This window comes from Lissotriton helveticus, chromosome 4_1, assembly GCF_964261635.1.
Source record: "Lissotriton helveticus chromosome 4_1, aLisHel1.1, whole genome shotgun sequence".
Classification (NCBI taxonomy): domain Eukaryota; kingdom Metazoa; phylum Chordata; class Amphibia; order Caudata; family Salamandridae; genus Lissotriton; species Lissotriton helveticus.
In genome coordinates, this window is record NC_136063.1 from 86078182 (window position 1) to 86150270 (window position 72089).

At 49.6% G+C, this 72089-nt stretch overlaps 1 protein-coding gene across 1 annotated transcript; it reads right to left on the reverse strand.

The window, feature by feature from the left end:
- Positions 1-38604: 38604 nt before the first annotated feature.
- On the reverse strand, positions 38605-39188 carry LOC144827939 (protein EOLA1-like). The gene has a single exon (XM_078686103.1). It carries the CDS (start codon positions 39073-39075, stop codon positions 38605-38607), a length of 471 nt encoding a protein of 156 aa, XP_078542229.1. The 5' UTR covers positions 39076-39188.
- Between the last annotated feature and the right edge of the window lie 32901 nt (positions 39189-72089).

Genomic DNA, 72089 nt, shown 5'->3' on the forward strand with positions numbered 1-72089 from the left:
TAGCCTGAAGACTGCTCGTTACTGCTACCCCTAGGATAGCATTCTATAAGATTGACTTTACAACCACCATCACTAAGGGTTGAGTAGACTGGTGCAAGGTGCCCATTAGAACTAATGGACATCATATGCCGGGCTAACTTCTCACATTGGTGTGCAGCGGATGGAATAAGAGCTTGCATTGTTTTACCAAACAATCTTGAGAATATCATTTGAAAAATCACATCAAGTTACCTGTAGGTACATATGAATGATAATGCATACGTTCTACTGAACTTAGCAGTTGTAGATGGTAAGGGCTTAGCACACCCTGACTACAACTTCTAGAGAGGTTCTAGTAGGAAAACAAGTAGTGTAGGTAGGTGCACACACCACACCTCACTAGTCATGTCGTTAAGAGCAGGAGCTAGTGGCTCTCTGCCAGATGTCAGCCAAGTGAAGACATCTAAGTATGACACCTTCTCATTCCTAGATTTGAGAGGATTATGTGTCACAAGAAAATTAAGGCAAGGACCGAGTCCAACCACCCAGCACCTCATAGATATACTGGCGGCAGATGACTTAGCAAAACCATCATCAGAGGAGGATACTGGTGGGGCTCCCCACCAGGACTCTGAAGAGGATGAGGATGAAGACAGGCACTGGGTGATGACCCAGACCCGGGAGAAACAGAACTAACTGGAGATGGAGATGGCCATGAGGGTCACTCGTTCATTCCCCCAGGTAGGCCTACTGGTGGACCCAGAAGACAGAGATCTAACGCAGGTGAATCTCACCATCCTGGTTCATCAGTAGCATCAACTGCCTCATCTCATAGGAGGAGAGTGACAACATCCCCTCAGAGAAGAGAGCATGAAGCAAGAATGACAGAAGTCAATCTTAGGATCAGGAGGCAAGAAGTTTCCCTGGCCAAAGAGACCCTAGCTCTTGAAAGAGAGAAGAAATTGTGTGGGCTGGAGCCCACTGGTGGCAACAATATACCCAGTACTAGGAAAAGGTCTCATGACCATAGAAACCTGAACAAGATTGTCCCTCCCTATCAGATTGGGGATGACATCCACAAGTGAATAACTGCTTTGGAGAGGGCCTGCAAAGTACAGCAGGTAGCCAAAATTCAGTGGACCGCAATCTTGTGGCTCTCCGTTGCAGACAAAGGAAGAGACACGCTCCTCACTGTTAAAGAAGAGGATGCTGACAACTACACTGTCCTGAAGAGTGCTCTGATACATGGGTTTGGCCTAACCACTGAACAGTACAGATGGATGTTCAGAGACACCCAGAAGACACAGACTCAGGACTGGACATATTTTGTAGATTGTGCTGCTAAGTCTCTGGAAGGTTGGTGTTAGACGGGACCTGGAGGGTCGGCCGAGGACAAGGGGAGAGGTCTCCGGGGAGAGCCGTCTCCAGCGATCGTACAGACCAGTAACTTCCCCCCCACAGATTGACACCACACAAAGATATAGTTTAACGTTCTTTATAAGCAATCTTGAGGTACGGTAGAATGGTACAAGGAGGTCAGGACTCAGGGGTCCCCTCGATTCTAGTCTCTTGGTTGGGGAAGGAGGGTAGCGGGACAGTCTTGTTACCAATCTGGTAGTTACGCTGAGATGATGGGTAGCTCACAATCCTCGAGCTCGGTGTTCTAGGAGGACGGGCCGCGGCAGCGCCAGCAGGTCCCGAGAAGGTCGTAGGTGGCAACGGTCCACGGCAGCGCCAGCAGGTCCCGACGAAGATGGTAGTTACAACGGGCCGCGGCAGCGCCAGCAGGTCCCGACGAGGATGAAGGTTGCAGAGGGCCGCAGCAGCACCAGCGGCAGGACGACATCTCACAAGGCAGGGCTGCGGCAGCGCCAGCAGTCCGTCAAGGATGAGTTCTTCTCGGTGTCTCTCGACTCCAGGATACAACTGCCTTCCTGCTCTGGAGCTGCCCCAGTTATAGGTCTGGCGCCCTTTGATGTCCGGACCCTCGCACTTGGAGGTCGGGAGGTCCGGGATGAGGGAGTCCAGACACCCAGCAGAGGGGTGGATCCAGCGCCCGGGGAGGCTGGGGGCGATCGGCACCTGGCGGGGGAGAGCCATCGACACTTCTTTCTCCCATTGACCTGCCAAGTGGTCCGTTCACCTCCTGGGTGGATGGTGGTGCCGGGATGTCGGGGCCTGGCTAGGCCCAGGGTTAGGGTCGAGCTGAGGCTATGCGGCCTCGTGGTGCGGTGTCCAAGATGGCGGCCGGGCCGGGCAAGGGAGCTGACAGGGGCCCGGGCCAATGGCACAGAGATGTCCGGGAGCAGGAGTCCCGTAGGGGACGGTGTGCGGGTTGCTTCTGGGGGTAGCACCTGGAGGGCCGGCGTCCGGGCCCTGTCATGCGGGGAGGGAGCGAGCCCTTCAGGTGGCCTGTCCAACATGTGTCCCCCCCAGCTGAAGGCGGGGAGGGTCACCCATCCTCTTGGGGACTCTCCTCGACGAGGCGGAAAAAGCGTGACAGGCCATCCGCTTTGGCGTGATCCTGGCCAGGTCGGTGCTCCACAGTGAAGTCCATCCCCTGCAGGGAGATGGACCAGCGCAATAGTTTGGGATTTTCCCCCCGCATTTGCATTAGCCATTGCAGGGGGCGATGATCTGTTTGTACCCGAAAGTGGGTGCCGAAGAGGTAGGGCCGGAGCTTCTTGAGGGCCCACACTACTGCGAAGCCCTCCCTCTCGATGGTGCTCCAGCGCTGTTCTCGGGCCAGTAGGCGTCTGCTGATGAAGGCCACTGGTTGGTCCACTCCATCGGGGTTCAGCTGGGAGAGGACGGCCCCGATGCCATGGTCGGAGGCATCAGTCTGGACGATGAATTCCCGGCTGTAGTCGGGAGCCTGGAGCACAGGGGCGGTGCACATGGCGGCCTTCAGTTTCTCGAAGGCCGCTTGACAGTCTGGAGTCCAGTTGACCATGTTTGGGTGTTTCTTGGATGTGAGCTCTGTGAGGGGTCCCACAATACTGCCATAGTCCTTCACAAACCGCCGGTAGTATCCGGTGAGCCCCAAGAAGGCTCGGACCTCAGTTTGCGTTACGTGAGGCTGCCAGGACTGGATGGCAGCGATCTTGAGCTGAAGGGGGGCCACCAGACCGCTTCCCACTTGGTGTCCGAGGTAGGTCACGGACCCTTGGCCAATTTGGCATTTGCTGGCCTTGATTGTGAGGCCGGCCTGTTGGAGGGCCTGCAGGACCTCTCGGAGGTGGTGGAGGTGGTCTGACCAGTGGCGGCTGTACACAGCAATATCGTCCAGGTAGGCGGCGCTGAACTCTTCGAGGCCCGCCAATACCTGGTTCACAAGTCGTTGAAAAGTGGCTGGAGCGTTTTTCATGCCGAATGGCATCACTTTGAAATGGTAGTAGCCATCCGGGGTGGAGAAAGCGGATCGTTCTTGGGCCCTGGGGGTGAGGCCGATCTGCCAGTAGCCCGCTGTCAGGTCGAAGATGCTGAGGTAGCGGGCAGCCCCCATGCGGTCGATCAGTTCATCTGCTCGGGGAATGGGATGAGCGTCGGTTCGGGTGACAGCGTTCAGACCCCGATAGTCGACGCAGAATCGGAGCTCAGGGGTGGTGCCTGGGGCAGCAGCTTTGGGGACCAGTACGACTGGGCTGGCCCAGGGGCTGTCCGAGGGCTCGATGACTCCGAGGGTGAGCATTTTCGACACTTCTTCCTGGATGCAGGCCCGTACCCGATCTGGTACGCGGTACGCCCGGTGTCTGATAGGGGGACTGTCCCCAGTGTCCACGTCGTGCAAGCACCAGGGGGTGACTCCTGGGGTGAGGGAAAATAGGGTCGCAAATTGCAGCAGGAGGCCCCAACAGTCTTGGCGCTGCTCCGGGGTTAGGGCCTCTGAGAGTCGGACCCCGTCTACTGAACCATCTTTGTCCCGGGTCCTCAGTAGGTCAGGGAGGGGCTCGGAGTCTTCTTCCGCTCCACTGTCTGTAGCCATCAGTAGGCTGAGCTCCGAGCGCACAAAGTGGGGTTTAAGTCTGTTGGCGTGGAGGACCCGGAGGGGGTTCCGGGGAGATTCCATGTCGATGAGATAGGTGACGGGGCTCTTGCGCTCGACTACCTTGAAGGGCCCTGTCCACTTGTCCTGCAAGGCACAAGGTTCGGTTGGGGACATCACCCATACTTGCTGGCCAGGTTCGAACTCTATGGAGGAGGCATTTTGATCGTACCATTTCTTCATGTCCTCCTGACTGGCCTCAAGATTAGCTTTGGCTATCTCTCTGAATCGTCTTGTCTGGTTGCGTAGGGTCAGGAGGTACTTGTAGACGTCTGGAGGGGTTTTCAGGGGGGTCATCTCCCAACCTTCTTTGACTAGGCTGAGGGGCCCTCGAACAGGGTGTCCGTACAAGAGTTCGAAGGGGCTGAAGCCGAGGGACTTCTGGGGGACTTCTCGGTAGGCGAAGAGGATGCACGGAAGTAGCACATCCCACTGGCGGCGTAGGGGTTCTTCCAACCCCATAATCATTCCCTTGAGGGTGCGGTTGAACCGCTCAACTAGTCCGTTTCCTTGAGGGTGATAGGGGGTTGTGAATCGGTAGGTGACCCCGCACTGCTGCCAGAGGGATTTCATATATTTTGAAATAAAGTTCGTGCCCCTGTCGCTGACGACTTCCCGGGGGAAGCCCAGGCGGGAGAAGATCCCCATTAAGGCTCGGCCGACCACCGGGGCTCTTACAGTTCGAAGGGGAACAGCCTCGGGATAGCGGGTGACGTGGTCCACCAGTACCAGGATGAATCGATGCCCTTGTGCTGTTCGGGGGTCCAGGGGCCCCACAATGTCTATTCCCACCTTTTGGAACGGGGTGGTAACAACCGGGAATGGTTGCAGGGGTGCCTTGAGTTTGCGGCCGCTCTTCCCGCTGGCCTGGCAAGTGGGGCAGGACCGGCAGTGGTTGGGGACGTCATTTCTCATTTTTGGCCAGTAAAAGTGGGTCACCAGGCGGTGGTAGGTTTTGTCCTGTTTTTTTTTATTAATTAACAAAAGAGAGAGTTAGGGAATTAGCACTAATCAATGTGAGTTGGGAACTCCTGGTCCCCGGGATAAATTACAAAAACAAAGAAGGAGTTACCCCTCAAAAATTAGAGAAAAGAGAATCTCTCACAGTGGGTTAAAGTGCTCAATTCAGCACAGTCAATCCCAACCTGTCAGTGGATAATGCATATCCTTGTAGAAGACCCCTCACTCACCAACCTGGTTGGTGACATGCTTCATCATCGGGGTCCCACCCCATAGGCCGAGTGCCTATAGGGTGTGCTGCGACACCTGATTACAGTGGAGCGGGTTGTTTTCTTTTATGTGTTCAAGGCGATCAAATAAATGAATTTAAAAAGGGCCAACACTACTCACTGCAAGTTTTATTCTTGAGTGCTTGAACCCTAATAAAAAAGTGTAACACCTATGCCTAATTAGGTAGACTTCGGTGTAAAATAAGAAGTGTCTTTAAAAATAGCTAAGTGTGCTATGTGAAGTGTGATTGATGTTATTGGTTAAAAAGGTCTACATGTTTCAACCATTGTATTTAGTCATTGGTTTTCGTCAGGACCGTGATAAATGAACTGGGTGGTCCGCACACGCTAAGGTGCGTCCTGCCCTAGTCCATGATAGAGTACACAAATTGTGAACTCATGTAAAAAGGGTGCAATTTCTTTTATTCAAAGAAAAAACCTGTAAGGAAACAGGGAAAACAAAAAGACAGGTAGGGATCACATACAGGGGTTGACTACACACATGTAATACATTTAACATATATAGCCAATATTTTCCATGAGTCAATACATGGGATAATGCCCATGGTTCAGTCAGACAGTAGGATCCATCTGTTATGCGACAGTACTACAGTGCTTTTACCGGACTGTGACTAATGAGCCATGAATCAGTGCCAAAGGAGTGGTGTCGATCTGGATTTGGCATCTGCAAATGACTAGTGACAAAAAGGGGAGCAACGTACTCTGGGCCAGTGATCATACTGGTGCTACCCCGTAGCACCAGCATGTGTGTAGTCAACCCCTGTATGTGATCCCTACCTGTCTTTTTGTTTTCCCTGTTTCCTTACAGGTTTTTTCTTTGAATAAAAGAAATTGCACCCCTTTTTACATGAGTTCACAATTTGTGTACTCTATCATGGACTAGGGCAGGACGCACCTTGGCGTGTGCGGACCACCCAGTTCATTTATCACGGTCCTGACGAAAACCAATGACTAAATACAATGGTTGAAACATGTAGACCTTTTTAACCAATAACATCAATCACACTTCACATAGCACACTTAGCTATTTTTAAAGACACTTCTTATTTTACACCGAAGTCTACCTAATTAGGCATAGGTGTTACACTTTTTTATTAGGGTTCAAGCACTCAAGAATAAAACTTGCAGTGAGTAGTGTTGGCCCTTTTTAAATTCATTTATTTGATCGCCTTGAACACATAAAAGAAAACAACCCGCTCCACTGTAATCAGGTGTCGCAGCACACCCTATAGGCACTCGGCCTATGGGGTGGGACCCCGATGATGAAGCATGTCACCAACCAGGTTGGTGAGTGAGGGGTCTTCTACAAGGATATGCATTATCCACTGACAGGTTGGGATTGACTGTGCTGAATTGAGCACTTTAACCCACTGTGAGAGATTCTCTTTTCTCTAATTTTTGAGGGGTAACTCCTTCTTTGTTTTTGTAGGTTTTGTCCTGTCCCAAGTGTCCAGCCAGGGGGACATCGTGGGCCAAATTCAACAGGAAGTCTCTAAAGCGGAGGGGCACCACCAACACTCGACTGGCCCCCAACTCCGCGATTCTTTGTTCGCTATACAATAGGTCATTGTACCAATAGATCCAGTGGGCCCCGGCGGTACTTCCCGCGCTCTGGGCGAGGGCTTGCTGTCGTAGTCCCTCGAGGGAGGGACAGGCTTTTTGCTCTTGACGGAATTGTTCCTGGGTGGGTCCCCCCTCTTGACGCCACTGAGCCAGGTCTGAAAGGTCCTGGGGCGGAGCGAGCCTTTCTTGGGTTAGTTCCGGGGGGTCGGTATGGTCGGCGTCCCCCACTGGAGCGATCAGGGGAGGAGGTGCTGGCCATTCGGGTTCTTCAGGTCGGGGGATGGCGCGGGCGGCCATGGACCGGGTGGTTACGCACACCCAGTCCGGGAGGCCCAACATCCCCAGGTGCTCTCTTCTTTCCACGGCGGCCCACGGGGAACTCTCGAGATCGTTCCCCAGGAGACAGTCCACGGGGGCATCATCACGGACCGTCACCTTCAACATGCCGGATACTCCTCCCCATTCGAATGGGACGCAGGCCATCCGACACAGGCTCTCAGAATTGTCGGCTGAACAGACGGGGCAGAGAACGTTCGGCAGGATTTGTTCCGGGGTCACCAGGTGACTGCGGACGGCCGTCACACTGGCCCCCGTGTCACGTAGGGCTTCAGCCTTGCGCCCATTTATGTTCACCCACTGACTGTATTTTCTGGTGTTGGCGGGTAGGGAAGCCCGCGGGATCATGTCTCTTCCCCCTAGGCACGCCAGGACCATGGCGGCCGGTTCCCACTCTGGTTGTTCCTGTTTGTATTCTTCAGATTCTTCGGAGACTTGCTCTTCTCCTAGGGCGGCGGCAGCTATCTGGCGGGCCCTGGAGTCTGGTTCTTTGGGCAGTTCGGATCATTGGCGTAGTGGCCGACTCGCTGGCATCGGTGACAAGTGACACTGGCTCGGAACCCCGGGCGCATCGGGGGGTTGCCCCGGCCGGCCGGGGGTGGGGTGCTGGTAGCGGGAGCGGCCGGGACGGCGTCTTTCCCCCGGCCCTGGCCTCCTCCTCCTCCTCGGGGACGGTGATGGCCTTGGCTGTTCCTGTTCTGTTCGTTCGGCCCACCCCGGCCCACTCGGGTGCTCTCCCAACGGTCAGCCTCGGCGGCGGGCTGCCGTGGGTCAGTCAATTTACTGTCGAGGAGGTGCTGCCTGAGCTCGACGAAGCAGTAGTTGGAGAGGTGTTCCCACACGATGAGGTTAAAAAGTTGCTCGTAAGTTGTTACGCGGCTCCCCTTGATCCATCCCTCGAAGGCGCGGCTGAAATAGTTCACATATTCCACCCAAGTTGTACCCGGGATTCGGGTGCAGTCGCGGAACCTCTGGCGGTACATTTCGGGTGTAAGCCCATATCGAGTGAGGAGGGCGGCCTTCATGTGGTCATAGGACGTCATTTGATGGTCCGGGAGCTGTAGCAGGGCATCGCGGCCTTCATTGACGAACCTCCCCCATAGCCCGGCTCCCCAGTCACTTCGATCAATCCGGTGGGAGGTCATGGCGATCTCGTAGGCCTTGAACCACTGTTGTATGTCGTCGTTTCGGAAATACTCTCGGACGACATCTTTGGGGATGTGGACCTTTGGTTCTGTAGCTCCTGGGGTGCGCGGCTGCTCGGGCACCCCCAGGTCTTTGTTTTGCTTCCGTAGTTCTATCCCTGCCAGTTTGCGCTCGTGTTCGTATGCCAGTCTCTTTTCTTCGAGTTCTCTTTGTCTTTGCTTTTCTTCCCGCTCTTCTCGGAGCCGTAGGTTTTCTAAGTTCAGTTTTTGTTCCGCTAGTTTTAGCTCACCGTCCATCTTGAGCCGTACCATCTCTAATTCGTGTAGTCTGTTCCTTTCTCTTTCTTGGATCTCTTCCTGTGAGAGACCCGTTCTCCGTTCTTCGGGAGAAGAGGTGTTGATCTCTGAAGCTGCAATGTTTTGGTCCGGGGGTCTGACGGCCCCGGTTTCCGCCCAAGACTCGATGGCGTGCTTGAAATCGTCTTTCGTGCTCAGACCGGTGGTAGCAATGCCTAGTTCGATGCAAAATTGTTTTAACTCACGATGGTTGTACTCTTCCAATTTCTCCATCTGGAATTTTTGTGTGCTCTCTTTGGTTGTCATTGTGGTTTAGTCATGGGGTGAGTTACTCTCTGTACGTACTCGTTGATTCGGATTGCGCCGCTGGCCACCAATGTTAGACGGGACCTGGAGGGTCGGCCGAGGACAAGGGGAGAGGTCTCCGGGGAGAGCCGTCTCCAGCGATCGTACAGACCAGTAACTTCCCCCCCACAGATGGACACCACACAAAGATATAGTTTAACGTTCTTTATAAGCAATCTTGAGGTACGGTAGAATGGTACAAGGTCAGGACTCAGGGGTCCCCTCGATTCTAGTCTCTTGGTTGGGGAAGGAGGGTAGCGGGACAGTCTTGTTACCAATCTGGTAGTTACGCTGAGATGATGGGTAGCTCACAATCCTCGAGCTCGGTGTTCTAGGAGGACGGGCCGCGGCAGCGCCAGCAGGTCCCGAGAAGGTCGTAGGTGGCAACGGTCCGCGGCAGCGCCAGCAGGTCCCGACGAAGATGGTAGTTACAACGGGCCGCGGCAGCGCCAGCAGGTCCCGACGAGGATGAAGGTTGCAGAGGGCCGCGGCAGCGCCAGCGGCAGGACGACAGCTCACAAGGCAGGGCTGCGGCAGTGCCAGCAGTCCGTCAAGGATGAGTTCTTCTCGGTGTCTCTCGACTCCAGGATACAACTGCCTTCCTGCTCTGGAGTTGCCCCAGTTATGGGTCTGGCGCCCTTTGATGTCCGGACCCTCGCACTTGGAGGTCGGGAGGTCCGGGATGAGGGAGTCCAGACACCCAGCAGGGGGGTGGAGCCAGCGCCCGGGGAGGCTGGGGGCGATCGGCACCTGGCGGGGGAGAGCCATCAACACTTCTTTCTCCCATTGACCTGCCAAGTGGTCCGTTCACCTCCTGGGTGGATGGTGGTGCCGGGATGTCGGGGCCTGGCTAGGCCCAGGGTTAGGGTCGAGCTGAGGCCACGCGGCCTCGTGGTGCAGTGTCCAAGATGGCGGACGGGCCGGGCAAGGGAGCTGACAGGGGCCCGGGCCAATGGCACAGAGATGTCCGGGAGCAGGAGTCCCGTAGGGGACGGTGTGCGGGTTGCTTCTGGGGGTAGCACCTAGAGGGCCGGCGTCCGGGCCCTGTCATGCGGGGAGGGAGCGAGCCCTTCAGGTGGCCTGTCCAACAGTTGGTTACTGGGCAGTAAAGTAAGTGACTATACAGGATTGTATAACCTTATAATGAGAGAACACCTGGTTGACTCTGATTTAACCTCTTCACAAGAATTGGGTAAGAGGGCAGACAAATGGATCAGAACCAGGGTGAGGCAAAACGTACAGAACAAAGGTGGTGAACAGAAGAAGCCAGACCAAAAGGGTGGGGAGAAAGCAAAAGACCAGAAGTCTTCTCAAGGTCCCCTAAACACTTATAGTGGGTGGGGACAGGGGGGGGGTGGTCACAACAATCTAAAAAGAAAGAAGACCAAAAAAAACCATGGTGCAAAGTTTGTAAAAGTAATACTCACTGGACAAGTGATTGCACCATAAAGGAGACAGCTCCAGCCACCCTTGCCCCTAAGGCAACTGTTCACCCTAGTTCAGCTCCAAGTGGTGGTTCTCAACAGAAGGATGTAGTAGGGTTAACCCTGGGAACTGAGATGGACTCTGGCCTAGTCAGAGTACCAACTCAAGCTGTTTTGATCTGTGATGGGGACATAGCCATGTCCTCTACTGTGAGTCCCAATAACTTGGGCAAGTACAGACAAACTCCTTTGAAAATGATAAAGTGGCTCAAGCCTAAAGGGACACATGTGCTAGTGTCACAATGGTGACACCCAGCTTTGTGGACCCTGAACAGATCATACTAGGTGAAAATTAACTAGTGACCAATGCTAGCAATGTCACTACCACACATGAGATGGCAGTTGTTAATTTCTCCTGGGGAGGGGTAACTGGCCTTAAGAAGGTTATTGTTAGCTCAGAGCTCCCTGTAGAATGTTTGCTTGGCAATGACCTAGAGACTTCAGCCTGGTGTGAATTGGAGTATAGGACACATGAAGAAATGCTAGGTATCTCAGCACATGTGGTTGCAGTGACTAGGTCACATGTCAAAAATTGCAACACTAAACAGGCACTGGATTCTGGATTAATGGACCAGTTGCCTACCAGGAAAAGGAGCAGTAGGCTTAAGGCTGCGCCTTCCCCCCTGCTTTCTTTCGTCTTCAACTCGCTCATGCTAAAAACAGACCCAGAGAACTGTTCAACATTATTAGAAATCAAACCTCCCCTGCTCCCCTTAACCCTGTGGCCTCCACTAATAAATGTGAAGAAATTGCCAACTTTTTCAGTGAAAAAATTGCAAAAATTGGCCGTGCTTTCCTCGACACTCAACCCTCTCTCACTCCCCAACTTCCCCTGAATACTATACCTCACCCACCACTCCCCTAAAAAACACCCATGACTCCCTCACTCCTCCTCCCTTCGCATACCCCTGCTGAAACCGTCCCCGCTATCCTACCGCTTAAAAATAACGCCTCATGGCATAACTTCCACTCCGTCTCTGAACAGGAAGTCTTCAACATCCTAGCCAAACTCAAACCTTCTTCCCACTCTAAAGACCCTCTCCTTTCTGCACTTGTCCAAGATCTCAAACATGTCATTGTCCCCCACTGGACCAACATCATTAACGCCTCCCTTTCAACAGGGAATGTCCCCATCTCCCTTCAACTCGATCAAATCACTCCCATCCCCAAAAATCCCAATGCGGACCCCAATGACCCTAACAATCTCCGCCCAATCTCCAACCACCCCTCTTCTCCAAAGCACCGGAAAAGTGCGCCCTACTCCAACTGGACAAACACATTGACACATTCAACCTACTAGACTCCCTTCAATCTGGCTTCCGCAAAGGTTGCAGCACTGAAACTGCACTGCTCAACATAGTCGATGATATTCACTTAGCCCTGGATAAGGGCAAAACTTGCCTATTCATCCTTCTTGACCTCACCGCTGCCTTTGACACAGTTTACCACCAAAACTTACTCAATACACTCAAAAATCGCTTCGGCCTCAATGGCACTGTCCTGAACTGGTTCACCTCCTACTTCCAACATAGAACCCAACAAATTAAAATTCAAAACTGCCTCTCTAGCCCAACCTCTGTCTCCCTAGGTGTCCTTCAAGGATCCATCCTCTCTCCTGCCCTTTTCAACCTTTTTATGGAACCCCTTACCCTTATACTTAAACAGGAAAAAAATCAACTGTCACCTGTATGCTGACGACACCCAACTGTACTATAAAATAAAATCCCATGCCGATATCTTGCACCTTAACACTGCATTAACCAAGATCCAAACCTGGTTCCACAACAACCATCTAAACTCAACCCTAACAAAACTGAGATCATCCTATTCTCTCCCAAAAACAACCCTCTCCCCATTCCAACATGGATCGCTGACCTTAATGCCCTTAAATGCTCTCTCTCCCTCGCCGAATCTGTCAAATCACTTGGCATCACAATCAACAATAAACTCACACTTAACTACCATGTAAAGAACTCAGCAATAAGCGCACTCTTCACACTCCGGCATCTCAAAAAAATCAAAACCTTTTATTCCAGCGGAAGATTTCAAATTAATTATCCAATCTCTTGTCGTATCCAAAATCGACTACAGAAATGACCTTCTCTCTAGTACTCCCAAAATCCACCTTGCCCCCATCAAATCTATCCTCAACCTCGCTGCCAGACTAACAACAAACAGTAAACTCTTTGACCACATCTCCCCTGCTCTCAAGATCCTCAAATGGCTTCCCATCGAAGGCAGATCCTCTTATAAAATTGCCTGTATTACACACAAAGCCCTCTACCAGAAGACTCCAACCTACCTCTCGATTTGATTCAATAAACTTTATTTCGATTCATAAAAAAGAATCATAAAAGTATACACGAACTTCAGAAGGACATTACACAATACACAAATAATTTAAAAAGACCGTACAATTATTTTAGCATCCGTAAACATGTTCTCTATCCAGATTAAAATTTCAGTATATTCAGGGTATATTAAAAATAAAAACACATAGTAAAACCAATCTATACACTGTTCTGCTAAATGTAAGTCAAAGAATAATCCATAAATGTACATAATGCTGATCAATTTCGATTTCTAATTTTGAGCGCCAGTCTGATAAAACGGAGCACAGCACTACATATAGCTGGAGTTGATAAGGACACTAAATATTCAAATCCATCCTTGTAACAGTGAGATCCAATAGTTAACAAAACAGGATTAATGAATCGGTTTCTTGGATCTTTGTACAAATTACAAAAAAGAATAAGATGCAAAGTATTTTGTAACACTTTGTTATTACAGGGGCACGGAGGTAGTCTCTCACACCACCCCGCCTGCTTAGGAAAAGCAAAAAGAAAATGCAGAGTCTCAAGGGGAAACTTATTCAAATAAAAACGCCATTGGGTATGCATAATATATGATAGGTAAGGTTGTTGCTGCAGTCTACCCCCTTCATATATCGCACTCTCACTATTTCGCAACATATCCAATCTAGTACGATAGGCCTCTTTTATTATTAATTTGGTCTCTTTGCCAACTGTTTCCGGATTTAAGTAGATGTCTCCCAGACCTATCTTGCAAAAAGTATCCCTGACATATGATAACCATGGGATCTTCGCAGGATAATCAAGCCTAATACAGTCCTGCAAAATTTCCTTTTGTAAGATTCAGATCTTCGGAGCTCCATACCTTGCTCCAAAGCAACAGAGGGGAGACACGAATAATGTCGCTCACAAATTCAAGGCCCACCTCAGCATGACAAAAAATATTAGAAGTGCCCGGTGGGACAGATAGGAGGCGCTTTATAAATTTATTTTCCATGATCTGGATTTTATTGGGGTTTTGTGTCCCCCAAACGCCCGCACCATATATTGCAACAGGGAGGCATTTAGCTTTATATAAAGTTTTTAATTCTGTAATCGGCTTCTGACCCAACTTGCTTGAGAAACGGAAAAGGGCCTCTATAGATTGCATGGTCTTTTGAACACAAGCTGAGATTAGATGGTCCCAACTCAGGGTTTTATTAAATAGGTTCCCCAGATAATTTAAACTATCAACTTTCACAATGGTTGAGTCCTTCACAATAAGCCTTCGAGTTTCAGCACTTTTCGGTCCACACACCATTGCAAAGGACTTTGTGAAATTGACCCTTAGATCTAATCCTTGCATAAAAGCTTCAAAAGCATTCAGCTTTGTCTTCTCCCCACCTGGGCCGAATCGGATCCTCACTGATGTGGCTGCATGCCGTCTACGGAGATGAGTAGCCAACGGTTCTTCGAACCCCATAGACTCCATCATCGACCACAATTTATCTTTACATACCATTTCAAAGGCACTGGACAAGTCCATGAAAGCCAAGTGGATATAACCACGCAGTCTATTAATTTCAATTAGGAGCTGTCAGGGAGCCGGTTTAATGGAATGCAGATGCTGTGGGCGCGTTCACCATTCTACAGTGCTTGGTGGGCGTGCGTTCGTCTGCATCGCAGTTCAAAGTCAAAAAGAAAGGGGGAGGCAGGGCCCCTCTCCGTGACAGTCAGCTTCTATTGCTCCCGTTACCCAACCCGGCCGAAACTTTAAATGTTTGGTAACGTGAGAGTTATTGTGCGTTAATAGTGCCCGGGAAAATGCCCACACCTTAGGCGTTAAATTTTTGTCCAGTACGATAATGGCCTCTAAATTCAGAATTCGCAGCTGGAAATGGGAGATAACTTGGTAACACTACATGTTTTTCGGTAACACTGCATGTTTTTCCTGTTCAGACTCTTGGAGAACTGAAGTTTTATTTCCCTACAAACATTTCGTCAGACTTTACTATGCGAACTACGTGTGTGGAATAACTGCTGGGTCTGCGCGGATTAGTACTCCAGTCCCAAATCAATTCGTTGCATCCTAATATATATTACAGACCCATCTGCATGTAATCAGAGCCTCTGTACCCACACGAGGAGACCCCCTTACCCGCCCCCACTCCCCCCCTCCACCCCCCGGCTAGCACAAGTATGTAAAAAACAGACACAGAAACCAGTCAGAATTGACTGTAAAAGGCAAAACAGCGCCTCAGATTCATCAACAAATGAAGGGTTCTGTGAGGTCCCGCACCCCTGCTGACCCCGCCAGGCACCCTCTTCCTGCCCCCAGGCTTATTAGGCACGGCTAAGCGCTTAATGAGTTGTATGTTGACATCTCCGAGAAGAAGGATGACTGCAGAGTGACAGTGAGTGCAGAGTGACAGTGAGTGCAGAGTGACAGTGACTGCAGACTGAGTACAGAGTGACAGTGAGTGCAGAGTGACAGTGAGTGCAGAGTGACAGCAAGTGACAGTGAGTGCAGAGTGAGTGCAGAGTGACAGTGAGTGCAGAGTGACAGTGATTGCAGAGTGACAGTGAGTGCAGACTGAGTGCAGAGTGACAGTGAGTGCAGAGTGACAGTGAGCGCAGAGTGACAGTGAGTGCAGACTGAGTGCAGAGTGACAGTGAGTGCAGAGTGACAGTGAGTGCAGAGTGACAGTGAGTGCAGACTGAGTGCAGAGTGACAGTGAGTGCAGAGTGAGTGCAGAGTGAGAGTGAGTGCAAACTGAGTGCAGAGTGACAGTGAGTGCAGACTGAGTGCAGAGTGACAGTGAGTGCAGAGTGACAGTGAGTGTAGAGTGACAGTGAGTGCAGAGTGACAGTGAGTGCAGAGTGACAGTGAGTGCAGAGTGACAGTGAGTGCAGAATGAGTGCAGAGTGACAGTGAGTGCAGACTGAGTGCAGAGTGCAGAGTGACCGTGAGTGCAGAGTGACAGCGAGTGCAGACTGAGTGCAGAGTGACAGTGAGTGCAGAGTGACAGTGAGTGCAGAGATAGTGAGTGCAGAGTGAAAGTGAGTGCAGTGTGACAGTGAGTGCAGAGTGACAGTGAGAGCAGAGTGACAGTGAGTGCAGAGTGATAGGGAGTGCTGAGTGACAGCGAGTGACAGTGAGTGTAGAGTGACAGTGAGTGTAGAGTGACAGTGAGCGTAGAGTGACAGTGATTGCAGAGTGACAGTGAGTGCAGAGTGACAGCGAGTGACAGTGAGTGTAGAGTGACAGTGAGTGCAGAGTGACAGTGAGTGCAGAGTGGCAGTGAGTGCAGAGTGACAGTGAGTGCAGAGTGGCAGTGAGTGCAGAGTGACAGTGAGTGCAGAGTGACAGTGAGTGCAGAGTGACAGCGAGTGACAGTGAGTGTAGAGTGACAGTGAGTGTAGAGTGACAGTGAGTGCAGAGTGACAGTGATTGCTGAGTGACAGTGAGTGCAGTGTAGAGTGACAGTGAGTGGAGAGTGACAGGGAGTGCAGAGTGACAGTGAGTGCAGAGTGACAGTGAGAGCAGAGTGACAGCAAGTGCAGAGTGACAGTGAGTGCAGAATGACAGTGAGTGCAGAGTGACAATGAGTGCAGAGTGAGTGCAGAGTGACAATGAGTGCAGAGTGAGTGCAGAGTGACAGCGAGTGCAGACTGAGTGCAGAGTGACAGTGAGTGCAGAGTGACAGTGAGCGCAGAGTGACAGTGAGTGCAGAGTGACAGTGAGTGCTGAGTGACAGTGAGTGTAGAGTGACAGTGAGTGTAGAGTGACAGTGAGTGTAGAGTGACAGTGATTGCAGAGTGACAGTGAGTGCAGAGTGACAGCGAGTGACAGTGAGTGCAGAGTGACAGTGAGTGCAGAGTGACAGTGAGTGCAGAGTGGCAGTGAGTACAGAGTGACAGTGAGTGCAGAGTGACAGTGAGTGCAGAGTGACAGCGAGTGACAGTGAGTGTAGAGTGACAGTGAGTGCAGAGTGACAGTGATTGCAGAGTGACAGTGAGTGCAGTGTAGAGTGACAGTGAGTGTAGAGTGATAGTGAGTGCTGAGTGACAGCGAGTGACAGTGAGTGTAGAGTGACAGTGAGTGTAGAGTGACAGTGAGTGTAGAGTGACAGTGAGTGCAGAGTGACAGTGAGTGCAGAGTAACAGTGAGTGCAGTGTAGAGTGACAGTGCGTGCAGAGTGACAGTGAGTGCAGAGTGACAGTGAGAGCAGAGTGACAGCAAGTGCAGAGTGACAGTGAGTGCAGAATGACAGTGAGTGCAGAGTGACAATGAGTGCAGAGTGAGTGCAGAGTGACAATGAGTGCAGAGTGAGTGCAGAGTGACAGCGAGTGCAGACTGAGTGCAGAGTGACAGTGAGTGCAGAGATAGTGAGTGCAGAGTGACAGTGAGTGCAGAGTGACAGTGAGTGCAGAGTGACAGTGAGTGCAGAGTGACAGTGAGCGCAGAGTGACAGTGAGTGCAGAGTGACAGTGAGTGCTGAGTGACAGTGAGTGTAGAGTGACAGTGAGTGTAGAGTGACAGTGAGTGTAGAGTGACAGTGATTGCAGAGTGACAGTGAGTGCAGAGTGACAGCGAGTGACAGTGAGTGCAGAGTGACAGTGAGTGCAGAGTGACAGTGAGTGCAGAGTGGCAGTGAGTACAGAGTGACAGTGAGTGCATAGTGACAGTGAGTGCAGAGTGACAGCGAGTGACAGTGAGTGTAGAGTGACAGTGAGTGCAGAGTGACAGTGATTGCAGAGTGACAGTGAGTGCAGTGTAGAGTGACAGTGAGTGTAGAGTGACAGTGAGTGCAGAGTGACAGTGAGTGCAGAGTGACAGTGAGAGCAGAGTGACAGCAAGTGCAGAGTGACAGTGAGTGCAGAATGACAGTGAGTGCAGAGTGACAATGAGTGCAGAGTGAGTGCAGAGTGACAATGTGTGCAGAGTGAGTGCAGAGTGACAGTGAGTGCAGAGTGACAGTGAGTGCAGTGACAGTGAGTGCAGAGTGACAGTGAGTGCAGAGTGACAGTGAGTGCAGAGATAGTGAGTGCAGAGTGACAGTGAGTGCAGAGTGACAGTGAGTGCAGAGTGACAGTGAGCGCAGAGTGATAGTGAGTGCAGAGTGACAGTGAGTGCAGAGTGACAGCGAGTGACAGTGAGTGTAGAGTGACAGTGAGTGTAGAGTGACAGTGAGTCTAGAGTGACAGTGATTGCAGAGTGACAGTGATTGCAGAGTGACAGTGAGTGCAGAGTGACAGCGAGTGACAGTGAGTGTAGAGTGACAGTGAGTGCAGAGTGACAGTGAGTGCAGAGTGACAGCGAGTGCAGAGTGACAGCGAGTGCAGAGTGACAGTGAGTGCAGACTGACAGCAAGTGACAGTGAGTGCAGAGTGACAGCAAGTGACAGTGAGTGCACAGTGACAGCAAGTGACAGTGAGTGCAGAGTGAGTGCGAGAGTGACATTGAGTGCAGAGTGAGTGCGAGAGTGACAGTCAGTGCAGAGTGACAGTCAGTGCAGAGTGAGTGCGAGAGTGACAGTGAGTACAGAGTGAGTGCGAGAGTGACAGTGAGTGCAGAGTGAGTGTAGAGTGACAGTGAGTGCAGAGTGAGTGTAGAGTGACAGTGATTGCAGAGTGACTGCAGACACAGTCTGTAAGGGTGCAGGGTACACATTGTGTGAGTGTGCAGGATAAACAGTGTGTGGCTATGTAGGGTGACATTGGGAGTGTGCGGGTGAGCAGTGTTTGAATGTGTAGGAGCAGTGTGTGAGTGTGCAGAAAACATCACACACACACACACCACACACACATACCACACACACAAACCACACCTCTCTCTCTCAACACCACACACTCTTCACCAATCACCACAACACAGTCAGCACCACACTCACTCCCCAGGCTCACCCCCACAGACTCACCACAACACACTCACTACTACACAGAAAACAACACACACAACAACACACCCCCAGCCGTCAATGAATGCTTTCACCATGCACAAACACCAACAACCATCAATGTACGCTTTCACCAAAAACAAACACGACCATGCATCAGTGCCGCTAAACACCCACGCACACAACAAACAATGTCAGTGCAACTTTCACTAAAGACACACACACACCAACAGCTGACAGTACACCAGCCACTCTTTCAATTGGCACAATCATCAACAGCTGTCAGTGCACATTACCATTTACAATGCCATTATCTCAAACTCAAACAAACCCGAACCCTAATGCATTCCAAATGCTTGTTAAATATTGGTACTACTACCACCTCTTGCCAGGAAAGTGGAATACGCCCTACTACCACTGCTCTGAATAATTGTAATAGAAGTGGTGCCCAGACCTCAGTGTTATACTTAAAAAGATCCAAAGGGACTAAATCCGGCCCTGGGGCCTTTAGTGGAGTACCTTTTCTCAGGGCTGTTGGACAGGCCCCAGGAAGGGCTCGCTCCCTCCCCCGCATGACGGAGCCCGGACACCGGCTCTCCAGGCGCTACCCACAGAAGCAACCCGCAACTCGTCCCCTACGGGACGCCTACCCCCGAACATCTCTGTATCACTGGCCCGGGCCACCGTCAGCACCATTGCCCGGGCCCAGCCGCCATCTTGGACACTGCACCACGAGGCCGCGTGGCCTCAGCTCGACCCCAACCCTGGGCCTGGCCAGGCCCGACATCCCGGCACCACCATCCACCCAGGAGGTGAACGGACCACTTGGCAGGTCAATGGGAGAGAGGAGTGTCGATGGCTCTCCCCCGCCAGGTGCCGATCGCCCCCAGCCTCCTGGGGGCGATCGGCACCTGGCTCCACCCCCCTGCTGGGTGTCTGGACTCCCTCATCCCGGACCTCCCGACCTCCAAGTGCGAGGGTCCGGACATCAAAGGGAGCCAGACCTATAACTGAGGCAGCTCCAGAGCAGGAAGACAGTTGTATCCTGGAGTCTAGAGACACCGTGAAGAACTCATCCTTGACGGACTGCTGGCGCTGCCGCAGCCCTGCCTTGTGAACTGTCGTCCTGCCTGCTGGCGCTGCCGCGGCCTTCTGCAACCTTCATCCTCGTAGGGACCTGCTGGCGCTGCCGCGGCCCTTTGCAACCTACTTCCTCGTCGGGACCTGCTGGCGCTGCCGCGGCCCGTTGCTATCTACGACCTCTTCGGGACCTGCTGGCGCTGCCGCGGCCCGACCCTCCAGAACGCCGAGCTCGAGGATTGTGAGCTATCATCATTCCACCTCCATACCAGATTGGTAACCAGACTGTCCCGCTACCCCCTTTCCCTGCCAGAGACTAGAATTGAGAGGATCCTCGTATCCTGATCTCACTGTACCGTATTACCGTACTTCAAGAACTGCATATAAAAAGCGTTAACCTTATCTTTGTGTGGTGTCCATCTGTGGGGGGGAAGTTACTTGTCTGTACGATCGCTAGGAGGCGGCTCTCCCCGGAGGCCTCTCCCCTTGTCCTCGGCCGACCCTCCAGGTCCCGTCTAACATTGGTGGCCAGCGGCGCGATCCGAACCAACGCGTAATCGTACAGAGAGTAACTCACCCCACGACTAAACCACAATGTCAACCAAAGAGTGCGGATCCACAGAGAAATTCCAGATGGAAAAACTAGAAGAGTACAGCCATCGAGAGCTAAAACAATTTTGCATAGAACTAGGCATTGCTACCACCGGTCTGAGCACGAAAGACGACTTCAAACATGCCCTAGAATCTTGGGCAGAAACAGGTACCGCCAGACCCCGGGACCAAAACATCGAAGCACCAGAGACAAACACTACCCCGACCGAAGAAAGAAGAGCGGGTCTCTCCCGGGAAGAGATCCAAGAACGAGAAAAAAGCAGACTCCACGAATTAGAGTTGGCACGGCTCAAGTTGGACGGAGAGCTGAAACTGGCAGAACAAAAGATGAACTTAGAACACTTACGGCTCCGAGAAGACCGAGAAGAAAAGCAAAGACAAAGAGAACTCGAAGAGAAAAGACTGGCATACGAACACGAGCGCAAGCTCGCAGAGATAGAACTGCGGAAACAGAACAAAGAACTAGGTGTGCCCGAGCAAACGTGCACCCCAGGCGCTACAGAACCAAAGGTCCACATCCCTAAAGATGTCATCCGAGAATATTATCGGAACGACGACATACAACAGTGGTTCAAGGCCTACGAGATCGCCATGACCTCCCACCGGATCGATCGAAGTGACTGGGGAGCCGGTCTATGGGGGAGGTTCGTCAATGAAGGCCGCGATGCCCTGCTACAGCTCCCGGACCATCAGATGACGTCCTATGACCACATGAAGGCCGCCCTCCTCACTCGATATGGGCTCACGCCCGAGATTTACCGCCAGAGGTTCCGCGACTGCACACGGATCTCGGGTACGACCTGGGTAGAATATTTGAACTATTTCAGCCGAGCCTTCGAGGGATGGATAAAGGGGAGCCACGTAACTACTTACGAGCAACTCTTCAACCTCATTGTGTGGGAGCACCTCTCCAACAACTGCTTTGTCGAGCTCAGGCAGCACCTCCTCGACAGTAAATTGACTGAACCACAGCAGCTCGCCGCCGAGGCTGACCGATGGGAGAGCACCCGAGTGGCCCGGAGTGGGCCAACCAAGCAGAACAGAACCAGTCACGGTCACCATCGTCCCCGAGGAGGAGGAGGAGGCCAGGGCGGGGCAGAGATGCCGTCCCGGCAGCTCCCGCCAACACCACCCCGCCCCCGGCCGGTCGGGGAAACCCCCCCCGATGCGCCCAGGGTTCCGAGCCAACGTTACTTGCCACCGGTGCCAGCGAATCGGCCACTATGCCAGCGACCCGAACTGCCCAAAGAACCAGACTCCTGGGCCCCGCCAGGTCGCTGCCGCCGCCCTAGGAGAAGAGCAAATCTCCGAAGAGCATGAAGAGTACGAGCAGGAGCAGCCCGAATGGGAACCTGCCGCCATGGTCCTAGCTTGCCTAGGGGGAAGAGACATGATCCCGCGGGTCCCCCTACCCGCCAACACCAGAAAATACAGCCAGTGGGTGAACATAAATGGGCGCAAGGCCGAAGCCCTGCGTGACACGGGGGCCAGTGTGACGGCCGTCCGCTGTCACCTGGTGACCCCAGAACAAATCCTGCCAAACGTTCTGTGCCCCGTCCGATCGGCCGACAATTCTGAGAGCCTGTGTCGGATGGCCTGCGTCCCCTTCGAATGGGGAGGAGTGTCCGGCATGCTAAAAGTGACTGTCCGCGATGATGCCCCGTGGACTGCCTCCTGGGGAATGATCTCAAGAGTTCCCCGTGGGCGGCCGTTGAAAGAAGAGAGCACCTGGGGATGTTGGGCCTCCCAGACTGGGCGTGCGTAACAACCCGGTCCATGGCCGCCCGCGCCATCCCCAGACCCGAAGAACCCGAATAGCCAGCACCTCCTCCCCCGATCACTCCAGAGGAAGACACCATCCAGGCTGACCCCCCAGAACAAACCCAAGAAGGGCCCGCTCAGCCCCAAGACCTTCCAGACCTGGCTCAGTGGCGTCAAGAGGGGGGGCCCACCCAGGAACAATTCCGGCAGGAGCAAAAGACCTGTCCCTCCCTCGAGGGACTCCGACAGCAAGCACTCGCCCAGAGCGCGGGAGACACCAAAGGGGCCCACTGGATCTATTGGGACAATGACCGACTGTACAGCAAGCAAAGAATAGCGGAATTGGGGGCCAGTAGGGTGCTGGTGGTGCCCTTCTGTTTCGGAGACTTCCTTTTAAACTTGGCACATGATGTCCCCCTGGCTGGGCACCTGGGGCAAGACAAAACCTACAACCGCCTGGTAACCCACTTTTACTGGCCAAAGATGCGAAATGACGTCTCCAACCACTGCCGGGCCTGCCCCACCTGCCAGGCCAGCGGAAAGAGCGGCCGAAAACTCAAGGCACCCCTGCAACCATTCCCCGTCGTCACCACCCCGTTCGAAAGGGTGGGAATAGACATTGTGGGGCCCCTGGACCCCCGAACAGCACAAGGGCACCGATTTATCCTCGTCCTGGTGGACCACGCCACCCGCTATCCCGAGGCCATTCCCCTTCGAACTGTGACAGCACCAGTGGTAGGCCGAGCCTTGATGGGGATCTTCTCCCGAGTGGGCTTCCCCCGGGAGGTCGTCAGCGACAGAGGCACAAACTTTATTTCCAAATATATGAAATCCCTCTGGCAGCAGTGCGGAGTCACCTACCGATTCACAACCCCCTATCACCCGCAAGGAAACGGACTGGTCGAGCGGTTCAACCGCACTCTCAAGGGGATGATCATGGGGCTAGAGGAACCCCTACGCCGCCAGTGGGACGTGCTACTCCCGTGCCTCCTCTTCGCCTACCGAGAAGTCCCCCAGAAGTCCCTCGGCTTCAGCCCCTTCGAGCTCCTGTACGGACACCCTGTCCGAGGGCCCCTCAGCCTAGTTAAAGAGGAATGGGAAATGGCCCCCCTGAAAACCCCTCCAGACGTCTACAAGTACCTCCTGACCCTCCGCAATCAGACCAGGCGATTCAGGGAGATCGCTAAAGCCAACCTTGAGGCCAGTCAGGAGGACATGAAGAAATGGTACGACCAACATGCCTCCTCCATCGAGTTTGAGTCTGGTCAGCAGGTGTGGGTGATGTCCCCCACCGAGCCTTGTGCCTTGCAAGACAAATGGACAGGACCCTTCAAGGTGATCGAACGCAAGGGCCCTGTCACCTATCTCATCAACATGGAATCCCCCGGAACCCCCTCCGGGTCCTCCACGCCAACAGACTCAAACCGCACTTCGTGCGCTCGGAGCTCAGCCTACTGATGGCTACAGACAGTGGGGCGGAAGAAGACTCCGAGCCCCTCCCTGACCTACTGAGGACCCGTGAAAAAGATGGTTCGGTGGACGGGGTCCGACTCTCTGATGCCCTGACCCCGGAGCAGCGCCAAGACTGTCGGGCCCTTCTGCTGCAATTTGCACACCTGTTTTCCCTCACCCCCGGGGTCACCCCCTGGTGCCTTCACGACGTGGACACTGGGGACAGTCCCCCTATCCGACACTGGGCGTACCGAGTACCAGATCGGGTGCGCGCCTGCATCCAAGAAGAAGTCTCCAAAATGCTCACACTCGGAGTCATCGAGCCCTCAGACAGCCCCTGGGCCAGCCCAGTCATACTGGTCCCCAAAGCGGCTGCCCCGGGCACCACCCCCGAGCTCCGATTCTGTGTCGACTATCGGGGTCTGAACGCTGTCACCCGAACCGACGCTCATCCCATCCCCCGAGCAGATGAACTGGTGGACCGCATGGGGGCTGCCCGCTACCTGAGCATCTTCGACCTGACAGCGGGCTACTGGCAGATCGGCCTCACCCCTAGGGCCCAAGAACGATCCGCTTTCTCCACCCCGGATGGGCACTACCAGTTGACAGTGATGCCATTCGGCATGAAAAACGCTCTAGCCACGTTTCAACGACTTGTGAACCAGGTATTGGCGGGCCTTGAAGAATTCAGCGCCGCCTACCTGGACGATATCGCGGTATATAGCCGCCACTGGGCAGACCACCTCCGCCACCTCCGAGAGGTCCTGCAGGCCCTTCAACGAGCCGGCCTCACAATCAAGGCCAGCAAGTGCCAAATTGGCCAGGGGTCCGTGACCTACCTCGGGCACCAAGTGGGGAGCGGTCTAGTGGCCCCTCTCCAGCTCAAGATCGCTGCCATCCAGTCCTGGCAGCCCCCCCGTCACCCAAACCGAGGTACGAGCCTTCTTGGGGCTCACCGGATACTACCGGCGGTTTGTGAAGGACTATGGCAGCATTGTGGGGCCCCTCGCGGAACTCACATCCAAGAAACACCCAAAAGCAGTCAACTGGACCCCAGACTGTCAAGCGGCCTTCAAAAAGCTGAAGGCCGCCATGTGCACCGCCCCTGTGCTCCAGGCCCCCGACTACAGCCGTGAGTTCATCGTCCAGACTGATGCCTCAGACCATGGCATTGGGGCCGTCCTCTCCCAACTGAACCCCGAGGGAGTCGACCAGCCAGTGGCCTTCATCAGCCGACGCCTGCTGGCCCGAGAACAGCGCTGGAGTACCATCGAGCGGGAGGCCTTTGCAGTAGTGTGGGCCCTCAAGAAGCTCCGTCCCTACCTCTTCGGTACCCACTTTCGGGTACAAACAGATCATCGCCCCCATGCAATGGTTAATGCAGATGCGGGGGGAGAATCCCAAACTGTTGCGATGGTCCATCTCCCTGCAAGGGATGGACTTCACTGTGGAGCATCGCCCGGGCCAAGACCACGCCAACGCGGATGGCCTGTCACGCTTTTTCCGCCTCGACGAAGAGAGTCCCCAAGAGGATGGGTGACTCTCCCCGCCTTCAGCTGGGGGGGACGCCTGTTGGACAGGCCCCAGGAAGGGCTCGCTCCCTCCCCCACATGACGGAGCCCGGACACCGACTCTCCAGGCGCTACCCACAGAAGCAACCCGCAACCCGTCCTCTATGGGACGCCTACCCCCGAACATCTCTGTATCACTGGCCCGGGCCACCGTCAGCACCATTGCCCGGGCCCAGCCGCCATCTTGGACACTGCACCACGAGGCCGCGTGGCCTCAGCTCGACCCCAACCCTGGGCCTGGCCAGGCCCCGACATCCTGGCACCACCATCCACCCAGGAGGTGAACGGACCACTTGGCAGGTCAATGGGAGAGAGGAGTGTCGATGGCTCTCCCCCGCCAGGTGCCGATCGCCCCCAGCCTCCCCGGGCGCTGGCTCCACCCCCCTGCTGGGTGTCTGGACTCCCTCATCCCGGACCTCCCGACCTCCAAGTGCGAGGGTCCGGACATCAAAGGGCGCCAGACCTATAACTGAGGCAGCTCCAGAGCAGGAAGACAGTTGTATCCTGGAGTCGAGAGACACCGTGAAGAACTCATCCTTGACGGACTGCTGGCGCTGCCGCAGCCCTGCCTTGTGAACTGTCGTCCTGCCTGCTGGTGCTGCCGCGGCCTTCTGCAACCTTCATCCTCGTAGGGACCTGCTGGCGCTGCCGCGGCCCTTTGCAACCTACGTCCTCGTCGGGACCTGCTGGCGCTGCCGCGGCCCGTTGCTATCTACGACCTCTTCGGGACCTGCTGGCGCTGCCGCGGCCCGGCCCTCCAGAACGCCGAGCTCGAGGATTGTGAGCTATCATCATTCCACCTCCATACCAGATTGGTAACCAGACTGTCCCGCTACCCCCTTTCCCTGCCAGAGACTATAATTGAGAGGATCCTCGTATCCTGATCTCACTGTACCGTATTACCGTGCTTCAAGAACTGCATATAAAAAGCGTTAACCTTATCTTTGTGTGGTGTCCATCTGTGGGGGGGAAGTTACTTGTCTGTACGATCGCTAGGAGACGGCTCTCCCCGGAGGCCTCTCCCCTTGTCCTCGGCCGACCCTCCAGGTCCCGTCTAACAAGGGCAGCCTCTACCTCTGAGAGAGCCAGTGAAAGACTAAGCATATGAGCTGATTCCAAGTTAATATCAGCGTTCCCCTCGTAGACTGTTTGTAGGATCGTCCCTTTTGGATTAAACATTTTCCCATAGTGTACTTCCCAGGTATCCCCTGGTATCTGCACCAACATATTCTCCTTTTCATCGCAACTTAGGAATGGGCGGTTTATTACCTCCCAAAAGAGCCGACTATCCTTAAGTTCTGAGCTCTCCCTAAATCGTCCCAGGCCTTTTTCTTTAAAACTTTTTTCCTTTTAGTAAATAGTGTCTCTGTACATTTTTCTTGCTTTTCTGACCAGCTCACTATCCCTTGGTAATTGGTGTAGAAACTTTTTTAATTTGGTTTGGGCTCTAGAACATTCTGCATCAAACCATTTGCAACCATTTCCTTTCTTTTTGCCCATAGTTTTTGAAAGGTGCCACATTACCTCGAAGTTCTTAATTATTACTTCCGGCTCATTAGTGGGAGTTAAGCAAGCATCTATACTTGCTTTATTTCATTTAAAAATCTCCACCTCTAGTTGGCTTGCATCTATCTTGTCCCACTTAAGAGTTACCCCCTGATTCCTGCTAAATTTAATTGGCTGAAAAGGGGGCTGTACTCTCTTAACAGCAGGGCTCAAATTTAAAATTAAAGGAGTGTGATCACTTATGGGGTTTGCTTCAATCTTGAAGTCATTGACAAAATGGATATACCTTCTGAAGACCATGACACTCATCTGGACCCCTGTGCCCTGGAAAGTGGGTATGGCCGGGATTCCGGATACTTAAGACATATCCAGGACGCAAAGTTCATTGGTCATGATAATATTATTTAAGGCATCCCCTTGTTTTGAATGCTTAAAATGCGCCAATGGATTATCACTTAAATCAACCACACCACAGACTCTGGTGCCACTAAATTTACACAAAGTATAGTTAAAATCACCGACCCACATAATAAAAAGAGGGAATATGGTGTTTGTTACCTTTGCAATCTCATCATTTAATTTTTCAATAACCAGAGTAACATGGGTATCAAATATGTTATAATACCAGTTAATCAAGAGGAGAGGTACTGAAAATAAATTCTTAATCAGGACCATTTGGTACCACAGGGATTCCACCAGTATGACAGTTTTGATCAAATTATATTTCACAGAAGTGGCAGTGATAAGACCACCCTTAGCTCTTCCAGCTTGTGACGGTTCAGCATGAACATTAAAGGTTTGATATCCGTCCAAGCCATAGTCCCCTCTACTCCAGGTCTCCTGGAGACAGATTATCTCAAAGGATTCCACAAATTTTAACCATATCGAGTCCTCTAACCTCCGGGAGAGACCAGCTATATTTCATGAAATCAAACGGAAAGGTGGCCCCTCGGCCAGACTATCAGCTCCCCCCAAGATTGATGGTACATTCGACTGGATCATGTCACTTTCACTCAGGGGGGCAGCTGGTAGCCTAGTATCTGCAGCCCAGGGGACAATCTCAACATGTCTCGTGGCGGTTTTCCCACCCTGAGTTTCTATAATATTAGTATTCTCTATGGCCGGGGATGCCTTTCCTATTTTTTCAGCAGAATCTCTCCCTCCCCTGGCCATTTCTAAGGGGGTAATCAACAGATCTAAATATGGGTGTATGCTACTACCCGACTCTGCCCCATTTCCAGCTACTTTGTCTCGGTTGGTCATCATTGGGCTAGCAACCTTTTCCCTATCCCTATCTTCAGTCCCACTACCAAAGGAGCAAATATTCCGATGTCAGTCCACCCCCTTCAGACCCATAAGAGGGTCGAATCTATTACTTAACGGTAACCAATCCAAGCCATTAATGTCGATGTGTCTACCCCTTTCAAAAATCTGTGGTAGTTGTGGCATGCGAAAGGTCGCGTGGGGGTAGAAATAATCTAAACCCAAGGATTGAATATCTCCTATTCTGGCAAATCTTCCCTACGTATGTGATCAACAACCCAGGGGTCTCTCAAGTTGACAATTATGCAATCTCCTTCGAGATCCTTTGTGTTATGGCCCAGCCATGCCACTCTCCTAACACCAAGAATATCTGAGTTCACACCCGGCGGTAATCTCCTATTCTTACTAAGCCAAAAAATAACTTTATTTTTTAGCTCTCTATCTGATTCCTGATTATCGGGATTAATTTCCGGTACTCCTGTTAGAATAATGGTCAGGGGCATAGACTCCGGGGGAAGATTTACACGAGGAAGCCTCTTTCTTGGGATATCTTTGCCCTGGGATACAATGGTCCCATGTATTAATTTTCATCCCTGTTTAACAGCATCCACCCTATCTACCTCACTAGCTTGGGTCTTTTTACTTACAATGCCTTTTTCTCCGGCGGCTGGTTGAATATTTTGAACCACCGGGGTTACATTTATTACCGGATGAACAACTTTTGGAGGATTTACTATTTCTGAGGATATGGTCGGAACAGGTCTGACATCTTTTCTATTTAAGCTCTTAGTTAGGACATCAAGTTTTAAAGAATTCCCTTTCGTTGATAGCTCTATTTGTTCTAGTTTTTCCTTGATTAATTTTATTTGAGTAATCAGGGGTAATATTAGAGATCTTGCTAAAACTTCCATTTTACCAAGAAGATCCTTGTTAGGAGACTGTGATAAAACAGTGTTAGTTACAGTGTCAATTTGGATGGGAGACTGAGCTACTACCTGTCGGAGCTCCCTCGAGGTTTGCTTTTTCGTAGATCTTTTGCCACCACCTAGCCTCTTACCACCCCCTTTCTTATTTTTTCTTCCCTGCTTAGGGGTCACAATCATATTTAACCCCCACGGTAACTGATGATATTCTATCAGAGGAGTAGGGAGTGGGGACGTTGGTGTAGATGTTCTATGACTCAGATCACTAGAAGGTTGAGTAAGCAAAGTGGAACCCAACATAGAGCCAGTACTGGGGCCCTCCAACCCCTCCTCCCGTGGACAGCTAATTGGGCTAGAATCCACCAGAACAGGCGAATCATTTCACTAAGCTGGTGTTACAGCGGATTCAATCGTACCCAAAGAAGAATGCTTGCCAGTTAAGATGTCTATTGACAAGAGTTTTTCGGCAAAGGCTATTTCTTTCTCTAAAATACCAGTGGCCCTTTTAAAGAACTGGTCCAAAGTCCCTGTGACCATACCAGCATTAGTATTCAGGGTAACAATTCTATTTTTCCCTGATCATAAAGCCATGGTCACAAAACAATAGTTACCAATTAACACTAGAAATATATTCTCACAAGATATGAACTTCACTGACACAATAGATGACAGAACTTTTAAGGTACAAAGGTCGAAGAGTCAAAAGGTCTGGCCCAGCCCGGCCTCGACCGCCCTCGGACGGCCTCAGACGGCCCGCCCTTTGCCCGGGCTTCGTCCCGCAGTAGCGTAAAGGGCTTTCCTTAAGTAGGAGGAGGATGGGGCGGGAAGAGGTGCCAGGTGCGTGAGGTTAACTAAGCGCTATGACCTCTGTGCCTCGCAGTCCCGCAAAACCAGCAGCAGCTCCAAAGTTCCAAGTGAGGTCTGGCTATCGAGTCAGCAGCAGTCCCGGTCAGTGCAGAAGCAAGGGATATTAAGAGAACACCAGCTAAAAACAAAGTTCCACGACTACGAGCGGCCCCCGCGGAGCGGGGGCCGCGAGCTGTTTTTAAAGTCGGCAAGGGAGGAGAGGCGGGAAGAGGCGTCAGGTGCGCGAGGTTAACTAAGCGCTATGATCTCTGGGCCTCGCAGTCCCGCAAAACCAGCAGCAGCTCCAAAGTTCCAAGAGAGGTCTGGCTATCGAGTCAGCAGCAGTCCCGGTCAGTGCAGAAGCAAGGGATATTAAGAGAACACCAGCTAGAAACAAAGTTCCACAACTACGAGCGGCCCCCACGGAGCGGGGGCCGCGAGCTGTTTTTATAGTCGGCAAGGGAGGAGAGGCGGGAAGAGGCGCCAGGTGCGCGAGGTTAACTAAGCGCTATGACCTCTGTGCCTCGCAGTCCCGCAAAACCAGCAGCAGCTCCAAAGTTCTAAGTGAGGTCTGGCTATCGAGTCAGCAGCAGTCCCGGTCAGTGCAGAAGCAAGGGATATTAAGAGAACACCAGCTAAAAACAAAGTTCCATGACTACGAGCGGCAACCTACCTCTCAACTAAACTCAAAAAAGCTGGCTGTGCCCAAATGCTGAGAAGCACCAATACTCTTCTTCATATACCCCCCTACTAAAAAAAAAAAACACTTAAAAATCTCGCTCCTCCTCTGGCAAGGCCCCAACCATAAGGAACGCCCTCCCCAAAGACCTTCGATGCAACCCCTCCTATGCCAGCTTCAAAAGAAACCTTAAAATTCACTTTCTCTCTAAATTCTGGGAAACATGTAATCCCTGATCCCCTTTCTGACTACTTTCCCTCCTCCCTCCTTAAGCAACTCCGCCAACCCCCCACACTCACTTAACCCCCTCTTGACACCCACTCACCCTCTACCCCGCATTATACCGCCCGCACACCCTTCTATGCCCACTGAATCCCCTTGGCATACTATTACATTTCTATTTATAACAGCACTTTGGTTCTTTTAATGGGTTTCCTGCTTATCCTATATGCATGCTACTCAGCATGTACCCTAAGCTGTTTCCTTTTATTTTGTCTGATCTCCTGTATACTCTGTTTTGTTCAGTTCTATGATTGTCTTTTTTTTTCTTTATTTCCATTGCTGATGTAAAGCGCTCTGATACCCTCGGGTGGAGCTAGCGCTATAGAAAACCTTCAAATATAATAATATAATATAATATAATAATATAAATATAAAGGCCCCCTTATACCACTACCTGTGGTGAAGTTTCCCTTTGAAAGAGTAGGGATTGACATTGTTGGACCAATGGATCCCCAAACAGCCTCTGGGCACAGGTTTATTCTGGTGGTAGTGGATCATGCCACCAGATGCCCAGAAGCTATTCCCCTTAGGACCACTACAGCACCTGTTGTGGCAAGAGCCCTCCTGGGAGTTTTCTAAAGAGTGGGTTTCCCTAAGGAGGTTGTATCAGATAGAGGTGCAAACTTCATGTCTAGTTACTTGACTGCAATGTGGAAGGAGTGTGGAGTGAACCACAAGTTTACCACACCCTATCACCCACAATGCAATGGTCTAGTTGAAAGGTTCAACACGACCTTAAAGGTCATGATTAAGGGTCTCCCTGAAAAGCTCGGATGCTTGATTCCGGTCTGGGAAAGATATGGCTGTGTAGTTCGGACTGGACTGTTCCCATGGGGCACAGGGTCAGAGCTGATTTGCATAAAGCCATTATCTAACCCAGGGTGGTGTGGAGTGCAAAAAACGATGGATTTAGGCCCAGATCCTTGTACTGGGGTGAATGTAAGACATTGATCTACATTCTGTCTATCAAATTGTTTTTTGTAATTTTCTCCCTGAGTGTACTGGGGTAGCTCAGACGTGGGTCCCAGAGCCTACACACCACTGGAGTCAAGCTAGCCGGGCTGATGAGAGGTGTTACCTCGAAACCGGTCCGGTCCTCGGATGCTTGATTCCGGTCTGGGAAAGATATGGCTGTGTAGTTCGGACTGGACTGCTCCCATGGGGCACAGGGTCAGAGCTGATTTGCATAAAGCCATTATCTAACCCAGGGTGGTGTGGAGTGCAAAAAACGATGGATTTAGGCCCAGATCCTTGTACTGGGGTGAATGTAAGACATTGATCTACATTCTGTCCATCAAATTGTTTTTTGTAATTTTCTCCCTGAGTGTACTGGGGTAGCTCAGACGTGGGTCCCAGAGCCTCCACACCACTGGAGTCAAGCTAGCCGGGCTGATGAGAGGTGTTACCTCGAAACCGGTCCGGTCCTCGGATGCTTGATTCCGGTCTGGGAAAGATATGGCTGTGTAGTTTGGACTGGACTGTTCCCATGGGGCACAGGGTCAGAGCTGATTTGCATAAAGCCATTATCTAACCCAGGGTGGTGTGGAGTGCAAAAAACTATGGATTTAGGCCCAGATCCTTGTACTGGGGTGAATGTAAGACATTGATCTACATTCTGTCCATCAAATTGTTTTTTGTAATTTTCTCCCTGAGTGTACTGGGGTAGCTCAGACGTGGGTCCCAGAGCCTCCACATCACTGGAGTCAAGCTAGCCGGGCTGATGAGAGGTGTTACCTCGAAACCAGTCCGGTCCTCGGATGCTTGATTCCGGTCTGGGAAAGATATGGCTGTGTAGTTCGGACTGGACTGTTCCCATGGGGCACAGGGTCAGAGCTGATTTGCATAAAGCCATTATCTAACCCAGGGTGGTGTGGAGTGCAAAAAACAATGGATTTAGGCCCAGATCCTTGTATTGGGGTGAATGTAAGACATTGATCTACATTCTGTCCATCAAATTGTTTTTTGTAATTTTCTCCCTGAGTGTACTGGGGTAGCTCAGACGTGGGTCCCAGAGCCTCCACACCACTGGAGTCAAGCTAGCCGGGCTGATGAGAGGTGTTACCTCGAAACCGGTCCGGTCCTCGGATGCTTGATTCCGGTCTGGGAAAGATATGGCTGTGTAGTTCGGACTGGACTGTTCCCATGGGGCACAGGGTCAGAGCTGATTTGCATAAAGCCATTATCTAACCCAGGGTGGTGTGGAGTGCAAAAAACGATGGATTTAGGCCCAGATCCTTGTACTGGGGTGAATGTAAGACATTGATCTACATTCTGTCCATCAAATAGTTTTTTGTAATTTTCTCCCTGAGTGTACTCGGGTAGCTCAGACGTGGGTCCCAGAGCCTCCACACCACTGGAGTCAAGCTAGCCGGGCTGATGAGAGGTGTTACCTCGAAACCGGTCCGGTCCTCGGATGCTTGATTCCGGTCTGGGAAAGATATGGCTGTGTAGTTCGGACTGGACTGTTCCCATGGGGCACAGGGTCAGAGCTGATTTGCATAAAGCCATTATCTAACCCAGGGTGGTGTGGAGTGCAAAAAACAATGGATTTAGGCCCAGATCCTTGTACTGGGGTGAATGTAAGACATTGATCTACATTCTGTCCATCAAATTGTTTTTTGTAATTTTCTCCCTGAGTGTACTGGGGTAGCTCAGACGTGGGTCCCAGAGCCTCCACACCACTGGAGTCAAGCTAGCCAGGCTGATGAGAGGTGTTACCTCGAAACCGGCCCGGTCCTCGGATGCTTGATTCCGGTCTGGGAAAGATATGGCTGTGTAGTTCGGACTGGACTGTTCCCATGGGGCACAGGGTCAGAGCTGATTTGCATAAAGCCATTATCTAACCCAGGGTGGTGTGGAGTGCAAAAAACGATGGATTTAGGCCCAGATCCTTGTACTGGGGTGAATGTAAGACATTGATCTACATTCTGTCCATCAAATTGTTTTTTGTAATTTTCTCCCTGAGTGTACTGGGGTAGCTCAGACGTGGGTCCCAGAGCCTCCACACCACTGGAGTCAAGCTAGCCGGGCTGATGAGAGGTGTTACCTCGAAACTGGTCCGGTCCTCGGATGCTTGATTCCGGTCTGGGAAAGATATGGCTGTGTAGTTTGGACTGGACTGTTCCCATGGGGCACAGGGTCAGAGCTGATTTGCAAAAAGCCATTATCTAACCCAGGGTGGTGTGGAGTGCAAAAAACGATGGATTTAGGCCCAGATCCTTGTACTGGGGTGAATGTAAGACATTGATCTACATTCTGTCCATCCAATTGTTTTTTGTAATTTTCTCCCTGAAAAGCTCAGGCGGAGACTGGACATCCAACTGCCCTGCCATTTTTTGCCTACAGAGAGGACCCACAGAAGGGGGTTGGCTACAGCCATTTTGAACTTCTGTTTGGGAAGTCTGTAAGAGGACCCCTTTGTCTGGTGAATGAAGAATGGGAGTTACCTCTCAAACTTCCCAAACAAGACATTGTGGACTATGTACTTGGTCTCCGCTCCCGGATGGCAGAGTACATGAAAAAGGCATCCAAAAACCTTGAGGAAAGTCAGGAATTACAAAAGGCCTGGCATGACCAAAAGGGTGTACTGACTGTTTACCAGCCAGGACAGAAAGTGTGGGTGTTGGATCCTGTGGCCCCAGCAGCTCTTCGGGACAAGTGGAGTGGACCCCACACTATTGTTGAACAGAAGGGAGAGGTAACCTATTTGGTTGATCTTGGAACTCCCAGGGGACCCCACTAGGTGCTTCAACATACTGAAATACTGAAACCATATGTTGACAGGGCAGACATGGGCTTGCTCATGGCTACTGATGAAGGACAGGAGGAAGAGAGTGACCCTCTACCAGACCTGCCCTCTCAGAACCCTGATGATGGTTCAGTTGATGGTGTAGCCTTGGCAGGCAGCCTCACTGACCAACAGCAGCATGACTGCAGTCAAGTTCTGCAGGCCTACAGACATATGTTTTCACTGACTCCAAGTCAGACTACCTGGTGCACTTATGAAGTGGACACTGTGGACAGTCTGCCTGTTAAAAGTAAGATTTACAGGCAACCTGGTCATGTCAGGGACTGTATCAGGACAGAAGTCCAGAGGATGTTGCAATTGGGAGTCATTGAACCCTCAGAGAGCCCTTGGGCCAGTCCAGTAGTCCTTGTGCTTAAACCTCACACCCAGAATGGTAAGAGAGAGATGAGGTTTTGTGTGGACTACAGAGGTCTCAATGGTGTCACTAGGACAGATGCCCATCCAATACCCAGGACAGATGAGCTAATAGACAGATTGGCATCTGCCAAGTTTCTGAGCACATTTGACCTGACAGCTGGCTACTGGCAGATTAGATTAGCTAGCTGACGATGCAAAGCCGAAGACAGCATTTTCAACCCCTGGTGAACATTATCAATTTGTGGTAATGCCTTTGGTCTGAAAAATGCACCTGCCACATTTCAAAGGTTGGTGAACCAAGTCCTCTCAGGCCTGGATGACTACTGTGCAGCTTATCTAGATGATATTGCTGTCTTTAGCTCCACCTGGGAAGATCAGCTGATCCACCTGAAAAATGTTTTGGAGGCCCTGCAAAAGGCAGGCATAACTATCAAGGCTACCAAGTGCCAGACAGGGCAGAGTCAGGTTGTATACCGGGGCCACCTTGTAGGTGGAGGCCAGGTTCAACCATTGCAGAGAAAAATCCAGACCATAATGGACTGGACTGCTCCAACCACCCAGACTCAGGTCAGAGCTTCCTTGGACCTGCCTTGGTATTACAGGAAATTTGTCAAGAGGTATGGTTCCATTGTGACACCCCTTAATGACTTAACTTCCAAGAAAATGCCTAAGAAAATTCAGTGGACAGTCAGCTGTCAAAAGGCATTTGATGACCTGAAGCAGACCATGTGCACTGCACCAATTCTGCAAAGTCCAGACTACTCCAAAGAATGCATTGTTCAAACCGATGCTTCTGAGTTGGGGGTAGGGGCTGTGCTATCACAATTGAATAAAGATGGTCAAGACCAGCCAGTAGTTTTTATAATGATGTCACTGACCATGTCATGAATGATGTAATATGTGACATCATCAGCATTGGATTGCGGATGCGTGAAATATATAGTTAGTGCAACTAACTATATGTGGAATTTCATTGGTTTTATATCAATAAAATGTCCAGCTAACTATATAGGAGGAATTTCAATGGTTTTTTATATGTTAATTCCTAACTATATAAGGCCTAAAACCTATGGTTTTTTAGTGAATTTCCAAGGTTTTTTAAAGGCTAATTCCTAACTATATATAGTCTATAACCTATGGTTTTTTCAGTGAATTTCATTGGTTTTTTAAAAGCTGATATATAGATATATATATATATATATATATATCTGCAAATACCTCGCAGCAGCGCTCCTTCAAAGAAACACGAGGCAAGGACCAGCTTTTCTCAGCATCTTTTTTATTCAGCCATTAACCAGAAAGTCATGACGCGTTTCGGCCGTCCCAGCGGCCTTGGTCACATGGCGATACAAATCGCTGTTGCCCTTTTTAAAGTGATATAGTGCAGTCACATGTCAAAGTGATGGACATAGATAAAATACTATATGTATGAATACATTTGCCTGTACTTTCTCATAGTGCCAATACAGAGGTGAATTAATAACTGTATAAATACATAAATTAATCACGTTTTCACAGTGTATCAAAAGTTTATAAATATACATATATATTGCAGCTTCAATTTTCATGCGAAGAGTATTTTCAGTTTAACAATTTTAGATATATAACTGCATAAATGCCTATAACTCTTCAAGATGGTAATGAGAAACAATATAACTATTCAGTCCATCAAATCTATTAGCAAATGTTGTGCATAATTGGTGCTCACCCGTGTGTATTAAGTTATAATACAAAATTATAATAATGATCACTACTATTACATGATAGTAGTGAAAGAAAGATCCAAAAAAAGAAAATTAACTTGATCTATAAGGACCTTTTAAAAGAATGGAGAAGAAATGAATTCATGACGAACATTGTACCAGCCAATTAGAGCTTGGAAGAAGGGAATAAAATGCCTATAGCTATTTTATAGTACTGTTATTACATTCTTGCCTTCTACCATATTATTGCACCTGTATTTAAAGTGACTTCGTGTCAAATGGAAAAAATAAGTATAATTTTTTCCTCTAAAGTGACATCGTGCAATCAAAGTGCAAGTACAGATAAAGTGGCTGGTGCTGGAGGTTATACTGTAATGAGGTAGTAGAGGGAGGGGAAGTCTAAACTCTATTGAAACAGAGTTTTACTACTATGTTCAAGACAAGATATTATCATACATTATCAACGTTGCACATATAGAAAAAATCACACCATAAGAAAAATCTAAAAGAGAGGGAATCAGTGACATGACTAAAATCAGCTATCACATCAAAAATCAGGATAAAACAAGCTACCCTAATATTTAAAACGACGGCTAAAATCAATCAATTCATATATTTACACACACCCAAACTGTACACTCAATATATAAATTATACATAGTATATTACAATATAAATACAAATATATAAATAAAGTGCCCGGTGCAGACCAACTCCTCTTATGTTTCAGTATATGGTTGTGTCATGGTGTTAACTATATGGCTAAGAAGTAACATTATCATGAAGTGGTCATAGGTATGTGTGGAGGTCCTCTGTGGTGTTAAGACCTCCCGGCCACTTTGAGTTAAACTCCAAAATATATTTGGTTTCAAGCCTGCGCATACACGCCTCCCTATCGCCTCCTCTTCTGGTGAGCGGGACGGACTCTATGGCGAAATATTTAAGACACTGAGGCTTACTGTTGTGACACGCCTCAAAGTGTCTGGCCACTGGATAACTCTGGTCCTTATTTACAATGGCGCGCAGATGTTGTAGAATACGCTTATGGATTTGCAATTTGCTGCTACCAATATATTTGAGTTTGCAGTCGCACTCCAGTATATACACGCAGTATTCCGTTCTACAGGTTAAATGTTGTTTTATTTCCCTTGTAGTTCTTGGGATTACTGTTGTGTATTTTTTGGTGTTGACACCATGTTGGCAAGCCTTACATGCCAGGCATTTATAGAAGCCCCTGCTGATGGGTCGCCATGGCTCCTTGCCTATATATATATATTATGCCAGGGCCCTTCTCTTCTCTCTAAAGCCCTGGCCCATCCCCCCCAATCAAGCCTAGTGTATCTGCTCCCATACATCGACATACACTGAACACCCCTATAGGGAAATGTTTCTGCAAGGAGAAATATATGTGTTGCGTGGGTTTGATGGCTGCTTTAAAAAGGGAGAAAGGAAAACAAATTATGTTAATATCTTTGGCAAAAGAAGAGTTGCCATTTATTTCCGGGGACTTCCAGGTTCGATAGGCAACCCCTTTCTTCCCCGTGATGTTTGAGCACCCCTCGAGTCCCCTTGCCCCTGTACCCCACCCTGCTCTCTCCCTTCCTCCCCCACTCCCAGCCCCCTGCTCTCCCCTTCCTGTCATGGCGGCGTTCGCTGACAATAGCCCAGCACCCGCCTCCCGCAGCCTGATGCGCATGCTCCGGTTCTAGGGAGAGGAGGCCTCGCGGCGTCGGCCGTGGGCAAACAAATATTATTATTAATTCAGAAAAGGTTCATTTATTCACATACAACTAATTAATAGTTATCAAATGCGCAAAAAGGCAATCCTAATAGAAGCTGCCACTACATATTACCAATTAAAACACTGAGAGAATAAGTGATGATAACAATTATAAATGAGCCTATTAAATTCCTATTCTTCCTGCAGCTAATATAATATATTTGACAATGTACACTTTTCTAACTTAAATGTAAACCTATTTGATTGCAAAACTGTAAGCCCATTTAAAGAAACATGACACTTGAATTTAAAAGCATTAGGCTGCCAATTGATGTTGATTAAATTACAAACACATGTACGTGTTTAAAAAGGTTACATTAGTCTGAAATCAACAGCATGAACAATTCTAGCGAGACGATGGGATGAATTCATCTGGAATGTTCACCTGCCATACATCTTTTGACCCCTTGGCAGGAATTGGTTCCAGCAGCCATCTTGGATTAAATACTTCAGTCAAATACTTTTGCTGTAGGCCGGTCAGAAGGGCTTTGCATCCAAGTTCAAAAGACTCTTCTGGGCTTAAAATCTCAGGACACTGCCATGTGTCTCCCACGTCAATCAGCCCAGCGATAACTCCTCTGCCAAATCTCTCCCCCGAGTATAACAAATTGTCAATTTCAGCCAGTGACATGCCAAGGTTAGTTAGAAGAATATCTTTCCAAGCACAATCCTCCCAGTCTTTGTAGGCGATGTGAATAGCAATAGTGCAGGTCGAGTACTCGGCCAGGACAGGTCGCCAGCGAGTCTCCAATGTTTTGATACCATTCAAAACCAATCCAGCATACGGTTGCCGGAAGGAGAGGCAGCCACATTTCATGCCTCTGATGTCACTCAGTTCTCTCCGTCTCCTGTTGTGTCTGTCCTCCGCTCTGCCTTAAATCTTCGTTCTTTTCAGTGGAAGGAAAGTCAGAAAAGATGAAGACCGCTGGCAGAAAGTTTAAACGGAACACCAACTTGTACCAGCATTTCACCTTCTCTTGTACGGATATTCAACAGGAATCTGTTCTACACAGTAACGTGTTTGGGGAAATGCACGTAGCGCTGGAAAGTAAATACATGAATCTTTTTACAGCAACCACGCGATGGCTGTCAGTCTGAACGACATTCGGGAAGATCGTATTCGGGGAATGGACTATGAAAGAGAAGAAGATCGTTAGGCGTCACAGAGTAAGGTAAATCTGAGGGTCCAAAACAATTGCATCTGAAACGTGCAGCAGTGAAAACAGCAATTATTATTAATAAACAGGGGCCACACGGGTGGTTGTAGCGCGGGGGTAGCCAGGGACTGAGCCCGCCAACGGCCCGTCCTCTCTCGGTGCGCAGGCAGCTGAGGAAAAGGACAGAAAGCCCGCCGGCAGGCTCTCGCCTCCCACGCGGTCTCTGCCGGTCTCCTCCCTCAGTCACGCCTGGAGTGTGCGAGGGGAAGTGCTCTGACCGCGCTCCACTGACAGCACCAGAGGGAGGCGGCCAGCGCTCCCTCCGCGGCAGGCACCGGACCTCCCTGGGCTGACATGACGGGCTGACCTGCTCCCGAAGCGGACCGAGCCGAGCCATGATGAAGGGCGGGGGCGGGCATTGCCGGCAGGCCGCGCTGGGATTGGCCGGCCGGCCCAAGCACTTCCGAGTCACCGCGGGCAGCGCGGCGGCCCGATTTCAGGCAGGCAGGCGGGGTCAAAAACGAGCTGGGCAGTCAGCTGGGCAGTCAGCCGCAGATGACGCTTCTCTTACAGGTGGCAGGGCTCCCTCCCATCACGGGAGCCCTGCAAAGTCAGCCGCCATCTTCCTTCTTCCCCCTCGCGGCGGGGGCGGGCATTTCCAGGCAGCCGCGCTAGGATTGGCCGGCCGGCCCCAGCACTTTCGGGTCACCGCGGGCAGCGCGGCGGCCCCATTTCAGGCAGGCAGGCGGGGACAGTGCGCGCACGCGTGCGCGCTTATAGATATATAATTGATTTTAAATGCAATTTTCTCAGCAAATACTAGACGGATTTACACCATTTAAAAAAAAGGGTAATCTGCGAACCAGTCTCTTCCATTTTACCAAATTTCAAATAATTCAGTTCAGCCGTTCGGGCTGTAGCCAAGTCTAAAGGTCCTATGGAAATTAACATGCGGAAAACACGTTTTGGGACCCCCCTTTTTTCTCAGCCCCAACTTGACGAATCCCCCCCAAACTTTCAGGGAAGGAGCGGAGCGGAGCGAGCCATCTTCTTTGAGAAATTTGCAAAGATTCATCAACCAGCGCCAAAGTTATTCCCAATAGAATGTTGGGGATTTCCTATGGAAACTAGGTCCTAACTATATATACCTACTGGCTACTGCCAGTAGGTAATATACATATAAACACATATACACCTATAAGTCACTCCTATGGCAGGCCTTAACAATCCCTAGCATGAGCTGAGCCCCTCTGCAGCTTTTGGAACCATCTCCTTATAGCTGTTCTATGATATGGCCATACCATATACTCTTAAGTGCATTTTAATCCTCGCGGTTAATGATAACTTTGGTTTGGCTTTATCAAAACATGTTATGTAAGGTGTAAAACACTTTGAAATACTACCCCCTTCCCCGTCAGTTCTGGCAGCGGTGGTAGCATTCCACCCTTCTAGAGGGAGAAGACAGGTAGTTACAGGTTTACCCAGTTAAAGTTAAACAGAGCCTCAGCCTCACAAAATGGATGCTGCTGCAACAGACACGAGTCTGCCCTCCTGCTGCTGGATGAAACTCCGGCAGGGGAGGCCTGGACAGTAGGTTTCCTGTCCAAGGAGGTGCTGGCACCTCCCCAGACAGGCTTTTGTGTAATGGGGCAGGGAGGGCTGCATTCAGTGAATGCTTTCCAGACACTGCCTGGGGCACACAAGGTGCTCCATGCATTTCCCAGTTCAAACCGGTTGCTGGGGCACTCTGCCCCAGCTCTGGTGTGAAACTGGACAAAGGGAAAGGGGGGTAACCACCCCCTTCCCTGGCCCACCCACAGGAGGGACCTTAAAGGTAGTCCAGCCCCTAAACTTAGTATAAGTATAGGAACCCAGTCACTAGGACTTTAGATTACCCTGGAGGAAACTCTGAAACATATCTCCTGGACCTTTGACATTCCATTTTGACTGGAAGACGGAAGGCATCTTGTGGTCAAGGAGTGACCACTCTGTTCAAACAGGCACCAACAGCAACTTTGCCGGTCTGTATTTTTGAGGCTCCAGCCAGATCCCGAAGAATCTGCGACACAGGACATGGACATCCAAACATCACTGACCCCGACCTTCGATCACAGGAAAGCTGAGATCTGTGGCGGACACGAGAGACGTGGGACTGGAACTCCTGGACATCCTGCATTTTGCAAGCTGCACCCACTTCACAAGGTATCTTGAAGTTGTGCATTGGGGTGCTTGAAGCCCCAGACCTGAGCATTATTTGCACCTAAGCTCAGAAGCCCCTACTGCACAAGTGTCCCGTTGCCCCCGATTTTGCATTTAAGCTTCACGCATCTTTGCAGTTCATTGCCTGTTGGCTAGTGAGCCCCCCGAAGACTTTTCTTTGAATCTAACTTGCTTTCCTGGGTGCACTAGGATTACTCCAACTTCCATGCAAAGGAGAAGTTCCTCAGATTTTGCTGGTCTGCACTGAAGCCCATCTTGACTTCCTGCATGGGTTGCATTTGCCAAGGCTTGTTGGGTCCAGTCTGGATACTGACACCTCACTCAACTAGATCCTTCATGGGACAGCTCAAATCCAGCTCCTGGTTGTCGGCGACGCCTCCTGGTCCTCGTGGCTGAAGAGACAAGCTTCTCCTTCTCACCTGAAATCACCCGACATCTGGTGGCATCTTCCTATCGCCGCCCTGGTCACTGGCAAGTGACCCAGACTCTGTCCCTTCTGCTTTCATGCTCTACAGATCTTCAATCCTCCTTTGGATTCACCCGGACACTTTTCCTCTGGTCGCCTGAAGCACTTCTTTGCAGATCTCCAATGAAATCGACGACAAAACCCGACACCAAATGAGACATAAGCACCCGGTTTCCGTGGGTGAGGTAACTCAAGTACTCTGGTATTCTCAAGGGTATTGGCCGTCCTAGTGTCTAAGTCCAAAAGGGTTACATCGTAGTTTATTTAGAAGTGTCCTTAAATTGTAAATTTGCAACTTTTTTGTTTCCCATAGAAAGTCAATGGTAACCCACAGCTGTCTTTAGACACTGCACGCGGCTCCTGTGGGCCTCCTACTTCCTAACCTTTGGTTGTTTAGTGTAGCCCCAGCGTTTCCATAGGCCCCAGGCCTGCTTTCTAATTCTCAGGTGGTTCTTACATCACTATATTAGTATATGGTTTTTGAGGCCATTAGGGCAAAACATATACTGTGCAACTTATCGTATGCTAATTAAGTAACTTGTATTGTACTTTTACCTCTGACCTCATAAAGAGTGCAGAGGGGTTGTGTTTAGAATAAATATATATATTTGATATATACCTTGTGTAGTGTCCTTTCATTTGATACTCAAGGGATTATAATTGGTAAAACATCTCGCTTAATTCGCTCTCTGAAGTCTTAGCCTTAAGACTGCTCGTCACTGCTACCCCTAGGATAGCTTTCTATGAGGTTGACTTTACAACCACCATCAATAAGGGTCGTTTAGACTGGTGCAAGGTGCCCACTAGAACTAGTGGACATCATGTGCCAGGCTAACATCTCACATTGTGCATCTCTGGCATTTCCCTAAACGAAGATCACCATAGACGTTTTTAGGATCTCTACTTGGCAGCTCTGCCTGCTATAGGCATTATCCTCTGGGCTCAATTTAGGCAGGAAGTTCACAGTTATTTTTTTAACGGAAGCCTGCCACCTGATGCCAGGCCATCATAAGGGGGAAGGAACCATCTGTACTGTTTGCCTTAGGCCCCACTCTATTCAGGACCCCGCGCTGATAGAAACATCCAGATATTTCACAATTCCATCTACGGGTTAGTACTTAGTTTCTTAAAGTGTCTCAGATACATGGAATGTACAATCCTGGTTTGCAGGGCACTTTTGTGTTGGAAACAGCTGCTCCCAAAGGCCCTACAGCGTGAACACAGATGCTATATAAGACAAATGTATTTTATAATCACAGTTTGACCAGGACCTGCTAAATGAGTATGCTGTTCTTTCGCATGGGAAAAATGCATTTTCTAAAGGCGTTGACATTCTATGTGTGCACGTGTGTATCAAAATAGCTACTCACTATGCTGAACAAGCTGCGTTGTCTGACAGGCTGCAAAATAGACCTTTGTTTGCCAAATCATTTAGTCTAATTTGGTACACAATGTGGTCTTCCATTGGAGCACAATTCCAGTGGGCATGCCTATCAGGGGCGGCTGGTGTTCATGGACGAAATGGGCGCTGCCCTGCCAACCTTGGGGGATTAAATAAATGTCAGCTGGAACACCCAGCATCTTGCAATAAATTGTGCTAGCTGCTCGCTGAACAAACATGGGCAAATCCGGGTTTTTCTTTGAGGGGTTGGGGCATGATGGCTTTTGGCTGCACTGTGCATGCTTTTGGCTGGGCAAGGATTTCTTCGACCTGGTGGCCTACATCCAGGAATGGGTGAAGGTGGCGTTCATGCTATTGGACTACCTGGCAGTTATGCGAAGGGAGGGAAGGGCGAACTGTACCTACAGGACAAAGGCAGGGATGCATAAACATGGACTCCCATGACACAGTTAAAGTGTGTGGGACGTGGGACTGTAAAGGCAGCAAATAGACACGCCAAACTCACAGGGAAGAGTCAGAAATCTGGAGAGTCATACACATGTCACGTGCCAACTCTGAGAAAAGTGCAGACATGAAGAAGGCATTGGCACCGGAAAGGCTGCACACCTGGCAAAAGAAGGGACCCCAAGAGCAACACACGGAGAGACCTTGAAAGCGTAAAAAAGAAGCACAGTGACTTGCCATAAGGCAGAGTAGAAGCTGAACATGCAGGCTCCACCCTATAGGCCTACAGCGCTGGCTCTAGTGCTTAGATAACACAGTAATGCCATTGCGGGATAATCATTACACATCCCCATTGGATCCCATTAGGCGCAATCACCTCATCAGACAATGACCCCATCAAGCACAGTCATCTCATCAGCTGCAATGACACCACCTCGGCATAATAATAGTGTGGTAAATATTTGATTTACCGTCCTAATTTCTATGCAGGTAAGTACTTAATCAATAATAACTCAATCGGAAAGAAAGAGGCAGAGTCCGTGGCGTTAGAGTTCTTAGGGGTTTTATTCCTTAAAAAGGAATGGTTCTTGAACCGGATATCATGTTCCTACCACCACTGGGGTGTAGGAAGGGATAGAGCCATATTTTATTGACAATACATAGCTTATATACTTAAGTCACATTATAGAAACCAATACAGTAGGCGTAACAGCTGAGAGAAACAAGATAAAACACACACGTGGTAGTGATACGTAATTAGAAGGCGTGAACTAGGCGTGAACATAGAGGTGTGTGCTAGAAACGTCACAGGTAGGTGTCACAAGTGGGTGGCAACAAAGCAGAATCTTGTAATGTCAGCAGAAATCTGAGGCCTGGATGCGCGCGCAGCTGCATGACGTGTGATTGACGTGAAACCGGAGGGTGCAGGGGACTTGACATTTACACTGGCGGAAAGAGACAGAAGTCTGGCATGTCAGATCAACTCGTACCTCTATCATATCTGATATCTGATGTTTGGGAACCATATTATCTAGAAGGAAAAGGTCTCTGGGGCAGAAGCTATTCTATACTGACTGTGAGTGCGTGTATAAGCGTCTAAGTGTCTGCATGAGAGGCGAGGGGCATGGGCCTACCATGGTAACAGAGGCTATGAATTACTTGCACGGAGACAGTGAGGCCGAGCCCTTTGCTCTGCAGCTGGGGGAATGTTTACTTAAACTAGTAGGCAGGAATGCATTTTCGAGGAGCGGAACAGATAATTCGAAGGTTGAATTCAGTCTTGGCAGGCAGCAGGCTGAGCTAAGCGCCGTGAGCCGCACAGGGAGTAAGGCAGAGGTCACGGGTACAGAGACAGCCTGGGCTGAGGCTTTCAGAGTCAGAAGGCAGGAAAAGGCTCGATGGCAGAATTTCAGGGCCTACTTCGCCAGAGCTGAAAAAACGTGTAAAGTACACCACAAAAAGACGTTGGCATAGCATACTTAGAAACGGAATATTCAACCCATTCAGGGTGGGTCTGAAAGAGGACATGTTAACGTTGGACGCAAATGTATTTGCGTCTTCATAGCTGGCACAGGAGGGAAGTTACATGCACTTTAAGCTGGTACATGGAGACGGTGGGGTACACGTTAGGGAACATTACTTGACCATAAAATTTATATTTCCTCATTCCCTCCTTGTTCCCTACGGACCCTTCATGATATATCGATCCTCATGAATCGATCAGTCTGTTCTTGTAACATCATTTGCTCTTCTTTCTTCCACTCACGTTTTGAGAGAAAACTGGAATGTTCAATACATGATGTGGCACACAGACCACATATCGCTGGCCCACACTGTAGGCACAGGCAGCAACTGAATACTATGACAAGGGCAATGCCTAGGAAGGATAGGATCTTCCATCCCCAAGCGGTCAACGTTGTCCAGAACCAACCGGGCCAAGTCCAGGTGCCTGGATTCTGATGTATCAGACTTGCAATTTTATGAAGACGTGTAATAGCTTGGTATACCGTTGGCGCGTTTTCTGGAATGAAAACACAGCAACTTGACCTGATGACCTTACAAGCTCCGCCTCTATCTGCCAAGATGACGTCAATAACAAGACGATTCTGAAGAACAACAACCCGCATGGCGGACTGCTCCTCTGTTAAGTTACCTAGGGCGGAGGCCGTTTCATTCACTACTGCTTCGAGTGTTCTAGTTAATCTGCGTATTAGTTTACTATTTTGGACGGGGCCTGTGAAGAAAAAGAATCCTTTATTGAAATCTGTGTATTGCTCCCATGCCGTTTCAGTATAGTCGACAATCGGGAGATCTCTTCGGAGTCTATTCTTTACTAGATTTGTATTTCTGTGATAATCAGGAGGTGCTAGAAAAACAGGTGGCAGAAGGAATGCAATGTAACAGGTACCATCCCAATCTGGAGGTAAGCGTATGTATGCAGTATGGCCACAAACAAAGTAGGAATGGCGGGTGGCTCTAAAGGAAGACTTGCCTTGATCACTGAATTCGACCACAGTAGTACATTTACTATGACCTAAGTGTACTGAACCCTTCTTACTGACACATAAATCACCAGTAACTGGTAATACTGACATAGCAGGGAGAACTGGTGCAGCTTCGGACTCAACAGTAAGAATCATAAGGTTAATTGTATAATTACCTAATCCATATACTTCATTTTCTAGATCAGTTCCTATTCTAATGGGAAGTCCCTTCTTGTCAGGGTAACAGGCATTAAGCAGAACTAAGTTCAAGTTTCCCCAAACCCAGCTCCCTTTAAAAACAGCGACATCAGGATCTAAGGAATTAATTATTCTAAACCATGCACCACAGGAGCCATTGTGAGTGAACGGGTACGGAAAGAGGGGCAGAACTCCCTTGTATTTCTGATAGGGAGGGAGTCGGCCACATATCCAACAGTTTGTAGCATTGTTAGTCTGATGGGAGTGATGTAACATACTAATGAATGTGTTGTTGCGCAGCGCGAGTCTGTAAGATAGTTTGTGGGGAGGTAATTCACTAAAAGAATGTTCAGCAGTAACATTATAAGCAGATTGTTCACGCTTGAAGATAGGGTAATATATGGGAAGCAATATACTTGCTACAATAATCAGAAGACTTAGGAAAAACATAATCAATAATGTCACTATACAGTGACTGCGGAGTGATTTACAATATGTACGTTTCTTGAGTTGTCTCTCTCTCTCTCTATCTCGATCTAGGGGATACATGTCAGAAACTATTTAACCGATTCACCTAGGGGAGGACTTAAACAATTAAACTGTCTGACTTGCTAGATCGAAGTTTCATTCGATACTCCTCTTGGGGAGTTTTCTCTTGTTTAGTAACTTTAAAGTCTTTAGTATCGAGGCAGTCCTTTGAGGGGGTGGACGAGTCGGTTTCTGGCAACAGTTCATTACATTTTTTAATATGACTCGTGTGGATCCACCCCTTTCGGCCTTCCACCTTGATAGCGGTCCGCGTTGTAAGAAGGACGGTCTTCGGCTCTTTCCAGCGGGGCTTCAGCGGACTTTTCCTGTCGAAGTTCCTAATTAACACTGTATCTCCGGGACGGACATCATGTGGCTTTACATCAGTGTTGTCAGGAAAGGCTGCGGCAACCTGTGAACGACATGATTGGAGTGCAGACATCAAGGAGGCAAGGTAATCTGTCAGCATGTTACAATCAACATCGGTAATTTTCTTAGGGATGGGCGTCCCCCACATATTCGGTGGTCTCCCAAAGACCACTTCATACGGGGATAGTCCTGATCTCGAATGGGCGACCATTCTCATATAGAATAATGCAACTGGCAGGGCGACTATCCAGTCGACCCCTTTCTCTTTACAGATTTTAGCAAGGCGGGTTTTTAGTGTCTGGTTATGCCTTTCTACAAGGCCAGCGGCTTCGGGATGTCGGACACAATGGAATCTCCACTGATATCCTAGCAGCAGGGAAACCTGTTTCATGAGTTCGGATGAGAATGGCTGTCCGTTATCTGAGTACACGACACGAGGCAAGCCGTACCGTGGGAAGAATTCTCGAACCAGCTGCCTGGCAGTGGTCGGAGCAGTGTAATCTGGGACTGGATATGCTTCGGTCCAACGGGAAAGTGCACAAACAATTACGAGGACATATTTGAATCCTCGACAACGGTCCATCTGGATATAATCCATCTGGAGGACTTCAAAAGGGTGATCGGGAGGATGAAATCCACCTTGCTCTACAGGGACGCTTTTTCCTGGATTGAACTGACAACAGATCATGCAAGTACGCACTTTCTGTTTTGCTGCTGCTCGTAAGTGTTTGTTGTACCAGAGATTCTGTAAACTGTCTAACATCGCTTTCTCTCCTAGATGTGCTGGACTATGTGCTGTATTTATCATGATTTGAACCATAGAGTCGGGGAGAAACCATGTAGATTTTCCCTTCGTCATCCAACCTTGATCTGTCTGAATCCCTCCTAGTTCAGTCCATTTCTTTATTTCATCTGTAGTAGCATGTGTCTGAATATCGATTACATCTAGTGTGGGACCCCTGACTGTCATACAATGTGTCGGTACTATTGTCTTTGTCACGTCAGTTGTCTGGGTGTGAGTCAATGCTGTATGTTTTGCCGTTTGATCTGCCAGGTCGTTACCCTGGGAAACAGAATCTGTAACTTTAGTATGTGCTTTACACTTCATGATTGATATGCCTGAAGGCAGATGTATTGCTTCTAACAGTGCTTGAATGAGGGGACCGTGTTGGATCTTGGCACCGTGAGAGGTCAAAAAACCTCGTTCTTGCCATAACACTCCGAAGTCGTGTACGACTCCGAACGCATAACGGGAATCAGTGTATATGTTAACATTTCTGTTCTTGGCTAGTATACAGGCTCGGGTCAGAGCAATGAGCTCTGCCGCTTGAGCGGACAGTGTATCAATACGATATGTTTCTTTAACTTCAGTTTCAGTGGTCACTACATACGCGGCCACTAATTCTCCTGTACTTGTTCTCATACATGAACCGTCCACGTAAAGTGTCAGGTCTGGATTTGTCAATGGAACATCTGTTAAGTCTCGTCGGGGCTTTGTTACTGCATTAATGATCTCTATACAATCATGCGGGGCTGGATCTGTCATAATCGAAGGTAACAATGTTGCGGGATTTAGAATGCTGCAGCGTCTGATTTCTATGTGTGGCTGGAATAGCGTCAATTCATAACCTGTCAATCGTGCTATAGTCAAGTGTTGAGTCTGAGTTCTGTTTAAAAGAACCTCTACAGAATGTGGAACTTGAACTGTTAATGGATGTCCTAAAACAATTGAGTCGCTCTGTCTGATTGCTAGGGCTGTTGCTGCTACTGACTTCAAGCACGCAGGGAGTGCCTGGGCTACTGAATCCAATGTACTTGAAAAATAAGCGCAAGGCTTATGTGAACCTGCTTGGTCTTGAGTGAGGACAGACAACGCTGTACCATCACGTTCTGTAACAAAAAGTGTAAAAGGTTTGCTGTAACATGGTGTCGCTAAAACTGGTGCTTGGCATAAAGCTTTCTTTAATTCTTCAAAAGCCTGTGTATGTTCCTGAGTCCAAGGAAGGACAGTCGAAGTCGCTGCCTCCTGTGTTGTCAACTGAATGAGTGGTTTAGCTAGAAATGCATACTGAGGAATCCATTGTCTGCAGTACGAGGTGAGGCCTATAAAGGCCCGCACTTCCTTTTGTGTCTGGGGTTGTGGCATATTTACAATTAACTGGATACGGTCAGGAGTGAGCTGTCTCCCCACTTTGGACAGCAAGTGACCCAAGTACACAACTTGCTGAACACAGAATTGTAGCTTCGAAGGAGACACCTTGTGTCCCTTGTCGGCCAGAAAATGTAAAACTGTCAGTGATGCTTGTTCACATTCGGGTTCACTTCGTGCGGTGATCAGCAGATCATCGACGTATTGCAGTAAAGCGGTGTTAACTGGCATTTGAATACAATCTAGTTGTCTTTTCAGTGCTTGACTATAGATGCTGGGGCTTTCTGTGAATCCTTGAGGTGCGCGTGAAAATTTGAAACTTCGTCCATTTAAACTGAATCCGAAGAGATATTGGCTCTCTGGATCAATGGGCACACTGAAGAAGGCGTTCTTGAGGTCAATTACAGTAAAGAACGTTGCTTCTGAATCAATAGCAGTCAATAGGGATGAGATGTCGGGAACCACAGGGTACTGTGGTACAATGCATTTATTCAGTTCTCGTAAATCAATCACCAGCCGATATACTGGCGGTGCATTGGGATCAGTACGTTTAAGAATCGGAATGATAGGGGAATTACAGATATTGGAGTCGGTCTCTACGACCACTCCTTGGGCAATGAGCTCTTCAATGATTTCCAGTAAAGCCACTACAGCATCAGGTGGTAACTTGTATTGTCTGATTCGGGGTAAAACAACACCTGGCTTCAGTGTAACACGGTATGGTGTATTGTGCATGCAGCCTACATCGGTTGGGCCTTGTGCCCACAAGTGATCCGGTACATTTTTCAATCTGACATCAAACTCTCGTAATACATAGTGACCCTTAAAATCTCGCAAGAAAAGTCTAACTCCTTCCGGAGAACAACATATCACTGCTCCTAGAGCCTTCAATGTTTTGATACCTAACAGATTTTCAGTGTAAACATAGATTCTATATAAGACAAATATATTTTATAATCACAGTTTGACTAGGACCTGCTAAATGAGTATGCTGTTCTTTCGCATGGGAAAAATGCATTTTCTAAAGGCGTTGACATTCTATGTGTGCACGTGTGTATCAAAATAGCTACTCACTATGCTGAACAAGCTGCGTTGTCTGACAGGCTGCAAAATAGACCTTTGTTTGCCAAATCATTTAGTCTAATTTGGTACACAATGTGGTCTTCCATTGGAGCACAATTCCAGTGGGCATGCCTATCAGGGGCGGCTGGTGTTCATGGACGAAATGGGCGCTGCCCTGCCAACCTTGGGGGATTAAATAAATGTCAGCTGGAACACCCAGCATCTTGCAATAAATTGTGCTAGCTGCTCGCTGAACAAACATGGGCAAATCCAGGTTTTTCTTTGAGGGGTTGGGGCATGATGGCTTTTGGCTGCACTGTGCATGCTTTTGGCTGGGCAAGGATTTCTTCGACCTGGTGGCCTACATCCAGGAATGGGTGAAGGTGGCGTTCATGCTATTGGACTACCTGGCAGTTATGCGAAGGGAGGGAAGGGCGAACTGTACCTACAGGACAAAGGCAGGGATGCATAAACATGGACTCCCATGACACAGTTAAAGTGTGTGGGACGTGGGACTGTAAAGGCAGCAAATAGACACGCCAAACTCACAGGGAAGAGTCAGAAATCTGGAGAGTCATACACATGTCACGTGCCAACTCTGAGAAAAGTGCAGACATGAAGAAGGCATTGGCACCGGAAAGGCTGCACACCTGGCAAAAGAAGGGACCCCAAGAGCAACACACGGAGAGACCTTGAAAGCGTAAAAAAGAAGCACAGTGACTTGCCATAAGGCAGAGTAGAAGCTGAACATGCAGGCTCCACCCTATAGGCCTACAGCGCTGGCTCTAGTGCTTAGATAACACAGTAATGCCATTGCGGGATAATCATTACACATCCCCATTGGATCCCATTAGGCGCAATCACCTCATCAGACAATGACCCCATCAAGCACAGTCATCTCATCAGCTGCAATGACACCACCTCGGCATAATAATAGCATAAGCCACAGTGACACCACAAGGCACAATCACCCCTTCAGCCAAAATACCCCACCTTGTGCAATATTGCCATCAGGCACAGAGACTCCAGCTGGCTCCGCCCAGGGTCTGCTTTGTAGGACGCTGCTCATTATCAATGTAATTATGTCCCATCTGGCAGGACTGGGATGTGCACTGTCCAGATGCAATGTGTCTTAGATGAATTTAAGCATGGCGTTATGTTATAGTCCACAGTAGACCTCTGAGGAGTTGATGGGTGTTGGGGTATCAGGTTGTATGTTGTCATGAAGGGGTATTTAGTTCTGTGAAAAGTGGAGTTCCGTGGGCGCTCGGTCTTCATCCAACACAGCTATGAGCTGTGTTGGATGAAGAATAATATACTAGATGGGTAGCTTTCCATAACTGGGGTGTTTCCATGGACCGTTCTATCCTAGTCATGAGAAGAGAAGCTCCAATTATCCCAGATGTCATTTTACCCTGAATGAAAAATACCCACTTGTTGACAACTGCCCACCTACAATTTTATGTGATGCAAGAGCATGGTAAACATTTAATATTAACAAAGATTACAACAACTGTTAATCTAGTGCACTTGCCTTGAACTGCATCCTCTCTATAGCGCCTCTCTATAACACCCTCCCCTCCGCCGACTAAATCCTTCTAGGGGACCTCAACTTCCACCTGGAGAACAGCAAGGACTGCAACACCGTCGCCCTGCTGGACAACCTCGCCAACCTCGGACTCAAGCAACTGGTCAACACCACCACACACTACGCCGGCTACACGCTTGACCCCGTCTTCTCATCCAGCAAGCACATCACCTTCAGCCACTCCACCGGACTTCACTGGACCGACCACAGCTGCGTCCACTTCAGCTTCAGGAAAACCACTACCCACCACCACCCGCAACAGGTTCCTCACAGAAGCTGGAGCAAGATCACCACCGACCAGCTCACCACCTCCCTCAGCCAGAACCCACCTACCAGCACACCGGACCCCAACGAAGCTGCCCGCAACTTCACGCAATGGTTGACAGCCTGCGCCGACGACCTCGCACCACTGAAGAACCCTCCCAGCAAACCCAGAAGCAAGAAGGCCCCCTGGTTCACCGACAAACTCAAGGACTCCAAAAAGGCCTGCCGCACCCTCCAGAAAGCCTGGCTACTCGACCGGACCACTGACAACATGACCGCCCTCAAACACGTGACCCGCAAGCACAACCAGCTCATCCGCACCACCAAGAAGAAATCACTGAAGGATCGACTGGACAACAACGCCCACGACAGCAAGGAACTCTTCAGCATCGTCAAGGAGTTCTCCAACCCCAGCACCGGCAACAACGACATCACCCCCTCACAAGATCTCTGCGACTCCCTCGCCTCGTTCTTCCACCGCAAGATTGCCGATATCCACAACAGCTTCGGCACACCATCCTCGCCCCCAACCGTCGAACCAACGCACCCCACCACGACCCTCCGCACCTGGACCGCAGTGACCACCGAAGACACAGCCCGCACGATGAACACCATCCACTCCGGTTCTCCGACTGACCCCTGCCCCCACCATGTCTTCAACAAGGACGACTCTACCATCGCACCCCAACTCCGAGACGTCATCAACACCTCCTTCGACACCGCCACCTTCCTGGAAAGCTGGAAATATGCAGAGCTCAGCGCCCTACTGAAGAAACCAACAGCGGACCCCACCGACCTCAAAAACTTCCGCTCCATCTCGCTCCTCCCTTCTCCTGCCAAAGTCATCGAGAAGATCGCCAACAGACAGCTTGCCGCCTTCCTCGAGACGAATGGATCCCTCGACCCCTCGCAGTCCGGTTTCAGAGCCAACCACAGCACCGAGACCGCCCTCATCGCAGCCACTGACGACATCCGAGCCCTTCTCGACAACGGGGAAACAGCGGCACTCATCCTCCTGGACCTCTCCGCCGCGTTCGACACTGTCTGCCACCGCACCCTAGTCCAACGCCTCAGCAACACCTGCATCCAAGAGAAGGCATTGAAGTGGATCATCTCGTTCCTCGCTGGAAGAACACAGAGAGTCCGCCTCCCCCCGTTTCGTTCCGAGGCCACCAAAGTCATCTGCGGCGTCCCGCAAGGATCATCACTCAGCCCCACCCTCTTCAACGTCTACATGAGACCTCTTGCAGCCATCTCACGCCAACACAACCTCAACATCATCTCCTACGCCGACGACACCCAGCTGATCCTCTCCCTCACCAGAGACCCCGACACCGCCAGAACCAGCCTCCACGAAGGGATGAAAGACGTCGCCGAGTGGATGAAGAACAGCCGCTTGAAACTGAACTCAGACAAGACGGAAGTCCTCATCCTTGGACCATCACCCTCCGCCTGGGACGAATCCTGGTGGCCCCCAGCCCTGGGCACCGCCCCCAAGCCGACAGACCACGCACGCAACCTGGGCTTCATCCTGGACTCCTCCCTCTCGATGACCAGACAAGTCAACGCCGTCTCCTCTTCATGCTTTCACACCCTCCGCATGCTCCGCAAGATCTTCCGATGGATCCCGATCGAAACCAGGAAGATGGTCACCCAGGCCCTCGTCACCAGCCGGCTGGACTACGGAAACACCCTCTACCCCAGAACCACAGCCAAGCTACAGAAAAGACTACAACGCATCCAGAACGCCTCCGCCCGTCTCATCCTTGACATCCCTCGACGCAGCCACATCTCCAGCCACCTGAGGAACCTGCACTGGCTCCCTGTCAACAAGAGGATCACGTTCAGACTCCACACCCACGCACACAAGTCTCTCCACAACCTGGGCCCCAAGTACCTCAACGACCGCCTGACCTTCCACACGCCCACCCGCCAGCTACGGTCCGCCAGCCTCACCCTTGCCGCCGTACCACGCATCTGAAGAGCCACCGCCGGAGGCAGATCCTTCTCCTACCTGGCAGCCAAGACATGGAACTCCCTCCCCATCCACCTTCGGCTGACCCAGGACCACCTCGCCTTCAGGAGACAACTCAAGACCTGGCTGTTCGAGCAGTAGCGGCCCCCCTTCTCCCAAGCGCCTTGAGATCCTCCCGGGTGAGTAGCGCGCTATACAAGTGTTTTGATATAGTTAATTGCGTACTATTTTGTAATGACGTGCTTTATATTTTTATACCGTTTTAAATAATTAATATTTTCGTCTCACCTGTGCTTTAAAATGCTATATTGGATCCCGTTTTTGCAACAATTTGTAGTAAATATGTGGTGTAAAAACCACCATTTGAATCCATTTTTTGAAACATTGCCTTACCCCCACACCCTCCTTTTGCAGTTTGTGCTCGCTCGCTCCCTTCGCTCAGTCGCTCGTTAGACCAGTATACAAATTTCGCCTCACCACTTTCTAAATCCACCAGCCGCACCTGCCCTTAGGTCTGGCTTTGTATTAGTTCCAATGTATTTCCTCACCCTCGTCTTGAGGTGTTTGTATGTCCAATTGTTCTTGGCTTTGTAATAAACTAATTAAACCTTGGATTGTGAGTCTGTGCTTCTTCAGTCATAGTTCATTACAACTGCAGTGATTGATTGGCTAACCATTTTCCTCCACTACACTCTTTCACACAGACAAAAAGAAACATCGGTCGAGGGTTCCAGAGTAAATCTAGAATGTGGAACTTGGCTCCTTCAACTGTAAAAACATGACACATTCTTTCACCACAATTGTATATTTAATAACGTTTTTTATTTAATGAAGATACACCCAGATTCATGATGAACCTTTTCAGAATGAAAACACACACTGTTTTGTCAGAAAAGAAAACAAATTTGCACAACATATTGTACAAACTTCTGAGTAGTTTTTATTCCACTCAACTAGTAAGTGAAAGTAGGGAGTCTTAATCCCAGCCTCTGTTGGAAGTGCATGATTATGGCACTTAACCACAGCCCAGCAGGCCTATTTGTGAATTGTAAAAAGATGTGACAGCTAATAATGAACAAAAACCCGTTGATCATTGAAAGAAGTTGCAGGAGCTTGCATCAAATTGCAAACTAAAGTCACTTACTGTGAAACATTGTTTTCCCTCATTTTCACCTGGTTGGAAAAACATGGTGAAGATCAGTTAACGGGACCTTATTTTTGGATTATTTTCTGATGCCCCTTCAAGAAAGGCTTGGGAAACATGTAGCTTTTGTCCACATTTGTTGAGGATTCTGGTGTAAAATGCAGTAACTGGTCAATTAAAAAAAAAAAATTGGTGGGAGAGCCTCCAACCCACCCACCCCAAACGTGCCTAGACAGATGCAAGCTCGCTCACTCCTCTCTAGCAAATTGATGTTGAAAGAGATTCAAGTGCCGGGTTTTAATTATTTATTTATTTTAAACAAATCTTTTTATTAACATTCATTGGTTGCATTGTACAGTATAACATTGATGGGCATTTGGTGATCTAAACACAGAAGCCTACATGTCCAAATCTGTAAACCACTGGTACAACAGTTATTCCGGAACTCATCTCTTTGACCCCATCAATCATTAGCAACCCTTTCTCTACCTGTTATCAAGCATGGTGTTGTCCTTACCTTAGCGGGTGGGTAAAAATTACTATTCCCACTCCAACGAGTGTAACAGTAGAGAAAGTTTTAGATAGCTGGTGGGTAAAAATTACTATACCAACTCCAGCGAGTGCAACAGTAGGGAAAGTATTGGATATCAGGTATGTAAAAATGATTATTCCCACTCCAGTGAGTGCAACAGTAGGGAAAGTGTTGGATGGTGGGTGGGTAAAAATTACCATTCCCACTCCAGTAAGTACAACAGTAGGGAAAGTGTTGGATAGCGGGTGGGTAAAAATGACTAATCCCACTCCAGTGAGTGCAACAGTAGGTAAAGTGATGGATAGCATGTATGTAAAAATTACTATTCCCACTCCAGTGAGTGCAACAGTAGGGAAAATGTTGGATAGTGGGTGGGTAAAAATTACTATTCCCACTCCAGTAAGTGCAACAGTAGGGAAAGTGTTGGATAGCGGGTGGGTAAAAATTAATATTCCCACTCCAGTGCGTGCAACAGTAGGTAAAGTGTTGGATAGCGGGTAGATGAAAATTACTATTCCCACTCCAGCGAGTGCAACAATAGAGAAAGTGTTGGATAGCAGGTATGTAAAAATTACTATTTCCACTCCAGTGAGTGCAACAGTAGGGAAAGTATTGGATAGCAGGCATGTAAAAATTACTATTCCCACTCCAGTGAGTGCAACAGTAGGGAAAGTGTTGGATAGTGGGTGGGTAAAAATTACTATTCCCACTCCAGTAAGTACAACAGTAGGGAAAGTGTTGGATAGCGGGTGGGTAAAAATTACTATTCCCACTCCAGTGAGTGCAACAGTATGTAAAGTGTTGGATAGCAGGTATGTAAAAATTACTATTCCCACTCCAGCGAGTGCAACAGTAGGGAAAGTGTTGGATAGCGGGTGGGAATAATTTACTATTCCCACTCCACCAAGTGTAACAGTAGGGAAAGAGTTGGATAGCGGAGGGGGATAATTTAGTATTCCCACTCCTGCAAAATAATTAATTAACAAATAATTAAACTTTCAAAAATAATTTACCTCCCACTATATTCCCCTATAAACGTCACCACCAATATTGTAACCTATTACACAATTAACATAATTATTTAACAATTAATTAACTAATAACAATTACCAAGCAAATTAAAAACAATCAAAAATAAATTTGTTCACCCAATTAACAATATAAAATAACTTTAAATAAATATTGTATATAACAAAATAATAAAAAGTATTATTAAAATTAAATTACTTCCCACCCTACTCCCCTATCAACCCACAACCAACTCATAAAAAAATTACACAATTAACATATTTACTAATTATTTATGAATAATTAATATCCAATTAATAACTAATTAATATCATGTTTTAACACAATATAAAATGTTAATTACATAAATAATAACTAATAACATTATGAATTAATTAATTATAATTAAATTACTTCCCACCCTATTCCCCTATAAAACCACAAACTGCTCCTCCAAAAATTACACAATTAACATATTTACCAATCAATTATTAATAGCCAATTAATAATGCATTAATAACAAATTATTTAACACAATTAACAATATAAATTAGTCAATATAAAAATTATTAAAATTATGAATTAATTAATTTAGATTAAATTACTTCCCACCCTATTATCCTATAAAGCCGCAACCCACTACGGAACTAAAATGCAATATTTATATATTTTGTAAAATAATAACTTCTAAAAAATTATTATTAAATATATTATAATTAAATTTCTTCCCACCCTATTGCCCTATAAAGCCACAAACCGATATAGAACTAAAATACGCAAAAATTAATTAACATAAAATGAATTACTTGTAAAAAATTCAAACATACATTACAAAAATAAACTATACTTTTAACCACTTGTGTGCGCAGGACGGCCCCTGGCTGTCCTATGTAATGCTAGGTGTGTGCTCAGGACGCCCGGGGGGTGACTGAATGCCATCGACTCCCCAATTCCACACCTGCGCTGGAGAATTAATTAGTAGGCGGAGTTTGGACGGAACCGGCCGTCCTACGCACACGCCCAGCATTAAGTAGGATGGCCCCTGGCCATCCTGAGCATGCAAAGGGTTACCCCCCCTAATTATATCCCCACACAGCTGTGAAATTCGTGCTGCAGGGAAGGGGTTAACACATATACTAGCATACAAAACACAAAAAAAAATATTAATATTATTATTATTAACAACGATATTTTGACTAAGGATATTACTAACATCGATATTAATTAAAAGGATATTTTTTACCTGCATGTCGATATTCTGGTCGACGATATTCTTGATGCTCGATATTCTGTCATATCGATATATAAACAACGATATAATGGTATATCGATATTTAGACATCAATATTATGTCTGCATACCACAACAACCTGATCTAAGATTGGAATCGAGGGCCAAACCAAAACCTTTCAAGAACTGCGAATAAGTAATGACATTCAATAATGTCCAACGCCATGCGTGCGTCCAATGACAGCAGCACCGCTTCATCCCTGTGGCTGGATTTAGTCAAATGTATCACGCCATACAGGCGTCTACGGTTTAGCCCGGTACTCTGATGAGGCATGAATCCGGACTGGTCGGGGTGTATCAGTGTTGTGATCGACCACCAGAGCTTTAGCCAGGATTTTAACTTCCATGTTTATATATCAATCAGGGGTTTATAAAGTGCACTACTCACCAGTGAGGGTCGCAAGGCACTGGGGGGGGGGGCACATCCGGATCAGTTCAAGAGCCATGTCTTGAGGTCCTTCCTGAAGGTGTGCAGGGTTGGGCTCGTCTGATGTTCACAGGGAGCTCGTTCCAGGTCTTGGCTGCGATGTAGGAGAAGGCTCTCCCACCTGTTCTGTTTCTGCGGATGCAGGGGACCTCTGCCAGGGCAAGGTCGGTGGAGCAGAGGTTCCTCTTGGGTATGTGGAAGGATAATCTCTCGTTGAGGTATTTGGTCCAATGTTTTTGAGGGATTTGTAGGTATGGGTGAGCAGTTTGAAGGTGACCCACCTCTCGATGGGGAGCCAGTGGAGGTCTCACAGGTGTTGGGTCATGTGTTTGGGACGCGGAGTCTCCAGGACGAGACTGGCAGCGGCGTTCTGGATGGTCTGGAGTCTGTCGTAGAGCTCTTTTGATTCCGGAGTATAGGGCGTTGACGTAGTTCTGTCTGCTGGTTATGAGTGTGTGGGTTATGGTTCTTCTGCAGGCAGGGGATCCATTTGAAGGTCTTGCGAAGAATGCACAGGTAGTTGAAGCTGGTGGAAGACGGCGTTGATCTGGCGGTTCATGGAGAGGGAGGAGTCGAGGAGGATGCTGAGGTTTCGTGTGTGGTCTGTAGGAGTGGGTGGTTCACGGGGGCTACCAGGTGTTGTCCTAGGCGGAGGTGCAGGGTCCGAGGATGAGGACCTCAGTCTTCTCTGAGTCGAGCTTCAAACAGATGTCTTTCATCCAGGCTGTACAAAAGGGGGTGGTGATGGACGGAGCATCTGAATCAATCAAACACTCACACCCAGTAAAAGATCTGGGTTTAATCCATCACCGTTCTTTAGCCCACTCTGCCACCCCAGTTCAGACATGGCTATATGCATATCAGTCTGACCCTGTGCCTCATGGGAACAGTCCAGCCCGAACTGCCAAGCCATGTCTTCCCTCGACCGGAAACAAGTTTCCGAGGACCGGTTTCTGGCATTCCAGGCGTTTCTGGCATTCCAGCCGTCTTCAGCCCGGCTTGCTTGAATTCAGTGGCAAAGTGAGCAAGGGACTCACGTCTGAGCATACCCTGCCACACTTATGGCGGCCAAAAGTGGTACAAAAGGGGGTGGTGATGGACGGAGCATCTGAATCAATCAAACACTCACACCCAGTCAAAAGATCTGGGTTTAATCCATCACCGTTCTTTAGCCCGCTCTGCCACCCAAGTTCAGACATGGCTATATGCAAATCAGTCTGACCCTGTGCCTCAAGGGAACAGTCCAGCCCGAACTGCCAAGCCATGTCTTCCCTGGACCGGAAACAAGTTTCCGAGGATCGGTTTCTAGCATTCCAGCCGTCTTCAGACCGGAGAACGCTCGGCTGGTGGCAGCAGCCTGGCCCTCGTGAACCCACTGTCCACTCTTTGTAGCGCAGTCACTCCTCAGAAGCGGTAGCTCGCGGTAGCGCATTTTAGGTGCTAGCGCGAAGAAAAATTGATATTGCTTTTTAATTCATTTTAAATCTTTAAAATCATTTCAGCACTGTGTGGTTATTAATCACCTCAATTGTTGTTATTACTGTTGTCCGCCCCGTTCCATCGCGGCTGGTGCCGTTTGAGTGGAGGGTGAGACGTGCCGCCATCTTTGCTGTAGCCGGACCACACTTAGCGGTCTAGCTATCACGGGAGGCAGGCCATAAAACACTTCCTGTCCCAGGGCCTCTCGAGAACGCTCGGCTGGTGGCAGCAGCCTGGCCCTCGTGAACCCACTGTCCACTCTTTGTAGCGCAGTCACTCCTCAGAAGCGGTAGCTCGCGGTAGCGCATTTTAGGTGCTAGCGCGAAGAAAAATTGATATTGCTTTTTAATTCATTTTAAATCTTTAAAATCATTTCAGCACTGTGTGGTTATTAATCACCTCAATTGTTGTTATTACTGTTGTCCGCCCCGTTCCATCGCGGCTGGTGCCGTTTGAGTGGAGGGTGAGACGTGCCGCCATCTTTGCTGTAGCCGGACCACACTTAGCGGTCTAGCTATCACGGGAGGCAGGCCATATAAACAATGTGTATCCAGGAGCGCAGCGGACGAGCGCAGCGGGCGCGACAAATGCGCGCTGAAGTCGCGCATAAGTCAAGCCCGTCTGCGCCCGTCCGCGGCAGACCGGGGCTCGGGGCCACACCCCCTGGTCAAAAACATATTTACTCCTCAGCCTCGCTGCTGTCATTAAGACCCGCTGACAGCGCTACCTTCTCCCCCCCCGCTCACATCTTAAAGCGCGCCGCCATGTACGGTATTCTAAAACCTGACTTCATGCTCACTAAAGCCTGTACGCCTTCACCACGTCCTACTCCCTTATCCCCACATGCGCCTCAGACTACTTAAAATGTTTATACTTAAACACTAGGTCCATGGTAAAACACCACTTGGACATCTTCCTTTTGCTTCAAGCCGATCAACCAGATCTTCTATGCCTATCTGAGACTTGGCTTAATGATGCATCTCTATCTGACATCTTGGCGGCAGTTCCTGCTGAGTACTATATACTACATGTCGATAGGCCAGCTGGTAGGAGGGGCGGCGGGGTCGCTGCGATTATTCGCAAAAACCTCAAAGTCTCTCTTTTACCATCTTTCGATCTGACAGGCTCAGATAATGTAATCTTTAAAATGGATGTTGATACTACATCTCTCCTCGTGATCCTCATCTATCGCCCCCCTCAAAATATGCCTACCTTCGCTGCATCCCTATCGGAACAACTTGCCCCCCTCATTATTTCCCATGACAAAATTCTACTGCTGGGCGATTTTAATCTCTGGCTGGACTCGGTGGAGTCTGACTCTCAGGCAGCCTCACTGAAGGACACTCTCACTGATCTTAATCTCATCCAACACATTCACCTTCCCACACACGAGAAAGGTCATAGCCTTGACCAAATTTGGTCTCAAAACATTTCACTGGCAGTTAACTCCATCCTGCCTTGCATTTGGTCGGACCATTCGCTTATCAATTTCACCATAACCATTGCAAAAAATAATAAACCTCTGCCTCAACAAGGCGGGAAGGCAAGAATGTGGAAGAAGGTCGACATTCCGGCCTTTCTCCAATTACTAACTTCTACCTGCCCTTCATTCGATCTGGAGATAGAGAAATCAGAAGAGGTTTTCTCCGAATGGTTACTTCTGGCAGCTGAAGTTCATGCCCCCTGTGTTAATTTTTCCCGCTCTCGCCCCAATGATGCTCATAGGTGGTTTACACCTCACCTAAAAGCCCTCAAACTTAAAGTCCGTCAAATGGAGCGCAAATGGCGCACAGCTTACTTAGAACATGACAGAGCCAACTTTCGTAAAGCCCGCAGGGAATACCAGAATCTCATCCTCAAATGCAAAACTGACTACTTTTCAGATAAAATTCTCAAGGCCCAAAATAAGTCAAAAGAGTTGTTCAACATAGTGGAAAATCTCAGCTCTAGCGACAGAACTTCTCTTCCTATGGTTCCCACCCAAGAACTCTGCAACACACTTAACACTTTTTTCTATGACAAAATTTGCACGATCAAGCAAAGTATTCCTACCACTCAGCCCCCTCTTTTGTTTGCTGACACTTGGTTCAACCCTACCACCTTAGATTCCTACCCCCTCATAGACAATATCAAGTTACTCAAATTATTAACCAAAGTTAAAACTGGCTCCCCTGATGACATTTGCCCCCCTCACATCCTGAAAGAAGTGGGCACCAATCTCCCTGAGTGCTTACTCTCCTTATTGAATGGGTCACTTGTACAGGGCAAAGTTCCAGTCAACATGAAAAAAGCTCTTCTCGTTCCCCTCATAAAAAAGGCAGGTGCCAACCCGCTAGAGCCCATCAACTATAGACCCATATCGTTATTGCCATACTGCGCCAAATTGCTGGAGTCTCACGTGTGCGAGACTATCTCCAGCTTCTTGGAAAAATCAGAGTATTTGGCACCGAACCAAGCAGGATTCCGTCCTTGCCACTCTACCGAGGCGGTCATCCTCTCGGTGTTAAATACATTGAGGCGGAATGCGGATGCAGGAATCCATCAGGCGCTTGTGTTACTGGACCTCTCTGCTGCGTTCGACACGGTCGACCATACCATCTTGGTCGACCGTGTCGAGCAGGCAGGTCTCAGGGGCCCCGCATTGAGCTGGATCCGTTCTTTCATCTCGGGCCGCACACAATCGGTCAGACTGGGCTCCTTCTCCGCCCCCACTATACCCACCACCTGCGGGGTACCACAAGGTTCCTCGTTATCTCCCCTTCTCTTTAATGTCTACCTACGCCCTCTCTTGCACTCCCTGCGGAATGTTAATGTAACCATCTTTAACTACGCGGATGATTTGCAGCTCATCTTCCCTCTTAACAACATGGACTCAGTGGACGAATTCCAAATAACTATGTCCCACATATTGAGTTGGATGAGCTGCAATCATCTGAAGCTCAACCCGGGCAAGACCGAGCTGGTCCTGCCCGGACAGAGCTCACTTAGTTGGAATTCCAACTTCTGGCCCACTAACATGGGAGCGCCTCCCACTAAGTCGTCCGTGGTTAAAAGCCTAGGCATCTTCATCAGCGAGGATCTTTCGCTAAAAAGACAGGTTGGAGCGGTGGTATCCTCCAGCATCTTTCAACTGAAGAAAATAAGGAAAATTGCTTGTTTCTTTTCTTCAGCAGCCCTTACACAGATCGTTCTCTCCTTGGTTCTGTCCAGGCTGGATTTTTCTAACAGCCTTTACCTTGGCCTCCAAACTGGTGAGCTTAAGCGCCTCCAGCTTGTCCAGAACCAAGCCGCCAGGCTCCTTCTGAATATTCCCAGGAGACAATCCATCAGACCTGGCCTCAAGCAGCTACATTGGTTGCCAGTCGAGCAACGTGTGGCCTTCAAAGCTGGGTGTGTTCTGTTCCGGTCTCTGAACGACTCTGGCCCTTCATTTATCAGAGATCTGTTCAAAAAATACTGCCCCTCCCGTCACCTCCGATCCACCTATAAATCACTTCTGATTGTTCCTCCATTTAAAAGGAAACGCCTCGGAGGCAGCTGCTTCGACCATCAAGCTGCGGTTCTTTGGAATTCTTTTCCTCTCCATTTAAAACAGAACGATAACATCCTCAGCTTCAGACAATCCTTGAAAACCTGGCTGTTTTCTCAAGCTTACTACTGATAGCACCGCTTTATTCCTTGACTGCATTGCCTGGTTCCTCCTACAGCGCCATGAAGCCTCCGGGCGTACGAGCGCTTAACAAATTCCAACTAACATTAACATTAACATTAACTTGCTTGAATTCAGTGGCAAAGTGAGCAAGGGACTCATGTCTGAGCATACCCTGCCACACTTATGGCGGCCAAAAGCGGTAAAAAAGGGGGTGGTGATGGACGGAGCATCTGAATCAATCAAACACTCACACCCAGTCAAAAGATCTGGGTTTAATCCATCACCGTTCTTTAGCCCACTCTGCCACCCCAGTTCAGACATGGCTATATGCAAATCAGTCTGACCCTGTGCCTCATGGGAACAGCCCAGCCCAAACTGCCAAGCCATGTCTTCCCTGGACCGGAAAAAAGCTTCCGAGGACCGGTTTCTGGCATTCCAGCCATCTTCAGCCCGGCTTGTTTGAATTCAGTGGCAAAGTGAGCAAGGGACTCACGTCTGAGCATACCCTGCCACACTTATGGCGGCCAAAAGCAGTACCAAAGGGGGTGGTGATGGACGGAGCATCTGAATCAATCAAACACTCACACCCAGTAAAAAGATCTGGTTTTAATCCATCACCGTTCTTTAGCCTACTCTGCCACCCCAGTTCAGACATGGCTATATGCAAATCAGTCTGGCCCTGTGCCTCATGGGAACAGTCCAGCCCGAACTGCCAAGCCATGTCTTCCCTAGACCGGAAACAAGCTTCCGAGGACCGGTTTCTGGCATTCCGGCCGTCTTCAGCCCGGCTTGCTTGAATTCAGTGGCAAAGTGAGCAAGGGACTCACGTCTGAGCATACCCTGCCACACTTATGGCGGCCAAAAGCGGTACAAAAGGGGGTGGTGATGGACAGAGCATCTGAATCAATCAAACACTCACACCCAGTCAAAAGATCTTGGCTTAATCCATCACCGTTCTTTAGCCCACTCTGCCACCCCAGTTCAGACATGGCTATATGCAAATCAGTCTGATCCTGTGCCTCATGGGAACAGTCCAGCCCGAACTGCCAAGCCATGTCTTCCCTGGACCGGAAACAAGCTTCCGAGGACCGGTTTCTGGCATTCCAGCAGTCTTCAGCCCGGCTTGCTTGAATTCAGTGGCAAAGTGAGCAAGGAACTCACATCTGAGCATACCCTGCCACACTTATGGCGGGCAAAAGCGGTACAAAAGGAGGGGGTGATAGACAGAGCATCTGAATCAATCAAACACTCACACCCAGTCAAAAGATCTGGGTTTAACCCATCACAGTTCTTTAGCCCACTCTGCCACCCCAGTTCAGACATGGCTATATGCAAATCAGTCTGACCCTGTGCCTCATGGGAACAGTCTAGCCCGAACTGCCAAGCCATGTCTTCCCTGGACCGGAAACAAGCTTCCGAGGACGGTACCTGGCATTCCAGCCGTCTTTAGCCCGGCTTGCTTGAATTCAGTGGCAAAGTGAGCAAGGGACTCTTGTCTGAGCATACCCTGCCACACTTATGGCGGCCAAAAGCGGTACAAAAGGGGGTGGTGATGGACGGAGCATCTGAATCAATCAAACACTCACACCCAGTCAAGAGATCTGGGTTTAATCCATCACCGTTCTTTAGCCCACTCTGCCACCCCAGTTCAGACATGGCTGTATGCAAATCAGTCTGACCCTGTGCCTCATGGGAACAGTCCATCCCGAACTGCCAAGCCATGTCTTCCCTGGACCGGAAACAAGCTTCCGAGGACCGGTTTCTGGCATTCCAGCCGTCTTCAGCCCGGCTTGCTTGAATTCAGTGGCAAAGTGAGCAAGGGACTCATGTCTGAGCATACCCTGTCACACTTATGGCGGCCAAAAGTGGTACAAAAGGGGGTGGTGATGGACGGAGCATCTGAATCAATCAAACACTCACACCCAGTAAAAAGATCTGGGTTTAATCCATCACCGTTCTTTAGCCCACTCTGCCACCCCAGTTCAGACATGGCTATATGCGAATCAGTCTGACCCTGTGCCTCATGGGAACAGTCCAGCCCGAACTGCCAAGCCATGTCTTCCCTGGACCGGAAACAAGCTTCCGAGGACCGGTTTCTGGCATTCCAGCCGTCTTCAGCCCGGCTTGCTTGAATTCAGTGGCAAAGTGAGCAAGGGACTCACGTCTGAGCATACCCTGCCACACTTATGGCGGCCAAAAGCAGTACAAAAGGGGGTGGTGATGGACGGAGCATCTGAATCAATCAAACACTCACACCCAGTCAAAAGATCTGGGTTTAATCCATCACCGTTCTTTAGCCCACTCTGCCACCCCAATTCAGACATGGCTATATGCAAATCAGTCTGACCCTGTGCCTCATGGGAACAGTCCAGCCCGAACTGCCAAGCCATGTCTTCCCTGGACCGGAAACTAGCTTCCGAGGACCGGTTTCTGGCATTCCAGCCCTCTTCAGCCCGGCTTGCTTGAATTCAGTGGCAAAGTGAGCAAGGGACTCACGTCTGAGCATACCCTGCCACACTTATGGTGGCCAAAAGCGGTACAAAAGGGGGTGGTGATGGACGGAGCATCTGAATCAATCAAACACTCACACCCAGTCAAAAGATCTGGGTTTAATTCATCACCGTTCTTTAGCCCACTCTGCCACCCCAGTTCAGACATGGCTATATGCAAATCAGTCTGTCCCTGTGCCTCATGGGAACAGTCCAGCCCGAACTGCCAAGCCATGTCTTCCCTAGACCGGAAACAAGCTTCCGAGGACCGGTTTCCGGCATTCCAGCCGTTTTCAGCCCGGCTTGCTTGAATTCAGAGGCAAAGTGTGCAAGGCACTCACGTCTGAGCATACCCTGCCACACTTATGGTGGCCAAAAGCGGTACAAAAGGGGGTGGTGATGGACAGAGCATCTGAATCAATCAAACACTCACACCCAGTCAAAAGATCTGGGCTTAATCCATCACCGTTCTTTGGCCCACTCTGCCACCCCAGTTCAGACATGGCTATATGCAAATCAGTCTGACCCTGTGCCTCATGGGCACAGTCCAGCCCGAACTGCCAAGCCATGTCTTCCCTGGACCGGAAACAAGCTTCCGAGGACCGGTTTCTGGCATTCCAGCCGTCTTCAGCCCGGCTTGCTTGATTTCAGTGGCAAAGTGAGCAAGGGACTCACGTCTGAGCATACCCTGCCACACTTATGGCAGCCAAAAGTGGTACAAAAGGGGGTGGTGATGGACGGAGCATCTGAATCAATCAAACACTCACACCCAGTCAAAAGATCTGGGTTTAATCCATCACCGTTCTTTAGCCCACTCTGCCACCCCAGTTCAGACATGGCTATATGCAAATCAGTCTGACCCTGTGCCTCATGGGAACAGTCTAGCCCGAACTGCCAAGCCATGTCTTCCCTGGACCGGAAACAAGCTTCCGAGGACCGGTTTCTGGCATTCCAGCCGTCTTCAGCCCGGCTTGCTTGAATTCAGTGGCAAAGTGAGCAAGGGACTCACGTCTGAGCATACCCTGCCACACTTATGGCGGCCAAAAACGGTACAAAAGGGGGTGGTGATGGACGGAGCATCTGAATCAATCAAACACTCACACCCAGTCAAGAGATCTGGGTTTAATCCATCACCGTTCTTTAGCCCACTCTGCCGCCCCAGTTCAGACATGGCTTTATGCAAATCAGTCTGACCCTGTGCCTCATGGGAACAGTCCAGCCCGAACTGCCAAGCCATGTCTTCCCTGGACCTGAAACAAGCTTCCGAGGACCGGTTTCTGGCATTCCAGCCGTCTTCAGCCCGGCTTGCTTGAATTCAGTGGCAAAGTGAGCAAGGGACTCACGTCTGAGCATACCCTGCTACACTTATGGCGGCCAAAAGCGGTACAAAAGGGGGTGGTGGGTGATGGACGGAGCATCTGAATAAATCAAACACTCACACCCAGTCAAAAGATCTGGGTTTAATCCATCACCGTTCTTTAGCCCACTCTGCCACCCCAGCTCAGACATGGCTGTATGCAAATCAGTCTGACCCTGTGCCTCATGGGAACAGTCCAGCCCGAACTGCCAAGCCATGTCTTCCCTAGACCGGAAACAAGCTTCCGAGGACCGGTTTCTGGCATTCCAGCCGTCTTGAGCCCAGCTTGTTTGAATTCAGTGGCAAAGTGAGCAAGGGACTCACGTCTGACCATACCCTGCCACACTTATGGCGGCCAAAAGCGGTACAAAAGGGGGTGGTGATGGACAGAGCATGTGAATCAATCAAACACTCACACCCAGTCAAAAGATCTGGGTTTAATCCATCACCGTTCTTTAGCCCACTCTGCCACCCCAGTTCAGACATGGCTATATGCAAATGAGTCTGACCCTGTGCCTCATGGGAACAGTCCAGCCCGAACTGCCAAGCCATGTCTTCCCTGGACCAGAAACAAGCTTCCGAGGACCGGTTTCTGGCATTCCAGCCGTCTTCAGCCCGGCTTGCTTTAATTCAGTGGCAAAGTGAGCAAGGGACTCACGTATGAGCATACCCTGTCACACTTATGGCGGCCAAAAGCAGTACAAAAGGAGGGGGTGATAGACGGAGCATCTGAATCAATCAAACACTCACACCCAGTCAAAAGATCTGGGTTTAATCCATCACCGTTCTTTAGCCCACTCTGCCACCCCAGTTCAGACATGGCTATATGCAAATCAGTCTGACCCTGTGCCTCATGGGAACAGTCCAGCCCGAACTGCCAAGCCATGTCTTCCCTGGACCGGAAACAAGCTTCCGAGGACCGGTTTCTGGCATTCCAGCCGTCTTCAGCCCGGCTTGCTTGAATTCAGTGGCAAAGTGAGCAAGGGACTCATGTCTGAGCATACCCCGCCACACTTATGGCGGCCAAAAGCGGTACAAAAGGGGGTGGTGATGGACGGAGCATCTGAATCAATCAAACACTCACACCCAGTCAAAAGATCTGGGTTTAATACATCACCGTTCTTTAGCACACTCTGCCACCCCAGTTCAGACATGGCTATATGCAAATCAGTCTGACCCTGTGCCTCATGGGAACAGTCCAGCCCGAACTGCCAAGCCATGTCTTCCCTGGACCGGAAACAAGCTTCCGAGGACCGTTTTCTGGCTTTACAGCCGTCTTCAGCCCAGCTTGCTTAAATTCAGTGGCAAAGTGAGCAAGGGACTCACGTCTGAGCATACCCTGCCACACTTATGGGGGCCAAAAGCGGTACAAAAGGGGGTGGTGATGGACGGAGCATCTGAATAAATCAAACACTCACACCCAGTCAAAAGATCTGGGTTCAATCCATCACCGTTCTTTAGCCCACTCTGCCACCCCATCTCAGACATGGCTATATGCAAATAAGTCTGACCCTGTGCCTCATTTGAACAGTCCAGCCCTAACTGCCAAGCCATGTCTTCCCTGGACCGGAAACAAGCTTCCGAGGACCGGTTTCTGGCATCCCAGCCGTCTTCAGCCCGGCTTGCTTGAATTCAGTGGCAAAGTGAGCAAGGGACTCACGTTTGAGCATACCCTGCCACACTTATGGGTGCCAAAAGCGGTTCAAAAGGGGGTGGTGATGGACGGAGCATCTGAATCAATCAAACACTCACACCCAGTCAAAAGATCTGGGTTTAATACATCACCGTTCTTTAGCCCACTCTGCCACCCCAGTTCAGACATGGCTATATGCAAATCAGTCTGACTCTGTGCTTCATGGGAACAGTCCAGCCCGAACTGCCAAGCCATGTCTTCCCTGGACCGGAAACAAGCTTCTGAGGACCGGTTTCTGGCATTCCAGGCGTCTTCAGCCCGCCTTGCTTGAATTCAGTGGCAAAGTGAGCAAGGTACTCACGTCTGAGCATACCCTGCCACACTTATGGCGGCCAAAAGCGGTACAAAAGGGGGTGGTGATGGACGGAGCATCTGAATCAATCAAACACTCACACCCAGTCAAAAGATCTGGGTTCAATCCATCACCGTTCTTTAGCCCAATCTGCCAGCCCAGTTCAGACATGGCTATATGCAAATCAGTCTGACCCTGTGCCTCATGGGAACAGTCCAGCCCGAGCTGCCAAGCCATGTCTTCCCTGGACCGGAAACAAGCTTCCGAGGACCGGTTTCTGGCATTCCAGCCTTCTTCCGCCCGGCTTGCTTGAATTCAGTGGCAAAGTGAGCAAGGGACTCACGTCTGAGCATATCCTGCCACACTTATGGCGGCCAAAAGCGGTATGAAAGGGAGTGGTGATGGACGGAGCATCTGAATCAATTAAACACTCACACCCAGTCAAAAGATCTGGGTTTAATCCATCACCGTTCTTTATCCCACTCTGCCACCCCAGTTCAGACATGGCTATATGCAAATGAGTCGGACCCTGTGCCTCATGGGAACAGTCCAGCCCGAACTGCCAAGCCATGTCTTCCCTGGACCGGAAACAAGCTTCCGAGGACCGGTTTCTGGCATTCCAGCCGTCTTCAGCCCGGCTTGCTTGAATTCAGTGGCAAAGTGAGCAAGGGACTCACGTTGGGCTGGACTGTTCCCATGAGGCACAGGGTCAGACTGATTTGCGTATAGTTATGTCTGAACTGGGGTGGCGGAGTGGGCTAAAGAATGGTGATGGATTAAACCCAGATCTTTTGACTGGGTGTGAGTGTTTGATTTATTCAGATGCTCCGTCCATCACTACCCCCTTTTGTATCACTTTTGGCCGCCATAAGTGTGGTAGGGTATGCTCAGACGTGAGTCCCTTGCTCACTTTGCCACTGAATTCAAGAAAGCCGGGCTGAAGACAGCTGGAATGCCAGAAACCGGTCCTCATAAGCTTGTTTCCGGTCCAGGGAAGACATGGCTTGGCAGTTCGGGCTGGACTGTTCCCATGAGGCACAGGGTCAGACTGATTTGCAAATAGCCATGTCTGAACTGGGGTGGCAGAGTGGGCTAAAGAACGGTGATGTATTAACCCAGATCTTTTAACTGGGTGTGAGTGTTTGATTTATTCAGATGCTCCGTCCATCACCACCCCCTTTTGTATCACTTTTGGCCGCCATAAGTGTGGCAGGGTATGCTCAGACGTGAGTCCCTTGCTCACTTTGCCACTGGATTCAAGCAAGCCGGCCTGAAGATGGCTGGAATGCCAGAAACCGGTCCTCGGAAGCTAGTTTCCGGTCCAGGGAAGACATGGCTTGGCAGTTCGGGCTGGACTGTTCCCATGAGGCACAGGGTCAGACTGATTTGCATATAGCCATGTCTGAACTGGGGTGGCAGAGTGGGCTAAAGAACGGTGATGGATTAAACCCAGATCTTTTGACTGGGTGTGAATGTTTGATTTATTCAGATGCTCCGTCTATCACCACCCCCTTTTGTTTCATCCAGGCTGACAAGTTCTTCATTCCCTCCTGGAAACAGAGTCTGGTGTCTTCTGGATTCTTCGTGAGTAAGAGGATGAGCTAGGTGTCGGCGGCGTAGGATACAATGCTGAGCCTATGCTGCCTCACGATGGCAGCAATGGGGGCCATGTAAATGTTGAAGAGCGTGGGGCTGAGCGATGATCCTTGGCATACTCCGCTGTTGATATCAGTGTGTTCGGAGATGAAGGGAGGGAGTCTGATCCTTTGGGTTCGGCTGGAGAGGAAAGCTCGCATCCAGTCGAGGACGGCTCCGTGTATCCCTGTGTCGTGAAGTCTGGCTGCGAGAGTGCCGTGAGAGACGGTGTTGAAGGCTACAGAAAGGTCAAGAAGGATGAGGGCTGCGGTGTGCTCCTAGTCGAGTAGCATGTGGATGTCGTCAGTGGCGGCGAGGAGGGTCGTCTCGGTGCTGTAGTTGCTGCGGAATCCAGACTTTGAGGGGTCTACGATGGAGTTTTCTTCGGTGAAGGTATTCAGCTGGGCATTCACAAGTCTCTCTGTGATATATAGGAATGTAGGAGCTGTGTCCGTCCGTTGGCTTACCCGCCTTGGGTATTATCACTACGGTGTCTGTTCGTTGGTCCAGTGGTAGGCAACCTCTTTC

Coding starts and splice junctions, on each gene's coding strand:
- LOC144827939 (XM_078686103.1), bottom strand. CDS start 39,075: ATGAAATGTGGCTGCCTCTCCTTCCGGCAACCGTATGCTGGATTGGTT.